The following is a 72,089-nucleotide window of genomic DNA, read 5'->3' as shown; positions in this document are numbered from 1 at the left end:
TCAAGTCATCAACTGCTTAGCCAAACTTAAATACAAATATTGTAGCTTTAATTTTTCTTTCTTTCCTTTCTTCTTCGTGGTTAAAAAGAAAAAAAGCTAAGTACTCTATCAGTTGAATTTTTTTTATAAGGGCATCCCCATCTAATTAGGTTACCTGTGTCTTCCCCATTTTATGATTTTTTTACAGTAATCCACCCAAAAACGGAAAAAGAATGCATCCACAAGACCTTTTTTTTTTTTTGGGGCACAAGACCTTATTCCCCCAGACTCTTTTTTTGGATCTTCCTTCTGACCCCTTTACTGTGTGGAGGCATATAAGCCATACTTCCTTTTCAAATATGCTGTATTACCTTCATTTTCTCTCCCCACAAACTTAATTAACAATTTAAGTTCAATACCTACCAGTATGACCATTTTGATTAGATGTACTTATGAAAAGATCTATTTTATCTATCAAACTTGTCTTCAATACCCTAAAATAGATTAACAGCATTGAGTCCATTAGAAATATGGTGATATTTTAGACAAAACGAAAAATTTCAAAATATTATTAATGAGACTGAATCAGGAAATACAATACCCTTTTACGACGCCTCCTATCTCCATACTGACGATCTCTGTCCCTCTTTCTTCTTTCACCTTCTTCTCTCGCTCTTGTAGCATCCTACACAAGCAATCAAATGGGATGAAAATGTTGTTCAGAAGGGTGATTGTTTGACCACTACAGTAAGACTTCAGAAAAACCAGAGAAACAACTTGGCTTCTTGTAATCACCTCTTCTTCTCGAGCTCTTCTCTGCTTTTCTGCTTCCTCAAAAGCTTCTTTTTCAGCCTAAAAGTGTATTCATTGTTATGAAACTTAGACACTTTAACTGAGATAAATGACAAATATAAGCATTTAAGAGTAGTAACTCACTTCTCTATTTGAAAAAATCCCTTCTACAACTTCTTTTGCATACTGTGGGTCATCACAAATCAAAATGTTGTCGAAAACTGAACCAGCCTTTACCTGCAAAGATTTTGATGAGGCTCCACATTACACACACACACAGAGAGAGAGAGAGAGAGAGAGAGAGAGAGACTTCAATCTAATTTATTAAATCCTGGTAGAAAAAGCATGAGTCATGACACAGTTGACACATACCTGCCAAACTTCAATGCCCACATATTTTATTGGCTTCAGCACATAAAGGTCAGGATCGTCCTCAAACTCTGCAGGAACAGAGGAAAAAGGTAAGTGCTCTTTAGCTCTCTAAACCAAAGTGGAAAGCGGCTAACCTATCCAGACACATTGATCATTTATATAATAAATAAATCTGCACCATCACACACACATAGATAAACTCAACTATGTGTGTTAAAGAAAATGCAAACTATATGAACAGAACTTTAGAATCCCTTGAATAAATAAATAGACCTTAAACAGGATTGCATCTAATATATGTTACTGGCCTAGCATTCTATTGTAGCCAGGAATTTCAAGTCAGGGGTCACTATAAGTTGAATGATCAAATAGGTTGATAATATAGATCAATCAAGTCCTGGTATAAGATAATGAAAGTATTCAGCACAAGATCTCCAGTATATATATTTTTTCATTCTCACTTCTTCCTAAGATTCCAACCAGATGAAGGTCCGAATTCATTTGATAATTTAGTCTAAAATATAAACCATATCTGCCATGGAAATATTCTGAGGCACGTTAACATACCTGGGTTATCAATCCAAGGAGTCTTCCACTTTCCCTTATAGTTGGGGTTCTTGATTTTCTGTAGCATAGCATAGGTACCAAAAGTTAGAAACTTCACCAACAAATGAGTTTCGATGTTATACGTCTAGCTTATAAGCACCTTGGGCTTCCATGGTCCTTTGTATGCTGGATTTGGGATCTTTGGTCGCCTCCAAATTCCATTTTCTTCATCATCCCAGTCTTCAGGCTAAGAAACCATCAGCATTTTTTGGAAAATTTAGAATCCAATAAGTTCAGACTATATTAAAAATTCCTGATAAACTAACAAATTTATTCAATGAAGATATAAGCAGGTGAATTAATAATTGTTGATCAGCTGCCAAAGAATACAGGTGGGGTTCAGGTAGATTTCTTTCTCAAATCATATCAATTAAGAATATCAAACAGTTCCACACTATACATAAACATAACAAAAGGAGAATCTTCCTTTCCAGGACATCATGTTTGTGTTAATATTGATAACATAAAACACTGACAAACCTCTTTGGCCTTTGGATCAGGAATTTGTGATGGAATTGAATCATATCCCTACAACATTAAAAAAAACGTTTTTTGAGTATAAATCATGCAAAATGATTGTAACCTATTCAATCATGAATACAGGTAGAGTGTGATACCTCCGGTTTCACATCGTTAGGGTCAATAATAAACTCTCTGTCGTCCCAGTCTGCTGGCTGTGAGGAGGACACAAGTCAATATATAATTTGTGGTAAGGTAATATTTTTCTTTGGTTGGGGTATGATAGAGAGATTGGCGCACAAAGAAACAACGATGTATGCAAGAGCCCCACATGATGTGGGATAGGCACATATTTAACCAAAGAATTCTACAAGATACAAAGTACTGTGTACTGATTTAGAAATATTACTTTCAGTCAAAAGCGGCTGTCAAATTTTAAGCACTAAATTGATTGCTTGTGCCCAACATCAATTTTTGTCCACAGCTGAAATCATAACACTATACCTTTTTGGCATTGACATCCTTGATTTTTCGTGGAGGAAGTATATCCCAATCTGTATACATGCTTCCAGAATCTCTTTCTCTATTATCAACAAGGACGCTGTAAGTTGCATCAGGCCTAAGAATAAATGTATAGAAATGAGTTAATTTGTCTGTTTCACACTCAAGATCCTTTTTTAGGGGATAATTCTGCCCCTGGTAAGAAAGAATAACATGGAGCTTTTTCGTCTGTGTGCCACATAAATCAGGTCCAAACATGAAACTGCAGAAAACATAATGTGAAGAGTCAGAAGCCATTTTCTCTTTGCATACAGTTAAGTATTAATAACAATTAATAAAATTACAAAGTATGCAACCAACTCAAGTAGTCATCAGTATGTGAGCTTGATATAGGCAAAGGCAAGAAGACTCCAAGATGAATTCAACACCACCAAATACCACAGAGTAATATAATTGCGCACATGCATGCCTACGCTTTCATGATCAGTTTTTAGGTTCTTCCTAACCAAGTCAATCTGCAACACTTTTTATCTTCCCCATGATCTTGTAAAGCCTTCACTGAGATAAACTGCTTATAGGACCAGTTATTGCTTATCTATTATTCTACATCCAAAAAATATTTCTGAATATCCTTCAGTATTCCATCTACAAGTGCAGCTTGTTACATTTGAGAAGTATATTGATTTTAACGTTATTGTTTCTAAGTTTGTTATAAGCATCCTCATTGACCAATGGGATCTGGTTATGGATCATTTAAGCACAGTATATCACACCACAAAAAAGTCAGCTCTAACATAATCTATTGTCAGCTTAAATACAACCATGCACAATAACCCACATGGACCCCGACCCCTGGAAAAAGACTCCCATTATTGGGAGGGTTTTGGCCTGCAGTCTAATTACTCCTTTCCTAGAAAATATGTAGAAGAGTCAGTCTTCCGTAATGTTTTAATGTTTAGTGTTGCCAACACCTTTTCCTTTCTCTGTGTGCATAATTTATTAGAGCATATAGAAATGTATAAATCCAAATCCAACAAGATTTGGCTGGGTTCCTTGTATATGCAGAAGAAATCCTTGCAACTCCTGACATGTTTAAACCCTCAAACACACTTAACACATATATGTATATACAAGGTAATATGTTCACAGACCTGTATGGAGTATCACCACCAAATTTCTTCTGATTGACATAGCCAGACATAAGTTTGATGTAACCACCACCACATTCGATCTCTTGTTCAAATTTAATTGAATACTGGATAACTAGAGATCTATTTTTGTTGCTGAACTCAGGTACTTTTGCAGATATGGCAAAATGCTTGGCATCATTATATGTCTGAATGCCTGCATAAATTTCAAAAAGTAAGCTATCAAATGCAGACACTGGTAACTCAGTACACAAATTCCAGTTATATAAGGCATTAATTAATTGAGACTCCAATGTGGCTTCTAATTGAAAATTGAAAACCACGACATGTTGATTATGAAAGAAAGGCATTTCTCTCACATTCCTACAAACCTATATGGTAATGACTATTACCTCTGTCATGTTAAGTTTTTCACTATTCGTGATCTTATTATTCTTTGTTTAGCATAAACTGGTTCGTCAAACCAAAGTGAAAGTTCATATTAATCTCAGTACACAAATTCTAGGACAATAAAGCTGATATAATTTATGCCAAATTTTAGTTAAATTTTACAGAGTTGTCCACCAGGAAACATGATATGAGCAGTGTTATATAGTTTGATGGTTAGAGAACCCTGAAAAAATCATAGGAAAATGAAGAAAACATATTAGTAACCATCTAGATACAGGTCATCGTTTCTTTATTGCAACTCACATCTCATCTTTTCTCTTCTTAATGCGACTACATATTACCCTTCTTTCTAAGAGGTCCTCCTTCCATTGTTCTTATATTCCTTTTCCTATATTATGAGATAGGAAAAGGCACATTTTAAAAAACACATTTTAAAAATACTGTAGAGACTAGTCCAGGGGTCAACACAAAGCACGACCATGGATTTGACCTAAGCCTTAAGTACAACTCTGAGCGCCAAAGAAGCAGAGAGTCACACTAATAGATGTCAGCTCTCAGTGAACACTTTTCTCATATCACACAACTGTTCTCATGTCAAATGCATGCACTCAATATCAAACTAAATAAAACACATGAATGAACAATTAAGCATTGAGTTCATTTATGACTTCAGATTCTCCAAAACTTACTAAAAGATTCAAACCAGTAAATTATAGGGTACCAAATACAGTAGTAGTTCACATTTGCTTTTGAACCCATGATTGAAAATTTTAAAGTATCGCATCCGATTTGGAACGAAAAAATTCCACATATACATAATTTTTCAGGTGCAAAGTATATTATCTCAGTTTATTTCTGAATTAAATAATATAAACTGCTCAATAAATTCTACATAACTACAAAAGATGAACAGTAAAACAGCCTTTTATTTCATAAATGTAAGTTCAACAACAAATCAATGATATACGTTCTAAAACAGAACTAATAAGCAAAGGGTTGTTAGGATACCTTTATCATCCGGATCTCCAGACCACTTCCCTGCAGTGTACTTAAACGTTCCTGCTTTTCCTTCTGCCCTTTTCCAGTCTGATAAGACCCACCGGCTCTTCCACCCATCTTTTTCCACAACAATCATTACAATACATAAGAAACTTTTATTTATTTATGAGAATACACCAGAAACTTCAAAAACAAAGAATAAATGAAAAAACTTTGTACTGAACCAACCAAGTAATTGTCCCACAAACAGACACCCAGTTTCATAATCAACTGAGTGAGCTTCACAAAGTTGACAGTTTGTCACTATACAAGCTTTAATAAAAATATATACAATCATACATGCATCCATTTGATTCATGATCCTTACTGTCCTTCCATGTTCTCACAAACCAAACAAGGTGTAACACAGAGCTTGGTAAATCCGAGCACAGCATTCAAACTAAGCAATACATTTAGACTTTTCACAAGACAACCACATACAAGCCCAAAAATCATCCCTTTCACTACTAATTAGGAGAGAGAGCAAGCAAATCTAAGAAATCAAGCTCTAAAGACTGATCTGAAATGCAAGAAGTTTCTAGACACTGTTCGGATTCTGCGGAAATGCTAAGGGAAAATAAAAAAGCGTTTACTGATTATAGTTCTGATTCTTTTACCTTCGAATCGCTCTTCGAAGAAGACTTCAGAGAAGGCGAAGTGCAAGTGAAGGACTAGAAATGGAAGTAGAAGCTTGAGGGCACTGAGAAGCTTCATTTTTGGCTCTCTCATTTTCCTGCTAGAAATCAATGCAGAGACTTGCAGCTACACTGGTCAACTTGCTATTTATTGAAAGAGAGCATCAGATTATTCACCGCACCTATTTTTATTCTCAGTAGTCCCAAAAGTAATTTGGATGCTTCTAGAAGGCCTTATTTTATTCAGGGCCATTTAAACATAAGCCCAAGTCATAAGGCCAAAGCAAAAACAAGCCCTATGTATTTTTTGCTTCTTCTTTTCTTATAGCCCTAATTTAAAGTAGATGGTCGATCACTATAGGTTTTCAAAATTTAAAATAAAAAATGCATTTTTAAAATTGTGCATAATAACGAACAATCTTTAATGGAACAACATTGGGCAAAAACAGCAAACTTCTTCAAATGCCGGGTAGAAGTAGATTAGAGAAAATGAAAAAATTTAGGAGGGTTTCGGGAAAAAGATTGGATTGAGAAATTAGCAATAACAACAAAAAAGGTGATTGAGAGCTCATATCTAAGCATGGTTTAAACTAAATCACCGCAAGAGGCTTATTATTCAAGTCACCCCCAAAGTCTTGCTATTCAAGTCACCATAAGGGACTTGTTATACACTAACCTCAAAGAAAAAAGGGGAAAAATAGAAGAGGAGAAGAGAGAAGCACATATGCTTCTTCTTCCTCCTCTCCCTTTGTCGATCTCTTTCTTTAGTATTGGGAGTTGTTTGCTATGCTATGTTGGAGTTTGTGGAAAGCAAGAAAGAATTTTGTAACATAATTCATGGTACCAGAACGAGCAAGGTTGCTTTTGAGAAGATGGTGGAATTGCATGCAGAGTTTTGTATCATATTAGGCTTTGGGAGTACTCAGGAAACAAAATAACTAGCTCTTGGTATTTATGTGTCATGATAAATGGCCATTTCCGTGGTTGATTGCCATTACATTTTTTAAAATTAGAAGAAAATTTACATGGAAAACAAAAGGTTATGTTAAAAAAGTAATTTTCTCAAGAGAGAAAAAATGGCAAAGCTAACTGATTCAAATAGAATCTCTAATGCTCATAAGGATGCTATAAGAACCAAAAAATTCCCCGCTCCCCAATTTTTTTCAATCTTGTATAATTTCAGGTAACAATTGAATTAAACGATGGAAAAAATAATGACACCTTGCACTTCAAATCAAATTCTCTCTTGTAAGTAACAACCCTTCCATCTATACCTCCTCACACCCATGTGAAGTTATGTACATAGATTAACAGCCTGAGCTCCTAGGATCACTTGGTGGTTAAGGGCACAGCTTCCAGGGCTTGCTGCTGCATTTATGCAACCGCAGACACCAAAACACACACGACCAAACTAGGGTTTAATCGATTCACTTTCTTACTTTTGTATCTGTTGTTCGAATTCGCGGTGATGACTGTGATCCGCCACCAAGTGCAGCGGCAGCAGATTCAACATGTGTAAGAAGATACTCGTAGATCTTCTTCCTTAGCCTCTCGATGGTTTCAGCTGAAACAGCGTTTGTTTCTGCTTCATCTTTACTAGAACCAATATCATCCAACCAATCATTCACACTCTTGAGCTGTGTTAGCATTCCTGCTATTTGACCATTATCTGACAGAGCTGAAGTGTCCACATCAGCATCCAGGAACCTCTCCACAAACCCCAAAAACCAATCTTGTGATTGCAGTCGCAACATTTCAGCCAAGTCAACAGCCTCATCAAGGCCGTTTCCTCTATTCCATTCGGGTAGAGGTTGTGCCTGTGGCTTTTGGCTGATTGCTGATCCATCCCCTAGTCGGCGAGGAGTTCCTGGTGTTGGAAGCTTGGAACCAACTGTGTGGCGAACTTTGCCTTGGGATTTTGTTGAAGTATTCTTCGTAGAATTTTCTAGAACTAACATGGGTTGATTTGCAGAGACAATCTTTCGATTTTGAGAGGAAGCTGAAGCTGGAACAGAGGTTGAACTGGACTCTTTACTAAATACAGCAAAAGATGACAGATTGGTGGCTAATGCAGCTTGTACCCAAGATGCTGCCTGTTTCCGTCTGTCTGATGTTATCTTTTGTGCATCTTCTGATGGGCTTTCTTCACGGTCTGGGGATGAACCAGCTGGTATAATTTTGTATAGAGAATCAGCAACTACACGAGCATTATTCAAGCTAGCATGGAGGGCTAAAAACTGCTCCACCGCAGGCTGTGGGTTATCTTCCTTGGCAGAGGTAGTTAGCTCAGAATATATGCTGCAGGACCGAGGTAAAAGGATAACAAAAAAGAATGTCAGACAACAAAGTAGAGAACCTAGGCTAAAAATTCAACATATAAATTTATGGACCCCCCAAATAAAAAGCTCACAGATAGGCAAATCAATCTTGGCCACAATTATAAGTATATATGAAAGGCTAGAAAAGCAATGGAAATCGTCACATCATAGAGTACAACAAATTTATACAAATTAATGTGGATGTGCACTTTCCCTTAACTTACTCGTACTAATATACAATTGAACCTCTTAACCACCACCACATGTACTCAAGTGAGAAATGACAACAATAAGGGAACTGAATCTACTATCTAGTTATTTCTACAATCCCTGACAATGTCGTGAAATAACTTGATGTTCGTAGACCTTTTAAGCAAATCCATTCTCCCAAAATTCCCTGGTCAAACAAGGTGACTTCTACAAGTGATTCTCCTGTTCAAAAATATGTTATATGCTTTGGATTCCTAAGCATCAGTGGTATTCCTAATTACAATTCAAACCTTCACCTACATTTTTTGTGTCCTATTTGAAGCACATGCTATTCTTGATTGCACAATGGTCACTCTCTAAATCATAAAGCAGGGCTGGCCCTATGACCAATTTATAGAAACTTATTGCATTTGGTAAATAGCTTACTTCGCTGTTATGCAGACACCACCTACTTTCACTAAAGCTCTTTTGGTAAAGCTACATTATATGTAATCCATGACCAAAGCCTTCTATATTATATCCCTAATTATAGTTGATCATGCCAAGATAAGGAAATAGTCGCTTTTGGGTATCTTGTAGCCAGGGAAATACAAATCCATCATTTCCACACCTAGTTTGAGTTTACTACTGATATTACAATTCGTGTATTTTGCCTGAGTTTATCAAACAAACTAGACATTTGAGTTATCTCTAACCACAATAGCGTAAAAGTTACCGTTACTCCATACATAGGTGGTAAATGAATTGCACCGTAAGAGTAACTCTACAAATTTAAGAAGAGAAAATGCAGAATACTCAAGTACAAGAGTCCTATCACAATTAAACATATCTCGGTGGAGGCTTCTATCGCTCAACTATCTCATGAGAGTACACTACGAAAAGAAAACAGCCTCCATGCCATATATGCTGATAACTGTATAACTCTAATAACCAGGGCTATTTAACAGTGAATCAACAGAAAAGGAGTTGGAAAAGATATGGATTGCAGGGATCACAATGACCATCTTGCTGCAGCTTGGATACCTTAAGGATCACACTTTTGTATATATTGTCAATAACCGAGAAAAAACTACGCATGAAGTTCTAATGACTGTTCCATATCTTCTGGGTCTGAATGTCCAACCATTTTTACTATCCAACCACAATATCATATACAACTTGGATTGGAAGATGACCTTCCTTAGTGCAACTCAATTGAGGTATAGAAAAAAGGATGGAAAAATGTACATATATAATATTATATCTAAAATATTCATAGTAAGGGTTTCCATAGGTGATAGTGACAGAAAATATATTCTAACTGAATTGTATTCACCTGCCACTATCTCGTGGTTAGATCAGTATGTCCGGCTCCATCAACCCTACATGTGACTACCATGCACATTTATCATTCTGACCATGGCCTTTGCCTTTATGATAACTAAATGCATTAACAACCCCAAGTCCAAAAATATTGTGTAAATTATGTGAGTTACTGAATTTTTAGGTATAAGTGAAAAAGATCTTCTTGTTAACAAGCCAAATGAGAGTTAACACATCTCTCATAGTCCAGCACCCCACCATTACCATTCATATCCCGGCACTTCTACCATGATGTGGTGCCTCCAGAATAACTAAATGCATGTTGCACGACCACCAACACGATGATTGCTTATGCTTTCATGACTTTTAAGTGAATGAATTATTATGCTTTTTTTTAAAAATGAAATAAGTAAATGAATTTTAAACCTACATGACAAATGAAATTTTCTGCTTGGTACTTTGAAAATTTGACAAACAGGCTTAAAGAAAAATCAATCAAATTTACAAGTGCTCAATTTTTTATGACATTGAAACTTTTGGCCACTGATTATGTTGAGCACCATTAGAAGGAAACTTCAAGCAAATCCACAACTCCAAGTCTAACTCACAAATAATAAAATAATATATTCCATGTCACTGGCAAAAAGATGTAGTTATACCTCAAACATCGTAGCAAGCTCTCTGCAGCAGAGGCCTCCTGCATCGCCTCTATTGCTGCTATTTGTGCTGCATCCCTGTGTCTCAAAACTTCCTGTCATAGTAGATGTAAAAGCATATTTTAAGAAAAAGAAGAGCTGAGCTCTACAGCATAATATATCCTCAGAAAGATCAGAACACCAATTAAAATGAATGTCACTGAAATTTCAGTGAAAAGAAAAGTTAAATCTTCCTCATATTTAAAATGAAACTACAAACTTGTCTGCTAATAAAGAAAATTGAACCATCAAAACAACTCATTGGCACACAGCAGATCAAAAGCTAAGAAATTAACACAAGTCCGTAACCCTATATATGCAAGAACAATTGGGGACCTCAGATATCAGTGACTTCGTTATTTTATAAGATTCTCTAATTGACTTCTGCGGCATCTACCAACGAAAATTGCAGAAGTAAAACACTGTAGTACATTTAATTGGCAGACAAGAACATTTATGCTAAGACATCTACCAAGATCTAAGATGTTACAAAAGATATACCTTTCCAAGCTTTGCAACTGATGATGGGAGTGAAGCCCATGGAAAACTTCCATCTGTCAATTTTCTATTATTTAAAGAAACCTTGACCAAGTTTCCAGGAAATCCATTATTAGCATCTGTTGATTTCTTTCCAACAACTCTTTGTTTATTTGACCTATCTTGATCACCCAAAGTTCCATTTGCAGTAACTTTCTTTGTAGACATTTGAGCCTTACTCTCTTCTTTCAATGACTTTGCAGACATCTGGATCTTATTCTCCTCTTTAGATGGCAACCTCTCACTTGATGTACTTTTTCTAGGAGCCTGGCAAATGCAAGTTTTTTCAAATAATAAATATAGTTTTTTGCTTTGTACAAGAGAAAAAAAACACCAAACATTGAATTGCTTTCTACATCTTTTGGAATTTACTGCAAAATCGAATCAAAACCAGAGAGAGAAGAAGAAGATTTTTCAAACCCTAAAATTCATAATTGCTGGCATTTAATTTGAGTTGTTTATCTCCAAAATCAAATTTTTCTCTCAGAAGATCCACCAAATGAGAAATCAATCTAATCTCAAATAAAGGAACAGAATCAATTTAAATCAACCCAAAGTACACTTAAGCAAACTAATAACAAGTAAAAACTAAATAACATCAATTTCAAATTTAATATGGAAGAATTGTAAAACTTACAGACATCCGAACTTCTTGCTTCGGATCATGTGTGGTAGCCCTCAATTTTGAACTCTCTCTATTCTTCACCTCCATATTTCCTTCCCAGCTCTTCCTCAGGGCCTTGGCTCCCAGTTCAAACCCCTGAACAAAATTCTTCATCGGGTTTCCCAACACTGATCTCTTCCCAGGACTAGCCCCACGAGCTGAACTTGTCTTTTCCACCACTCCCACGGCCTTAGGTGTTCCCTTGACTTTTGCATGTTGCTTGACCCCATTGGCAAATTTCTCAAAAGAAGTCGGCAACGAATAACAACTTGTGGGAGATGATGGGATAGACCATGAATTCAACGACTTTATTCTCGGCAATTCCTTCTTCACTTCAACATTTAATGCTGGTTTTGATGGCTGAGACTTTGATCTGCTAAAAGACCCTATTTTCTTATCCAATTGCTCCTCCTTACCACTACCATTTGATCTCACTATTCCATGTTTGTCCCTTTCTCCAGCATGACCATTTCCTAATACTTTAGACTCAGGTTTCACTTTCTCTACAGTTTTCAAACCTGAACGCGAATTATTGTTAAGAAATCCAAGAGAATCAGTAGCAACAATGTCTTCAGGGCTCCCCACACAAGGGTGTCTCCCTGGTACTGGTCTAACGCCACGGAGAATGGGGACAGGGGTAGCGGCTTGGAGCCGGTCCACATGAATAAACTGACCCAGTTGGATCTTATCACTGAGAATTAAATCATCGTGTTCATCAGGGAGAGATACATAGGTGGCATGAGAGGAATCTGATACCTTAAGGTAGAAACCTTGGTTTGGGAAAAGCTCACCGCCGGCAAGCGCTGGAACAATGCTCACAACTTGCAATAGAGAGGACCTGTGCTCACCAGCAACTTTCACATCTGTGTTCATATGCTGTAGAAGTTTGAGAAGCACGCCAGGGACAAGATTTGCCATTTTTGGACACCCCAATAGGCATCAGACAAAAAAAGTTCCAAACCCCGATGAAAAGCTTCAAGCTTTCACACATAAACACAAGAATCCTGCACAAGGGGCTATTAAGAAAGCGTTTTTTTTCTCAAAACCCAGATTGGAAACTCAAAGATTTTATATATGCGAAGACAAAGTTACGGCAGGGGATTGAAAAGGGAGGATTTTTCTCAATACCCAGATGGAAAAAAAAGGCTTTTTTTCTTGGTGCCAAGATTGAAGCAAAGAATTTGATCTGTGGACTTCGACGGGTTACAGAGATAGGAAAATGCGAGTAAGCTTTACAAGTAAATGAAATTTGTTACCAAAGAAGGGCTTAATCCCACAAAACACAAGTAGAGAAACGTGCAATGCACAAGATTCAGGTTTGGTAGGTGTGAGCTTTTGGCAGTAATAATGGTAAACATTTTTTTCAGGAAAAGAAAATCAAGAAATTAGAAGCCAACCCAGAGACATCAAATATATAACTAAAATATCAATCAGATCAAATCATCAACAAAGAAATAAATAAGGGGATTTCAACAAATGGGATTAATGATTGTGCAAGACAGAGAACAATCACCAACCCAGCAAAATTGAGTAAAATGACTGTAACCGAAACAGTGACATTTGCAATTTCTTCAACTTTCAATAAAACCAAAAATGGGAAAAGAAGCAAGTTTTGGAAACATTGTTTGGCTTTTATAATTTTTGCTTTTTGGGTAAGGAGGATAAAAACAAAATGATTAGACGAGTTGATGGAGAAAAATCCAGATCACAAATAAAAAGACACTTAAAAAAGCAACCTTTTTTTAAGAAGACCGGGTGATGATGAAGAAGTACAGATGAGAAGTGCCTTGTGCAGTGAACATGAGAATGGGAATGGGATGGCGTTGGAAATTTCTTTTCTTTGCAGAGAGATTGGGGATAATTGAATGCCCAGGCTTATTGTATGATTGAGTTGCAAGGAGCTGTCAGTGCCTGACACAAACTCACCACACACAAAACACACATTCGCATCATAAAACGATAGAAAATCTGAAGCTGCCCCACTTGGGTTGCTTTTGGAGCCTTTTGATTGATTTATTTGGGTTTTCAGAAATGAAGTGAAAGAGTGATTGATTGTTTGTTGAGCCAAGGAAAGCCAAAGGGTCTCTCAGGAATTGTTGCAGCAGGCAAAGCAACTGGCTGGGTGGGAATCTTGGCAGAAAACCAAATATTTTTATTTTATTGGTAGCTTATGAATTTTTAAATGATTTATTTATTATTTCGAATTTATTTATATAATTTTTTGACTTTTGTATTGAGAGTATGCAAATGGGTGCATGTGGAAGGTGATGGAGTGTTAGAAACAAGGTAATGGTGTGTCGGCTATCTGGAAAGGTGTCACATCCCCAAGATAGCAGCTACAAGTTTACAACCTTTTATTTTATTTTCCAATGTTTTATTTATTTTTTATAAAGTATTCTTTAATTATTATTATTATTTTTTTTTTTTTTAATAAACACCATAAGCTTATTTCTGATTGCTGGCGCAGTCTGGAAAACCTTATCCCACTAATTTTTTTCTATTAAAATACGTGAATCACATTCATTTGTAAACAAACACCCCCCTCCTCCCCCCCCCCCCCCCCAAAAAAAAAAAAAATTGCCTGGCACGGGGATGCCATCCTCCGCGTCCCCCTCCCCTCCTCCATCGTTGTCGGCATCGTCTCTCTCCTTCTTACCAATGCGAAGAGAGAGAGAGAGAGAGGGAGAGATGAGAAAGAAAGAGAGCCAGTGAGATGAAGGCTGAAAGCGGTGACCAACTGTCGAGATGCAATTGACGTGGAAAGCTTACGTTGGCATCCCTGTGCCAGACAAGTTTTTCTCCCCCGTCCCCAAATCTACAAATAATCCACAACATTGATTACCAATGTAACGCCATAATTATCTACCAGAATGATTAGGTGCCGCATGCCTTGTTGATACATAACATAGCGTGATGACACTGAACTTTTTGCCAAAAAAACCAAGCAAAGTTCTTGAATTTAGGAGCTACCTTAAGCTCCAAGATTTTCTCCATCACCAACATCATCTCTCTTTCTTTATGTAATAAATTAGCATTAGAGAGGCTTTTTAGCCCAACATAAGCTTATTGACACGTTAGTTAGTAGTCGATTACCTAATGATTTGCCTCTCTCCAAATTGCTCCACTTACAATAAAGATGTTGATGATATCCTAAGTGTTTGTAATAATGTGTGTTTATAAAGCTAGGAAAGATAAAGCAAGAAGCTTAAGCTTCTTCATCACACTCATGGAATCTCAATGTTTAAGCTTAAGCTTCTTCACCACACTATTAATAAAAAAATTAAAACCAGAGAGAATTTTGTTCCATCATTACCTTTTTCTTAATATTATCTTGAACAAATCTCCTCTCTCCAACCTCATCACCACTATCACCCGTCAACCCCGCAACCATTATAACGACAACTATTGCCACCACAACTTCTATCACCAACACCACAAAGAAATTTCATCATGCTTAATAGGAATTTTCACAAGAGTGAGTTATTACATTTTTTTGGGTCTATTATGCGCATGGGATTCACTAACTTTGTATAAGGAGTTATTGAGGCGGGGGCAAAGGTGGTTCCACCATTTTTTCTTTTGTTTGCCAAAGTTAGAAAGGAGGAGGGGGAAACTTAGGCATACAGAAATTATGAGGCTTCAACCAAAGACCACTTCGTAGCTCAATAAAGACCTGAGACAATCCAACTAACATCCCATTGACTCGAGCAATTGAGGGGGGCTATGATCCTAGGACAAACACCATTCTCCAAGTCACGAGACAACTTGGAGATTATAGCGAACCACCATAAGTGCCACGTGATATCTCTAATATTACTCTATATCAAATGGAAGTTGATCCGTTTGGTAAAAACAAAAAAATGGAAGTTGATCCAGGGAAAACCGACGTTGCCATAAATGATGGTATTCTTCTCCTTGGTTTCAAGTTTACAAGTGGAGGACAAAAAGAAATTCAGCATCCACATTAATTGATTGAAAGTCTATGACCCCATAATCTTCCATTTCTTCAGATCCTGCCACTCAATTATGTGAATATGTGATGCAAAATATTCAAGTACATCTTTTGTTTTTCAGACAAACACAGTACAAAAGATCAGCTGGTAAGATATGTGGGATCTCACCTTATTAAAGATGGGGGCATCTCCAACCTATTGAGATGGTTCCCCCTTCGTTTTCATAGCTTCCAAGCTTAATAAGTACAAATGTAAATAAAGACATCAAATTCATACTATTGATTGTGGAGATGTTAAAAGCATCGTGGATGGAGGGTTGGATCGGGGGTTGCCATGCAAAAGGCTCCCAATGCCCTTTGCATTGTGGAACCAGCTTGCATTAACGACTGACAGCCACACACGCAGGCGCGTCTCTCAGTAACTTGACTCTTTGAAAATTTGGGGGCAGCCCACATAAACACATCTCCACTAGTTATACTTTGCATAAGGCCAACTTAAGCACTATTGAGTTGTAAAATGCATGTCCATGTCAAACTGAAAAATTCCTTGCCATAAAATACTTGAGATCAGAAACATCAATTGGGAAAAGGGGCCCCATGCCAAACACATAGAGGCTCCAAGATAAATATTTGGATTGAACATTTTCAACTTGGAATGACGGTTTCTGATAGCAACAGGCATCTGCACAAAAGAATACGCGACTTTATATCTATTTAGGTTATGAGGAAACATCAACAAAACTTGAATTGACCAGATTAGAGAACGCAAATGTAGCTCTCAAATTGAAACCTTTTCGTGCATTAAAAAAAAAGCCACACTTCATTTTCTCCCGTCCCCACTATAATGGAGGCTAGAAATCATTTCTAGACATCTACTCAACTAAGGTAAGTAACTATCCTATGTCCACCTTTCAGTCTTCACAATAGCCTGCTGAGAGACTTGATCAGCAACTTCAAATTTTTTCTCGTAGCCTCATCACCCGTAAATCCAAGAATATCAGAGCTTAAATTCTGCAATGATGAAAGAATGATAAAAGAAAATTAAACAAGAAAACAGATGGATATAAAAGAGATTAAAGAAAAAAAATTCCACATGATAATGTAATCACTCGGCAGCTAGGATCACCTCAATATTCTTCAAGGTGAAAATCAAAGTGTACACAGACTTCTGAATCAGTTCTGTATTCTCAGGGGTCATAATAGATGAATGCACCTTTCTGCAGAAAATCATACTCTATATCATTACTATTAGCTTCTAATCAAAACAAAGAGGGATAGAAAGAGAAAGGAGAAAGAGGGGTGAGGGAGAGAGGAGAGAGAGAAAGAGAGACAGAGACAGAGGGAGATTTCCATATAAAACTTTCCGACATTTTTTTAAACCTTCGATAGAGTTCTGTTGAAGGTCTGTTTGGATATATGAAAAAGACATCATAAATCAAACCTTAAAACACCCCAATATAATAATCATAACTCTTTACTCTGTACTATGACATGGATAAATGAGTGCTGTTCATAATTCCAGTATCAGTAAACATAACGTGAGTGTTAAAAGTCAGAGACTTCTACAGCTACATAACGTTATTCAGAACATTGACCTAGAACACCTTAAACAAACATCGCAATAAAGATAAAGACAAGGAATCAAAAAATATATTAATAAGCTAACTACTACAAAAAGAATAAAAAAACTAAATATAGATAAATTGAGACAATTCACCTCAGATCCTCCGAGGCTTGCGTAAGGCTTCTGGTCAAACTGTCAACTTCCTTTAGCAGACCACTATCACGAAACTCAGCCAGCAAAGGTTGAACATCTTCAGCCATGGCTTGTATCTGAGAAATCACTACATCAAAGCCAAATAATTGTGCATGAGAACATATTAAAATCATGGTACAAATGATGAACTAACTTAAAATAGTGAAACAAGTGCAAACCCCATGTATGCCAATGCATGTGGGCACACATAAAGACACACACTGCAACACACACACATGCTAATATAGGTGATTTGCTCTGCAAATTGGATTTTCTGGCCATTGTTGTGATTGCGAAACTGACAACAATTCCAGCAGCACATCTCAACAAGAAAATACTGCAGTAATATCACTGAAAGGAGAAAGAACTATATATTTCACAGTTTTTGGCTTTTTGGTGAAATACAGAGCCCTTTTATGCCATGATGTGTTCCATTGTGGCTACGAAAAATAGGCACTGGAAGCAACATATTAGAAGTTCAACTTGGAAGGATCAAATTTCTTGAACACGAAGGAACTTAAAACACGTCGCAGTGTCCTAAAATCTAAAAATTGTAAGCTATGTACTGATGCTTTTCTTGTTAACACTCATAAGGGATCAGAGTATATGGGTTTCACCTAGTCTGCTAAAAGGGGATAAATTTGTGTACTCTTAATGGAAAAATTAATCTATCAGAGAGTCAGCCACCATCTATGTAAAAATAAATTCATGCCCTGACAATTTAAATGTAGTCAAACAATTAGAATCTGTAACTGACATCAATTCTTTCAAAAAGCTTTGTAATTTCTCAGATGACTAGCATCCTGAATGGGCAATCTTTCAAAATTTGTATAAATAAATTGTTAAATAGATGGGTTTAGGCTACTTCAACTTTAATTTAACAAATCAGATCCAAAAAAGGTTACTTAATAGTTTTTAAGTCTTAGAAGACTGAAAGATATGTAAATCCCTATTGCAGTTTTCCAATTGTGATATGTACACGTTATCTTCCAGGACCTCCCACAAATGCACAGGTGTGCCACAGGAAAGTGTGATTCCTTTGCCTGATGCCAAATGGCTGATGAAGTCCCTACACTTTTTGCCTTTATGAAGCAAATAGATGTGGCCCTAATAAATTCTAGAACAAATAGGTCCTCATCCACGATATCCTAATGAACAGAACTGGTAAGAATGAAAAGGGGGTGGGGAACTGTTATCCAGATCAACACTGACAATTATCGCTAAAGAAAACATAAGAGGGCACATCACACCTTTATAAGAAGTGGCTTTGCCTCTTCTATAACAGAAGCAACTCGTTCAACAAGTGAATATGTATTCGCAATACCGATTTCCTCCACTTCACGTCCAAGACGAGTGAATATACCTACCAATGCATCTAAGCTTACCCCCTGATATCCTTTCATCTTTTGCCTATCGCATACAATAAGACCTTCTTTGTCACATTCAGGATGAAGAGGCCCAACTGAAATATTGGGAATCGGATCTCTAGGTGTAATGTCGATTCTAGTTTCCATGAGAAGACCTGACTGGTTTACCTCAATCAGTGAGTTTCGAGGTATCACAGTTTTATCATCTTCAACCTACAAAAGCAGTAATGTCATTGTCAAGATGAAAAAGTAAAAACATATTGTATTTCCATTATCACAGTTTTATGATACTGAAACACACCTCAACAACTGCTTCAATACTTTCCAAGGAAGAGTTAACACGGATAACATTGCCGACATTGACCCCTCTAATCCTCACTGGTGTTCCAGTGGATATTCCACAAGCTTGAGTAAACTCAAACACAGCAAAGTATTTCCTGAATCTAGACCGCAATTGATACCCCCTCAACCAGGCCAAACTGAGTGCAAGGAGAACTGCACCAGAAACTAGAAACAACCCCACCCCACCTTCCCATATGCTTCTACGACCAAACCCAAAATCACTCAATGGTCGTAATGTTGCCTTCCAAATAGTTCGAGGAGCATCCAAAACAACTGTAAGTAGATTCTTTTTTTCCGAAGAAGAGGAGGGTGGTTGACTGTGTCCTGTATCCGCAGATGTAGCTCTTATCCGGGTTACTTTTGCCGGTGATCTTAAAGGAAGATAAGGCAAGCTATTTGAAGAAATGCGCGACAAAGATAACATCGTGGGGCACGTTGAGACCATAATTGACTAATTCGCTCACCCCCTACGAATTTCGATCTGGATCGAGCGTACCCAATCGCGGTACGGTATCGATCTGGATCTGGAACGAAAGATTTAACGACCTAGTTCCAGAGGAGAGAGCAGTACCTGATAGACGACGGCGCTGCTACAGAACAGTACCTGACCGCCGACCGCAGACGAGCAATCGAGGGCACATGAGGGAGAGTGCTATAGCTGATGAGGAGCCCACGTTTGATTCTTGGTCTCTTGGCATAAATGGAAGGAAGATATTGGGTTCGGAGAGGATTTTTTTGAACGAATGGATTCCAAGAGGACAGCCCAGGGCAGGCAAAAGGCCTCCTGGTGTCGCAAAATCATCTCCAGCGGTGACATCCAGCCCGGGCAAGAGCTGGGGTCAACCAAATTCAGGGTCAGGCCCAAGGCAAGATAGCCCCGAACTACTGTCTGAGGGTACTGGCATCAGCATAAGGAAAAAAAAAATCTAAAAAAAAATCTGAAAAATTACCAAAAAATTCAGAATTTTTTTTAATACATATCTAGCAAATTTTTATTTATTAATATTATACATATAAATAAATTTAATCCCATATGAATAGTAATTGCCATTGGGTTTGAAAAGCACAAAAAAATTGCTAAGGCATATACTATTCATGTGAATAGTAACCGTCCTTACTTGCCATTGCCTTTTGATGGGTGTAAGTGACAGGACCTGCCCAGAATTCCTCGAAATCCGTGATGAATTCTGTGGTTTTTCTGACATCCACCCGATGCTGAGCGCACTTACTAATATTATTCTCTTCTCCAAAAACAAAAGAAAAGAGGGTCGAGACTTTCTGCCGAAATTTCAACAAAGTTTCCCCTGAAAAACGGACATTTGTCAAATTATTTTCACCTTTAAAAACAAAAATAAAAATCATAGTTTAAAAATTCCCAAACTTCAACATGTCTACCATCTAGGCACAATCATAAATAGTTGTAAAGACTCAATCCACAATCATTCATCAATCTAAAACGGGTTTCAGCCCCGTCACAACCACAAACACATTTTAACCACATCCCTTCAGTAAAAACTGGAATATAAGCAATCATTTAATCTCGCCCAAGTTTCAGTCGGGCTTCAGAAACCAAACTCAACAAATCTAATAAATAGGATTTGATCCCAATGACCAAATTAAAGTCCAAAAACATAGTTTATCTCGCGGTGGCACTTGGGTGAAACCCTAGGCTACCTACGTACCCTTATTGAGGGATCAAGCCATACGTAGTTCTTCAATTAATAATCACGAACCATATAATATATAATTATTTTCAGTAATACCGACAAGTTAATTCTAGAATCATTTTTTCCCTTTTAAATAAAATCACAATATCTCAGCCCATGAACACAAACCCATTTTTCTTTACTCACTTCATTCTTAAGACTCATAACTCAACAACCTTTTCCCCTATAACAATTCACATGTACTAAGCATAATTCTTTTAAACATTAATCTTTTTCCCAATATAGTATAAAAATCCTTTTCCCTCTCCCTGTGGCTTTACTACATGCCAAGAGTCCAACACCACGCTTAGTAAAGTAACAATAACCAAAGTGTTCGGATCCTTCACCACATGCAGAAAAATCCAATGTCACGTGTGGTAAAGTAACTAGTATCCAAGTGAGCACACACGCCGGAAAATCCAACACCACGTGTGGCCTAACCAAACCATGTTCTACGCGCACATACTGCTTTACCACATGCCGAAAAATCGAACGCCACGTGTGATAAATTATTAACAACCAAGTAAGCCCACACGCCGGAAAATCGAACGCCACATGTGGGTATAATAAACAGTGAAGGTACGTATGATAGTGAGATTCACAACCCATATATATATATATATATAATAAAAAATATATAATATACCATCTCTTAATTCAATTTTTCTCAAATTCTCAATATTTCAATGTACCCAATTATTTATTCATAGTATATATAAAAAAAAACAAATAGACTCACAAAAGCATAAATTCCATAAAGACCCCAAAATAATTCAAAATAATAATCAAAACTTGTTTACACATAATTTCCATAAAATACTATATTACACAATTTCAAATATTTCTCAAACTTCAAATATCAAAATAATATCCAATAATTCCATAAAATACTATAAAACAATATCATAATCCCAACATAATCAAAATAACTCAAGTAACAATCAAGACTCGTTTATAAGGTTATTCTAGTACTTTTTGAAGGGTGAAACTACCTCAGAAGACTCATGGTCAACTGAGGGGTCAAACTTCCCATAATAGTTAATGGGGCCCGTGGGGCCCACGACTTCCGATTTTCGATCCAAAAGTTCCTACAGGTTCAACAAAGCCTACTTAACACGTCCTATAAGTTTGGTCACGATCAAGCGGCCGGATTGCACGATCAGATGGTTACTGGTTTACCTAACCCTAGAATCATTGATTCGGAGTATCCGGGACTCCAATTCTCGATCCATGAGTTCCTACACAATCCTAGAGTTATAGAGAACAACATAATTGGAAATGGAGCCGATCCAATGATCCGAACATATCGAACCCATATATCGCCTAATATGCGTAAATCCGTTCGACTGCCAAATGATAACCAAATTCAAATTTGAGCATACCGTCGTGCTCGGGACAACATGGGGAACATTTTGAAACAAAATGGGCCACCAACCTAGGGCCCACGCGTCGCCACACGCGCTAGCAGCTCGTGGGTGTCTTGAGAAACTTCTGGCGACCGGAAAATTCTCGAAACACTTGAAAATACCTATACCTACGTGATCGGGACATCTAGGGGAGCAACTTTTGTTCTTGGATCATGGCCAAAAAATGAATCAGAACTAGCCGGAACGAAGCCGAAACAGTCGGCCAAAAATGGGTTTAAGAATTGATCTGTAAAACCTCAAAATTAACCAAAACCAAGCACATAAACAAGTAGAGCACGAAGAGTAGATGAAGTTTCATACATGGTTTGACAATTTTGGCAGACGGAATTGTCGGAAATCTCACGAACAGTTCTGGTGACGAACAGGGTTTTCGGCTTGGTTTCTGTTGAAAATCGCGACCAATCTTGGAGTTTCAAAGGTGGAAATGGGTATGGACGTGTAGAGGAGGAAGAGACAAAGATTTTGCAACTTGTTTCGTTAGAAACGATGGCCGAACGAAACCAAAATCGGCGTCATAAAATGTGGCTATGCGACGGAGAGAGAGAGAAAGGGTCGTGAGAGAGAGAGAGAGAGAGAGAGAGTGAGAGAGGCTGACTGGTTTTTAAAAATTTGACTTTGAAATATTTACGGTTGTGCTACTGTACTTCCGTTGACCGTAACTTCTTCGTTAAAACTCCAATTTGAGCCCACTACGTGTCTACGAACTAGTATCGACGAGCTCTACACAACAGTACCATTCAATTCCCCAAAATCCTACCGAATTAAAAAAGTGACCAAAATGGCCATACCCAAGGGCAAAATTGTAATTTCACAATTAAATAGATTAAATAAATGTTTAAAATTGGGTCGGGGTGTCACAAGAAGTGCTCTAATAAGGAAAGTACTAGAGGTTGGGTGGGTGGGTGTGTCAATATAATAAAAAAATGCTTCTGGTTTCAAGAATTTAGTCCAGTTCTCCTCGACCTTATGATCGAAGGAAGTTGTAGTTACCTACCCGCCTTCCCATATGCTTCTATGACCAAACCCAAAATCACTCAATGGTCGTAATGTTGCCTTCCAAATAGTTTGAGGAACATCCAAAACAACTGCAAGTGGATTCTTTTTTTTTCTGAATAAGAGGATGGTGGTTGACTGTGTCCTGTATCCGCATATGTAGCTCTTATCCGGGTTACTTTTGCCGGTGATCTTGAAGGAAGATAAGGCAACCTATTTGAATAAATACGTGACAAAGATAACATCGTGGGGCATGTTGAGACTTGGACCAAAGAATTGCCTATCATCTTTTGATATAATCTGGAAACAACACTTCAACAATGGGTTTTATGTCTATTGCAATTACTATGATCACTGCCACTTAGCGCTCAATATCAAATTTGGTACAATCTTGAACTATGTAGAAATGGGGTTTTTTTTAGGGTCAGAATCTAGAAATGGGTACTATTCCATAAAGTTGAATTATTGAAACTTCGAAGCAAATTATAAATTCTAGCAAACAAAAACAAGGGCACACATCAAAATCTTCATTTCCCAAGGATTGACAATGCTCTGTTAGTAGTAAGAAAAGATAATTTTAAATTAATCAAAGAAGAATTTTACTTCCTCATATCAACATGCCAAAACATTAAATGAAACGAAAGCTCATCAACATAATTCTTTTTATTCAGTTTCCCACACTTTCTCAGTAACCAAACAGAGGATATCAAAAGAAGCAAAACAATCGAAGTACTTAGGGCTAAAGATTAGTGATTACCTTGAGGCTAGGGCTAAGTGAATCAGAGAATTGGTTATCTCTGGCCTTTGGAAGATTTCTGACAAGGAAAGGCAAAAGCAGCAATGCACAGGGTAAGGGACGACTATCTTGTGTCTTTGGAGAAGTATAGGGACATATTTGTAATTTAGCAACTTAGTGGGGGAATGCGAACAAGAGCCTGGGTGGGTTGTTTTGGAAATCCCTTAAGGGCAACAAATCGAAGGGGGATTTTTCTTTCTCTTTTTATTTTTCGAGTTAAATACTACTTTGATCACTAATTTTTATGCCCATGTGTTTTGAATTTAATCAATTTGATCCTTCTGTTTTATTCCATTAACCATAATTGTCTCTCTTGTCAAATTTAATGCTAGTCTATTTCAATGTGCTAGCTTTTGTATGTGATGTGACAAAATTAAATGGGAAGAACCAAAATAGTTAATACGTCAAGAAATTATAGAATACTATGGTACTATGATCACGAGGTACATCTTGTACACGTGTTATAATATGAGTGGATGACATAGTTTATTTTCCCCCCTTTCAAGAAATAATATCAATAAATATCCAATAGGTGAGCCAACATCAACAACAACTAACCTTTTTATATCACATGAGAAGTGGGAAACACATCCATTAATCAAATTTTGCTTGATTGTGGTTCAACGGTAAATCCCATACCCTTAAAAACGCTTCATGCGATTGGGATGAGTACCCAACAACTTCTGCCCTCAATGCTAACAATTCAAGGCTTCAATCAGGCAGGGCAAAACGCCATGGGCACAATAGCATCGCAAATGGAAATTGGGGAGCTTTACTATGATGCCATTTTTCATGTCATCGATGCTAACACATCCTACAATGTTCTATTGGGGTGTCCATCAGTGCTTAAAGTTCTTATTGAATGGTGAGGTCAAGAAAGTCTTCACAGACACTGATCCATTCATAAGTGAAGACATCAATTATTCAGATGCAAAGTTATGTAAATCACTAAACCTCACCTTTTCATAGCCCAAAATGCAAAAAAGGCCAGAGAAGAATCAATAAAAAAGGAGGGAGACACATCAGAGTCAGTTAACCCAATTCAAGTTAAGATCACAACCCCAAAAGTGTTTGTCAAAATAAAGTAAAGGTCAAACTTCAAAGGCGATTTTTAAATATTCACCAAAGGACCGAAGGAAACCTAGCAAGAAGGCATTGATGTTAATCCAAAATACCATTGAGGCGCTCATGACAAGCTATATACAGTTGCTGTGCAAGATCAACCAATTGATCCCAGGGGGCAGTTTGATAATATCAACTAACTTATGGAAGAACCATGGTGCTGAAATTGACAAGTTGACAAGCGCTGGCTTTATTTTAGAAGTCCGATTTCCTACTTGGCTTGCCAGCATCTTTCCTGTTAAAAAAAAGAATTGGCAAATATGTGTCAGCGTAGATTTCAAAGATCTTATTGTTGGCTTCGCAAATCTCACGGCCTGTTTCTCCGGGCTGAGGGGATCTGCGTCAACACAGGTCGTCCTTCTTTGGTGCGGTGTGCTTGTGCGCGGGCGTGCCAACATGGTTTACCGTGCTTCTGAGGGTGATGTGATTGGGCGAATAGATGAGTTGTGCGCCTGTTTTGAGTCTGACTTCTAATCAGAGTGACTGTGGCCGAGAGAGGAACTGATCTCGGCCGTTGGGTTCACAGCCTGAGCTACAAGGCCGTTGATGGTGGCGTCGATGGTGGGTTTCTATGTGGTGCTCTGGCGCGTTGCCGGGTGGCAACGGTCGTATAATATATGAGATGAATGGAAAAACAACAAGGATGGTGCTCCGGCGCCTTGAAAATCAAGGGTCGTATGATATATTGATGAATGAATTTTCCTACAAATTGTCACTACTCCTAAGAAAGCAAGTAAATGTATTGAAAGTGCATTACAAGAAGATAAATGACAGAGGTAAATGACAGGAAAATATAATTTGCTCCGTGGGAGGCTTGTGGCGGTGTTTGAACCCCTTAAATGTATTTGGAGCTCGATATTTATGGGGAAGATCCTGAGATGACAATGGGGCTGAAAATCTGCCTGGTGAGGTTGATCAGAGCTAGTGGGTAGTCGAATCGACATTTGGGAATGTGAAGCATGGTGGTGTGACCCCCATAAACCCCGGCTGCCACCCTGATGGTGGGCTCTGCGTCTCGGGCCTTGGAGGAGCATTTAATGCCCTGGTCTGATGGTTGGTGACTTAATCTTACAAGTCGTGAGATTTCCGCACCTAATCCTTGATTTTACCGCCATATCCTAACTTCAACCACTTCATTTCCTCTCCTGCTCATTAAATGCTCTTACGTGAAGTGGGTCTTCTGCTGGAGTCAGAGGCGTTACTTCATTAAATGAAGCGTGGGACCTTGACGCCACGTTGCGACGCCACTTAACTTTCCTATCTTGGCCGTGTATCAGAGGAATTATCACTCCCTTCGGCCTCGGTCGATATCACCGAGGCCGTGACGGCTTTGCCTTCACAGCTCACCTTTGCCTTAAACGAAAGAAAGCGAACAACGACTTGCAATGCTCGGCCGTGGGTAGGCGCTGGGGCCGGGAGGAAGTTTCTTCGGTTAGCTTCATCGGCCGAGATTTATTAGGCGCAAACACTTATTGACACATGTACTAAAGATGAATTCCCCCTCCCGATTACCGAATTACTAGTAGATGCAACAAACGGGTTTGGGGCCTTATCCTTTATAGATGGATTTTCAGGGTATAACCAAATCAGGATGCCACTTGAGGACAAAGAGCTTAGTGCATTTCACACCTCGAAACTGGGGTTTATTTCCATACTGTGATGCCCTTCGGCTTGAAGAACATAGGTGCAACTAACGTAAGGGCAATGACAATCATCTTCAATGATATACTACACAACACCATTGATTGTTATGTGGATGATTTGGTTTAAAAACCAGGAAACAAGAGCATCAATTAAAAGAACTGAGAATATTTTTTATTGATTCCAAAATATTAGTTGAAAATGAACCCATTAAAAGTCGCATTTGGGGTAACATAATGGAAAATCCTTGGTTTCATGGTGAGAAACCATGAAATTAAAATTGACCCCTCCAAAAATCAAAGCGATCTTCGTTGTGCAAAAGTTACAACATTATGTGCTCTTACATAGCATTACTCTAATTTTCAAGGGGGATCTTCTCAGATATTTGATGTCAAAACTAGTGCATCTTGGGTTTAGCAAAATGGTATTTACTAATATCAAAGTTTGAATTTAAATATGTATCCCAAAAAGCTATCAAGGGTGAAGCACTAGCCGATTTCCTAGTTGTACACCTCGTGGTGGACAACATGTTGTTGCCAAATGTTTTATCATATGAAGATTTTTTGCAGAATTCTCATCATGTCAATTTACTTGATGGGGCAGCTAGGAATAAAGGAACGGGTGCAAGCCTTGTGTTCATCACACTATCAAGAGGCGTGATCCCCTACTCTTTTTCTCTGATGGTGCTTTGCTCAAATAACATAGCATAGTACGAGGCATTCATTATTGGCCTCGAAATTGCATTTGAAATGAGCATCGATTGTTTGCATGCATTTGACGATACACAACTAATGTCAAACAGTTAAACAACCATGATGTCGTGAAAATGAAAACTTTCTTCCATAGCGTGATAAAGCTAAACATTTGATGTCATAATTTCAAGACATTCACATTGCCAATATCCCAAGACTAGAAAATGACAAAGTTGATGCATTGGAAAATCTGGTAGCATCTTTAGCTCTTTCTTTGGAAAGAGACATACAAGTTACTGTTGGGGACACCATCTACTTCCTTTGGCCTTCGATCAAATGGCTGAAAATCATGAGGTCAATATTGTCGCATTTTATGAAATTGAAGAGGATCCAGATTGGTGTCAAGTTATGATTGACTTTCTTGAGCATGGAAAATTACCAAGTGACCAAAGAAAAAGAGTCGATGTCATGTGATGGGCGAATCGTTTTGTATATCTAAATGACACCCTACACAAGAGATCCCTTGATGTAATACTTCTTAGGTGTTTGATGAAAGAAGCAACTACTACCATTTCTGATACTCGTGGAGGTATCTGTGGTGCCCATCAATTTGGATCAAAACTTGCAGCTCAATTGAAAAGGCTAGGTTACTAATGGCCAACCATGGTTCAAACGCAATGAAATTTTTAAATACTTGCAAGTCATGCCAACTACACAGAGTCTTTATACATCAACCTTCATTGCTTCTTCATCCGACAATCTTGTTGCAGTCATTCGACACTTAGGGACTGTTTGTGCCTAATAAATCACGGCCATGAGCTGGCCGAAGGAGCCCCCTTTCTCGGCCCTGGCACTTGCTCGTAAAACTGAAACGCAGCGTTTCAACAAGGTGCTTTACCTTCCTGAAGACAAAAGAAAAATGTTAAGGCATGATCATCTCGGCCTCGAGTGCAGGCCGAGGCCGAGGCCGAGCAAAATCGCGGCCAGAAATATTAAAGTCAGATCATCACATGATAGCAGGGACCCATGCTTCATTTAATGAAGTAGTGCCTGTTTAATGCAGCAACCCACTGGCCACAAATAAGCATTTAATGCATGAGGGAAGGTGGGAAGTGACTGAAGTCAGGTTTTGGCGACAGAAGACAGAGTGATTAGATGTAGACATTCTCACAAGAATTCTTGCAGCTTGAGAGATTAGGTCACCAGTTATCAGAGCAATAAATGCGTCTCCACGGCCAGAAGCTCAGAACCCACGATCAAGAGCGGCGGCTGAGATTCACCGGGATTTATGGGGTCACAACACCATGCTTCACGATCCCAAATGTCGATTGGACTACCCACTTGCGCTAATCAGACTCCACTATGCGTAATTTCAGCCTCGATTACTCATCCAGGAACTCTTCCTATAAATACAAGGCTCGAGCTACATTCAAAGGGTTCAAACACCAAACAAAAGCCTCCCACGGAGCAACTTATATTTTCCTGTAATGCACTTTCAATATTTTACTTGCTTTCCTAGGAGTAGTGATAGTTTGTAAGGAGAATTCATTCATCAATATATCATACGACCCTTGATTTTCAAGGCGCCGGAGCACCATCCCTGTTATTCGCTCACTCACCCCAGATATCATACGACCGTCGCTCCCTGAGCAGCGCGCCGGAGCACCGCACAAAACCCACCAAACAGCACCACCCAACGGCCTTGTAGTTCAGGCCGTGAACCTAACAGCCGAGAATAGTTCCTCTCTCGGCTACAATCGTTTGATTAGAAGACGAGTTCAAACAGGCGCACCACTCAACCATTCTATCCCCATCAACCAACTCAACGCACGGTAGACGGTGCTGGCACGCCCGCGCACAACCGCACCGCACCCAAAAGCAGGAAACCGCGTGTCAACGCACATCCCCTCGGCCCGGAACTCCAGGCCGTGAGATTTGCGCGGCAGACAGGGACTAGATGCCATAGGCATAATAAAACCTAAATCTTCTTGCCTACACGGGTATATCTTGGATGTGACATACTACTTTTCAAAATGGGAGGAGGCAGTGCTTTTAAAATAAGTAAAAACAGAAAATGTTGTAAATTTTACATGGACACACGTAATTTATCATTATGGTGTTCCTTCCAAAATAATTTAACACAATACTTTGTATTTTAAATGGAGGTCCATAATCAAGCTTTGTAGAAAGTACAACATTAAACATTCATTTTCAGCAAGTTGTAACCCATCATCTAATGGACAGGCATAAGCATTGAAGAAGGTGCTCTGCAACATTCTCAAAGAGGTGGTTTCAGGAAACAAGATAGATTGGCATGAACATCTTCTTGAGGTAGAATGGACCTTCAAAATGGATGCATCCCGTACAGTCTGGTCTATGGGTCAAAAGTCGTACTACCGCTGGCAATTCAATTACCTTATTTAAGGATAGCCACACAACTAGTGAACCTTGATGAAAATGTAAAGGTCATGTCACGCCCCAACCCACAGATGTACGTAATCTTGGATTAAGACGTGATTCACACCTTAATTATAGAATTTAATAAAAAAAACTAGGGTTTAGGTATTTCACGTTCATCCGTCATCCCCTCCTCAGCCTAACCACGCTCATCCACATTCAGCCACTGCGGTCACCTTCCTGGACTTGACAACTTCAATCCACTGCCGTTTTTCTTCCAAGTCAAGTCGTTGCTGTCACTCCTCTCTTTGACTTTGGGGTGCTAGCCTCGTTGTTATCTCTCTTAGATCCAGGGCTTTGGTTTCATTGTTCTCTTTCTCCTTGGTGCGTCGGCATCTTTGGTGGTTGCCTTAGTATGGTGGTTTCAGTGGGTTTGCTTCTGCTATTGTGCTGACAGTCTCCAAGTCCTCAACGATCATGATGCAAGTTGCTTTGTTGGGGTCGGCAGTCATTGTGGAGGTGGCTTTCCTCACGCCCCCTCTGTCATCCGATCTGCGATCTCAAGCCTTACTTTTAGGAGAAGACGGCCGCTGTCCAGAGATTTGGTGTGGGTTGCTTTTCACCTAGGGTCTATAGCTTTGATCATCATTTTCACGATGTTGGGCCAGGTTTTTGGCAACTAGGGTTGTTGGGTATCATCCTTTTACCCATCTTTGCGGGTTTGGCTGGTTACTTTGCGATGAAAATTGTGAATTCGAGTGATGTTGGTGTCCTTCTTGACAAACCTATGAAGACTGGCCTAGTGGAGTCTCCTAGACGCCTTCCTTAATTTGTTCTTGGAGCATTCATAGGCTTGGCATCCAGCGAATGCTCTTATGCCTGATCCCCATGTTCAGGTTCAGTGGCTAGGTCAGTTTTGTTATTGTTGCGTGGTGTTTTCTTCGTTCTCCTTAACTAATCTTTGATTCTCCACTGTCTCAAGGACTATGTTTTCTTAGGAGGTTTCTTTGTCAGTGTTGAGATGATACAACATGCTTGGGGTTTTTTATATTATTTATTTTCTTTCCTAGCCTCTTTGCGGATAGTCTTTTCTTTGTGTTGTTCCTTGCATATTTCTTTTCTTTCATCGCCAATTGCTATTGGAGGTGGCTGGAGATGGTGTGCTTAGTGGATGTTTTCTTTCTTCTTGGCGTATTGTGTTCTCTGTTGGATGTTCTCACTGTCTTGTGGCTGTGCAAAGGACTATGATTTCATAGCAGGACTCTTTGACAGTTGGATTGTGTTGTAGTGTTCTCATCGGAGGTCTTTGGGTCGAAGGTCTATGTGTCAGTTTGCTGTTTTATTTTATCTTGCTCTAGCATTGGTCCTATGTGACTGTTTCAAACTCTCTTATTAGTCTATGACATGTGTGGTATTCTTTCCTACCTTGAGATTTGTCCCTCCGGAAGGTTTTGATGAGGCCACTGTTTCATGTTGTTCTATGTACACTACTTTGATTCTATGAATGAATTCCATTTCTAAAAAAAAAAAAAAAATCCTAACTAATCACCTTTTCAAGAAACAATTTACTAAAAAAAATTAATATATATAAATATGTAATAGAATAAAATATAAATAATTATTAGAATAGTACTATCAATGCAAAACTATATATATATATATTTCCTTCTTACCAAGATAATTACTTATAAATATACAAATAAAAACTTTAAAAAAAAAAAAAGAATTCTCACAGGTCAAGTTGGCAATTATTGAAGGCGGATGCGTCTATCCATGCATAAATGGAAACTCATAAGAGGTTCCATGCCTAAACAAAAAGAAAAAAATCCGTTGAACTCAAACCTTGAAAGGGTAGTTCAAGCAAAGGTTATGGCACAATAAAAAACACATCACTTAAACTACGTACGGCTTGATCCTTTGAAACAGGTACTTAGGTAGTCTGGCTTTAAAGCTGGTTCAGCCACAATTCTCCTCAAATTTGAGGGTGAACTACATTTGGCTTGATCCTTTCATAGGGTACGTAGGCAATCTAACTTCAAAACCTGGATGCAACCATAAATCACCAAAACATATCTTTTCCACCCATTGTATTGACATGTGGCTAAACTATTACATACTTTTGTCAAAACTCCTGGCCCGTAAGAGTATAAATTGTGTATGGGACAATATAAATGCATTCCATTTATGGTAAGATCAGGTTGGCAAGAAAAAAATGTGTGCAACTTTTCACATTTAAATGGATGTCCCATCAACTTTATTCCAATTTATTCATAGTGAATATAATAATAACAATATTTTAAAAAAAAGTTCACAAGATATTCCTTGCATAATAGCATGACAAGAAAAAGGAAGCGAAAGAAATAATGGTCTACTTTGACTTATGACAAAAAGGAACTAAGGAGTCAATCAACTTACGGATATCTACTTCTTGAGATTTTCTTGTAGTTTTAATAGGCTCAATCTCTGGAGGCCTTTCCTCATTTGCGTCAATCCTTCTCCAGGAAGGCTTTGATGTTGCTAATATGATGCTCAAGAGAAAGCTTCTGCGATTCATGTTGTTCTTGAAGAATACAAGCTCGTTCTTCTGCCTCTTTAACGATAAACTCATGAGCACCAAAATCCTCAAGATCTAGAGTCAAATTTGACAACTTTGAGTCAAAGGTTCTTGATATGCTCATAACTTCACATGATTTTATATCCATTTTACTTAGTTTTGTGAATTAATTTGGACTAAAGATGGTGATTTTAGTTATTTTCTAGTTTTTCAGCTTATGAGTTATGAAATGTAGAGACTCGCCAAATATTTCTCATAATAGAGTTTGACATGATTAGAAGATTACATCTTGCAGTTTGTCCATGAATATCTCCATAATTTTGGAAGACTGCTAAGGTACCCGTTTTAATTAGAGAACTCAGCCTAAACTGATTCCCGGAGCAGTAGTATTTTGGTCATAACTCATTCATGCGATATTGGATTGAGGCAAATGACATATGGTTGAAAAGAAGACACCCAAAACATTCTAAAGAGTGATCGTGTGAAATTTTTGGAGGTTAGAAAGGTGTCCAAATCGCTTTCACAACAAGGTTCACGTGCAGTTGCCTGGAAGTTTAAGGAAACTTAGTTTTAATTGTCTTTTCCAGTTAGGAATTGAGTTTGCAATCAAGTCTTCGTGTAAGGCCACTTGTTTAGGCTCAGTTTAACTAGGTTTTAGGATCCTTTAAAATAAAAGAGGTCAGCTTTGCTCAGATATACAAGAAATTTTACAATTCACTCGTGAAGCAAGGAAGAGGGGTTGTGCTTTAAACTCTAAGGGTTTTTCTATATTTTTCTCCATGTTTTATTTTTTCTTTATTATCATGACTATGGGTAACTAATTTCCCTTTACTAAGACACAATGTAGCCCTTTTCTAATTATTCCAAGCTTAGTTATGTCATGCTATTAAAGTTTCCATCTTGTTGAAGTTTAATCACTGTGCTTATTTTCTTAACTAATGATCTTGATGTTTAGCTACCATCTAGCTTTTTAGTTAAGTAATTTGATGCATGTTAGGGTATTCGCCATGCCTAATATGAGTTTTTCTTCTTGTAATTAAATTCATGAATGTGCCTATGGTAAACGCCCTACTCTTAGGGGTTTGTGTTGTGTGAAGTTCTCATTGAGCCTAAGTTTGTTTATATTTATACCTCATGCCAATGATAAATTGCATGTAAGAAGAACTGGTTAATTGCTATTAAAGAATTAATCATAATTTTGGAGAACTAATCATCAGCATAACTTGGGGATTTTGATAGTATGCATGCTAAGGTTTGGATAAGAGGAATTGTGGTGAAATTGTTGTCTTGGTAAGCTTCTTTAAAATCGTTCGCAATTCTATTTAGTTCACATTTTACTTTTGTCATATTGTCTTTCAATTTCTCTTGTTTGAACATTCTTTTCAAGAAAACCTCCAAGAACCAGTTTTCAAAACTCGATTGTTAAGTTTTAATTGAGTCATTAGTTTTAAGTTTACGAGTTAGGGTGTCTAGAGTAACTTAGGATTTAATTTAGTTTATAATTTACAACAACTTGAGAATTAATTCAGTCATTGTAGGATCGACTCTGTTCTTGCCTTGGCTATATTGCATTAACCTTGTGCACTTGCAAGTTTATTTCTTGGATTTAACCATCTAATTTTTAGGTAGCAAAATTCTACATCATGTTTTTGGCGCCATTGCCAGGGAGTGGGTTTAATTCTTTGTGTTGTGTGATTTTAGCTTAATGTTTGTGTTCCTGTCTCATCCTTTAATTTTAGGACAAACTACAAAAGACCCCCAAAAGTATGGGGTCATTTTCAAGTTCATACCCACTTTTAAGGACATTTATAATTGGATACTCAAACTCCTGGAAAACCTACAAATTGCCCTCACCATCAGTCAGATTGTTAGTAGGTCTATTAAATGCTGATGTGGCATTTGTAGGACCCTCTTTTTGATGACGTGGACTCCATATGGACCAAACAAAAATAAACAATTCATGTTTTTCAGATAAAACAACCAAATTATATTAAATAAATATTTAAAAAATTAAAAAAATAACTCTTTCCTTTTCTAACCTTCAACCCCCTCAGTCCGATCACAATGTTCGCCAATCTCTTCGACACAACCCAACCCCTCTCCTTCTAAAAACCCAAGCAACCCCACTCTCCCCACAACACTAGCAGCCCAACCTAGTCCAGCCCAGCACCCAGCAACCCCAATTCTTCTTGCCGACTACTCAACAAATAATTTCAGATCAAGAACCTTTCCAACTCCTCCAACCAAGCCACACTAGCACCCCTACAAGGAACTTCCTAACAAAGTCAATCAAAACTGGTGCCACCTTTGCTAATCAATTCCTCACCACAACAAATGAACAATAACCTTCAAGCTGGTTATCAAAATTTTCATGATGCAATTCAGAAATTGGAAGTCCAAGTAAGCCAAATTGCAAAGGCAGTCAATGTGAGGGAGAAAGGCAAGCTACCTAGCCAACTAGAAGTAAAACTGCGAGGCCATGAGCATATCAAGGCCATAAAAACATTGTGGAGTGGCCGAACTTATGAGGCTAGACCTGAAGATCTTTCTGAGACTAAACTAGAGGGAAAACAAGATGCTGAAACTAACTTGGAGGTGGAGGACCCTATCCCTGCCACAATGAACATTGGAGAAGTGCCTGCAGCAATTGTTACACATGCCAAAGAACCTACAAATACAGTCGGCCCTCCAAGGAGAGAATATATGTACCTCCAGTGCCTTTTCCTCAAAGATTGCAACATCACAAAAGAGATCAGTAGACAATGGATATTCTGGAATTGTTTAGAAAGGTTCAAATAAATATTCCATTGTTGGATGCAGTGAAGCAAATCCCATGCCTATGCTAAGTTCCTCAAGGATGTTTGCACAAACAAGCAAAAGTTTGTCGTACATGAGAAAGTGATATCCGAGGAATGCAGTGCAGTTCTCCTTAAGGAATTGCCACCAAAACTTAAGGATCTAGGGAGTTTTAAAATTTCTTGGATTGTTGGAAATTCACTTATTGAAAATGCTTTAATTGATTTGGGTGCAAGTATTAACTTAATGCCTTATTTTGTATTTAAACAGTTAGGAATTTAAGAGATCAAGCTAACCTCAGTGAGCTTGCAACTGGCAGATAGGTCAATTAAATATCCACTTGGAAATGTTGAAGATATATTGGTCAAAGTGAATAAATTTGTGCTTCCAGATGATTTTATCATCCTTGACATGGAGGAAGATAGAGAAGTCCCCATCATAATGGGACATCCCTTTATGGCCACTGCTGGAACTATCATTGATGTGAAGAAGGGTTTCATGACCATGATAGTGCAAGGCCAAACTTTGTTGAGTTGAAAGTGTTTGAAGCTATAAACAATCATATGGAGGTGGAAGAGTGCTTTTGTGTAGATGCCATTGATACAAGAAATGAAGCTTATGAGAATTCAAGGATACACAAGGAAAATACTAAAAAGTTACATGATCCAGCTATTTCTAGGAAGACATTTGTTCGAGGAGAGAAAGTGTTACTTCATAAAACTTTTTTTTGGGAAAAATGTGTTCAAGATGGAAATGACCCTTCCTTGTCACTCAAGTTTTCCCTCAAGGTGTTGTGGAAATTCAAAACATGTCAAATGTGAATCAATTCAAAGTTAATGGCCATTGCCTAAAGCATTATCTAGAAGCTCACTTTGAAACCATCCCATCATAACCTCCCTAAGCACCATTTTAAAGTCAAGCTAATGAATTAAAACAAGTGCTTCTTGAAGGCAACCCTAGGTTTCTTATTTTTCCTTGTTAATTTCCAGTTTTTGCTATTGAATTTTTTGTGTTTCATTAGTGATTTGGTTATTTTTGTGTGTAGGAACATAACATGACTTCTCAACATGTTAATGGAGCCTTTGGACCATAAATCAAGGGAAGGCAGAAAATTACAGTTCTAGTATGAACATCCTATACGTATATATATTTTCAAGGTTTCAAGGATCAAAATGTGTTTTATGGCCTCTCTCACCCTCTTTTAATAAGTTTAGTATGCTATTTCAATGATGTTTAGAGGCATCACAAGGGTTGAGAATGAAGGGAGGGGAGAAAGATACATTCTTAACTCAAAATTTGGTTTTTACAAGAGAAGGTGAGGTTTCAATGTCCAGATTTTGATCCAATGCTCCCATGGTTGCAAACTAGTTTTTGTGGGTGTCCATACACCTAGGCTAACTTAAGAGAGTATATTTTAAGGCTGGAGAGCAAAGCCATAAGGATTTTGTGTACAAGAATACCAAAAAGCTCAAGTATGCCTTTTTGTTGGGTTTGCAATGGCCAAAAGTTAAAATAGTGCAAAGGAGTTGCCAATAACCTTTCTACTGCTTGCTTACCTTTAAAGTGATATGGGAGGATAGTTTTCAGTGTGAAATATGGTTTGAGCTCTTACAATGGATCTCTTACACAACTAGTTTAGGGGTTTGCGCTACCCAAATTTTAATGGATACCAATAATGGGATTTTAACTTTCAATAATAGGGGGTGTACTGTGTAGGTGTGTTTATAAACTAGCAAATATAAATTAATAGAGTACTGGCTTATTATTAATAAGCAGCAATTTGCTAGTTATATAAGAACGTTAAACGACATTAAAGTTAACAAAAAGAAGAAACTAAGAGATGCTTTTAAAACTTGGTAGATATTGTATGCACTAATATATGCATAAAAAGGAAAAGTGCAGTCCCAGCCCTCATTTGGGCCTTGTTTTTCGTTTTTGTTGATGTTTGAGGGGGTCACATTTTGATACAAAGTTTTCAGAAGCCAACACCATCCATATATGTTTTATACATACCATATTACAAAGGGAGGCTACTTGGTGTGCTGCAAGGGGAGGGAGATAAGGTTGAAGAAGGGAATCAGCGGAAGAGGACCCATGGAGAAAGGATTGGTCATATCATTGGAGTAAGCCATAGTTTAATAAGGAAAAAGTAGAAAAGGGCACATAGGAAAGGAGTGGTGAAAGAAAGCTAAGAATAAAGAAGGATTAGAGGAGAAACCATTGGGTATCAATGGCACTGATACCATGTTGAACTTTTTACCAAAAGGAAGTAAGATATGTTTTTGCACAGACAAAGAAAACTTGTACCTTTTCTATTTTGTATAAACAATCACTAAGGTTTTTCAATGACCCTTTCTCTCTACATCATTTTTAAATACAAGAGCGTGTATATATTGGTTATAGACAATTTTAGAATAGTATCAAAGAATAAAATAATAGGATATTCTCAACTCCATTGATATCCTTTATGCAATGGTTTGACCTTTGCAACTTGAGTGTTCCTATTGCTGGATAATGCTTGACTGCTTTGGGTGCCTTGAGTGCTTATTCTCTGCTGGGCGTCTTGGGTAATTTGGCTGAGTTGGGATTCTTCTCTATTATGAATAAGTTTCGAGCACATATTTTTAGATCCATAATGTTACAAGAAATGGGCTGAATTCTAAGAGCTAATGAATTCGTTTATATCAACTCCAATATATGTTTGCAATCATGTCTAATGAAAGCTATAGAGGTGGGCCTTTCAAGAAATTGGATATTGATTATGAAGCCGTATATGTCAATGATTCTGTTGAGAAATCAAAGGATATGAAATGTTAAGGCATGAAAGCAGAGATTGCAAATTATCCCTTGGGATTTGCATTCAAAGTGTGAGGAATGGATTGTCCCTTAGGATGAGTGGAAAGCCTTGAGTTGGCAAGTGGTTGTGGCATTTTTTTTAAGCAAAGATAAAGCTTGAAACTATGTTTGTCTGGAACGAGTGGCTGGAGGCTATGATTCATTGAAGGAAAAGGTGACAAGGATCGAGAAATACCTTGGTGCACTGGTGAGTGATGATATCGTGAGTGTGGCTGTGCATATGGAGAATGCTTCTGTGGCAGAGATTTAGAGGATCTTCAACAAGTAAAAGACCATGATTAATGAGAAAGTCACCGATGGGTTGCGTGACCTGGATGCATTAATAGGCGCCCTTGGAGGAAAGATCAAAGATGTCGATTGTGAGATGAGCATTGTGAAGCTTGTTGTGAGTAGTAAGGAAGCAGGTCATGATGGTTCATCAAAGACAGATCAAAGTGCATGAATCGAGAATATATAATTGTGATTCGAGTGAAAAGGAGATGGAAAACTTCTTGTGGGATTTGAAGCAGTATTTCAGGGTTAAGATTCCAGATGCCTAGAGGGTGTCTATCACAAGCATGTATTTAACTAGGCCGACTTGCGATTGTTGAGTGGGATCCCTTAAGAAGGAACTAAAGATACAATTCCTGCATTGCAACGTTTCTTGGATTGCAAGGGAATCCTTCAAAAACTTGAAGAAAGTGACCTCGATGAGCAATTATGTCAATGCATTTTGTTCTTTTGATGTTTGATGTGTTCAACATGTTAGAGGAAGACATGTGTTCAACTCAGACAACACAGGTGCTAGAAAGGAAAAATAGACTACTACTACCAGTACTGGCTCTAAGGGTGATGAGCAGCCGAAAGGAAAATGTTCCCTGACTATTTCATATCACAGTGATCCCATCACATGCGAGACTAACCAAAGAAACATATTTTGAATAACATAGTGATAGTAATATCCACGTGAGTTCCATGGTGTTGCTGAATGCACTGTGGTTAGAGCCAGACGATACATTCTAAAAGGAGGTCATTGTGCAGCCAAACCTTGAGATAATTGAAGTCTTTGTTGATATGTTTTCCTTGGACCTTTCAAAGGTGAGCATTGACACATCCTTTGTGCGTGGAGGAATACTGATTGAGGAAATTGAGAATATGATTATGAATTAGGATATAAGTGGGCTGAAAGATATGTCGTTTGATGCTTTGGTACACTGGTTAGACTCACAAAGGATTTACTTGTTAGATAGAAGGTTTGTTGCTAAGACATGCGTGTTGTGCAACGACTTGCATAATACGAGGTTGATCCAATTAGACTTTGACATCTATATAGATGTGCTTGGGGAGTTTGATTTTGAATTGGACTATGGCATAGAGATGTTGATGAGTTAGGTGAATCGATGTGTTCCATCAGTTTTAGACCCTTCATAAAGTGAATAAGAGGATGAGTCGTGGGAAAGCATGGCGACTGATAACATCGTCAGAGATGTTGAATTTGGAAAAAAATGGCCAATGGCACCAAGAAGGATTCTACGGAAAAGTCCGAGAAAGAAATCAAAGAGGAAACAATGGTTGAGGTGGAACCAAGTGATGAGTCGATGGATGAGGGTCACAAAGGAGTTGAGTTGAAGAGGGTTTTATACTCTTTTGGTGGTGGTGGTTTGCAACAACCTTGAAATTTGAGGCAAGACATGCCAAGACATAGGCAAAGTGAAATAAATGTGCACAAAGACAAAGTAAAGTGAAAGAGATGGTGGCAAGGCATGCGTGCGCAAAGCACCCTTGGGCTAAGTGTAGGCAGCAAAGGCAAGGGAGTGGTATATATAGTGGAATTGGGACTAAGATAACAAAGGCATGTCATGGACATCAAAGTCCAATCATGCGCTGCGTGTTGGGTTGTGCTAGCAACTTCCAATGAGTAGACTTGGGTTGGGGGACATATGGGCTTGCCAACAAGTCCAAGCGTGTTTGAAATTGCATAACACATGCAAATGAAGGTTGTTTACCCCAATACTTATTATTAATCTCTTAAGTTTTATTATTGTGTAAAAAGAAAAAATAGGCCATCCAACTTAATCTTTAACCCTAGTACATCTATACACACACCCCACCACTCTTCATATTAAGTTTTGGAAAAACACAAACTCCTCTACACCTTATTGCCAAATTACTCATCTTTTTCAATCCAAAAAACCTACTACACTCTCATCTTCTCTTCAAAAACCCTAAATATGGTATGCAAATAATGGCTTGTGGGTCATCAATTGAGGTATGTAATGTGAGAAGTTGCCATCAGGAAGACCACCTACTGATTTTCCCAAGAAAACTTCTGAATTTTGTGCAAGAATTTAATCAAGGCTCCTCAAGTTTGGTAAAGACTGTGAATCTCTCTGTTTTACAATAAGTAATGATAGATGGAATTAGCTGTTAATCACTAAGCTTCAAAGTAGAGTGGTGAGGGGAAAGATAGAAGGGTGTGGGGTTGATGAGTTTTTTTTGTTTTGTTTTGTTTTGTTTATTTTTATTTTTATGATGGGTGTGTATTTAAGGGTAGTTTGGGAAGATAATGGGGTTTTCTTAGAATTGTAATAATTTGAATTAGAAATTGGGGTGATCTTAGAATATGGGGTGAACAAAGAGAAGGTGAGTTCCGTTGAGCTGAGATAAGTGATGGTGAGATCCGTGGAAGTGACTTTTGCGGAGGTGAGATCCGCAAAGGTGAAATCCACCGAGGTGAGATCCGCGGAGGTGAGTTTCGTGGAGGTGAGATCTGTCAAGTTGATGTCCGCCAAAGGTGAGATTCGCCAAGGTGGAATCTACATATCCTTCGGAGAGTTGGTCCAAGAATATGGCCTCCATTGGCCTCGTCGACCAAGGATGAGGCCTCTGGCGGCCAAGTCTAGAACTCCAGAGCTCTCGAATTCCAAAAATTTGTAGGTCACAAGGTTACGCTAGGTGTCAAGATGAAGTCTCGGAGGTCCAAGCCCAAGCCACGAATTCAAACCCAAGATTTCTGGAGGATTGCATGCACGTGACGGACGCTTCATAAGGAAAGAAATCAAGGAGACTGATGACAATCCAAAATTTTCCAAAAGAAAGAGAGAATCTGATAAGAGTCTCAAATTACATCTTTTTAATATTATTTGGGAGACTTTATGATATAATTTTGGCTTAATAAATATAATTTCACTTGTTGTTACATTTTATTCTCACCAACTGGATTTATGAATTTTCTATATTCATTTGGTGGACTTATTAGGTGAATTTATCTTTTGTAGGAAGTTGGAAAGCCAAAAGATGAAGACATACATTTGTCCAAGTTCAAGCCAGGTGTGAAGAGAATTGCTGGTAGATTTTATTGAAGAATTGATTGTAGGATTATTGTGATTATAAAGAAGGAAAAGAGAAGACAAAGCCGTTGAAGCTAAATAGCCTATTTCATGTCATTCATAGCCATTTAATGCCCACCAACTCACCGTTATTTCTTTTCCACCAACTCTCCACCACCATCACATGTTTAGTCCAATTAATCCCTCACTTAAACCCTTCATTACCCACCACAAATGTATTAACTTCCCACTCACCTCATTGACTACTATAAATCACCCATCAACTTATTTGGCAAGGGGACCTCTACGACAGATTTCTTTATCTATTTATTCAAAATTTAGTTATGTTTTCCTTTGTAATGAGTTACTAAAACTCTAGCTAAGGCTAAAGGGAATGTCCTTTGAGTAAGTTTGTGAATTGTTCTTTAATCCAATATACGGTATGAATTGCTAAATGCTTTTATTTTTGGTTGTTCAATATTTTCATATCCTTTTATTTTGATTGATGTTAAGTGCTACTATCTTTTCATGAGTTCAATTATATTTTTCTCATTGTTAAGAACCGACTTAGCATGCTTTTAAATTAAAAGATTAGATATTAAGCAACTCCATTTTCTGAACAATCATTAATAAAAGATAACATTGAAAAGTAAATTGGTTTTAATTTCTTTATCTTCCGGTTAAAATTTCTCAATGATAATTTTAATCGAGTTTAATTTGGATTAAAGAGCACGAAACATATTTTGCTTAAAGAATTGAACCTTGATGCCTTAGCATTTCCATTATTGATATTTCATTTTTAAACTCAATCTCTACAACTATCAAATCAAATTACTTGTCCATTTTGTTTGTCACTCTTATTTTGGTACTTTTAATTATTTCTTTATGTGCAGACATTTGCCTACTTGCTCCTTGAGGATACGATACTTGGACTTCCAAGATTATTACTACGTGTGACTACTTGCATTTGGGTAGATGCAACAAGTTTTTGGCGCCATTGTCGGGGAGCTGTGAAGTGAAAAGTAGCACAAGGAAATTCATTGTTAAGGTTTGTGGTTTTAGTTTCCAAAGCCAATTCGGTAAGGCTTATCAAACTCAATTTTTCATTCCTATTTTTTATTTTTTATTTTCTATTTTCATTTTTGGTGTTTTTTTTTTGCTTTTGTCTTAGTTTAAAAAAAAAAAAAAAATTAGTTTAGTTTTTTTTTATCTGTTGCTTCTTTATTTTGTTTATGAGATATCGTGATCGGTTTGGTAGATTTGCAAAGAGACCTCAATTTGACCAAATTTCATCACAAATGGCTGAGAATAATAATAATAATAATGCATTGGAAGGGCCCCAAAGTGATGAAGATAATCATAGTGTTCATAATGATGAGAATCCACTTGTTAGGACATTACATGATTATTTGCATCCTGCTTGTACAAGTGTGCCATCTTGCATCATTTTTCCGTTAAATGGCCAAATTTTTGATTTTAAACCGGGCATGAAACAACTTTTACCAACTTTTCATGGGATGGAATATGAAAATCCATATTCACATGTGCGTGAGTTTGAGGAAGTTTGTGGAACTTTTCCAACACAAGGGCGTAGGCTTGATACAATTTTGCTAAAACTTTTTCCATTTTCACTGAAAGATAAAGCAAAAACTTGGCTTTATTCTCTAAGGCAAAGAACAATTGGAACATGGCTTGAAATGCAAACTGAATTTTTCAAGAAATTTTTCCCAATTCAAAAGACAAATTCTTTGAAAAGACAGATGCCAACATTTTCTCAAAAAGACACTGAGTCTTTACCTCAAGCTTGGGATAGATTTAAAGATTTGTTAATGTTATGTCCTCACCATGATTTTGAAAGATGGAGGGTGGTAAGTCATTTTTATGATGGCTTAACACCTAAACATCGACAATTTATTGAGATGATGTGCAATGGAAATTTTATGTATAAAGATCCTGAAGATGCTTTTGATTTTCTTGATGAAATTGCAGAGAAATCTCAGATTTGGAGCACTCCCAACACATTTGAGCCTAATTCCCAAAAGGTAAAATCTTCTATTAATCATTCCAGCAGTGGTATTTATCACCTTAAGGAGGAAGATAGTCTCAAAGCTCAATTGGCAACAATGGCTTGTTGGAATTTTAAAAGGTTTTAAAAATTTAACCGTTTTATTTAATTAATTATTTTGGCTATTTTATTTGATTTATTGTGGGGGTTATAAATATTTAATATTCATGTTTTATTTCTGGTTGGTGAATGCCTTAATTTTTGGTTGGTGAACTTTTATGATTGGTGAAGGTTACTTGTTTTTGGATGCCTATAAAAGGCCACTCCTCCTTCACATTTGAAACACACACATTACACCATCAGAATATCACATACCACAATCACCACCATAAACTGATTCTCTCCTTTTCTACTTTTATATATATTCTCTACTTTATATTATTATTTTGGCAATGGTTCTGTGACTTGGATACCCATATCCGTCTATGAACGTGCTCATAGCGGATCTTGAGTTTGTGTACAAGGGGTCGTATCTTGGAGTTTTGTAGACCGTCAGTACCTGCACGTAGGGAGGCTACAAAGGCTTTAGGACAACGTCTTTGACGTGCTTCACCGTACCAAACTCACCTTCTTACTTATTATTTATTTTCCTTTTACTTACCTATTATTTTGTTTTCTTCAATTTCATTATACCTTAAAAGTTTTCCTATTTATTTATATGTTATTTATAATATAATATTTTTTTGTGTTTGGCTTTACGGAAAAGGAAAACTATATTTTGTATATTTTTTATAACAATCTAAAGCCTTTGTAGATTAAAACTACTTTTTTTCCGTACTGTTGTGAAGCCTCAATTGAATACTTGATTGATGAGATTACCACTTGCGGCTTGGTTCAAACTGTAGTAAACAAAGTATTATCTTACATGTATTTCGAATAAATCATATTTGTTAGGTTGTGTCTTTATCATAGCATAAGTTTGATTATATATGTGAAACCATATGTCTATTAAACCTTTGTATGTTAAAATCATTTTCTTTCCGTACTGCTATAGGTTGTTTGTAGTTTACAATTGTTGCAATTCAATATCTATATTTATAATATATATGTAAGCTCTGCACAGTTTAATTTTACAAAATATTTATTAAGTGTGTTTGGTAAAAGGCGTGCTGGTTTGAAAATATTAGTGTGATGATTTGAATTTATTGTTTGAACAACCAAATATGTTCTCAACCTTTTGCTCAAAGACTTGTTTATCCATAAGTTTCAAAGTTCTATCAAAATGTATTTTTATCAGTTTGTTGGTTAAACATAATTATTGGTTTGTATAATTTTGAGGAAAAATTATTTGTTTTGTTGCATCTTTGTCATGCTATATATATATTGCACAGTTCATTTTGTATACTTGAAACTTTGCACAGTTCATTCTGTTGTTTGGGTTTCGGCCTTTTTTCAAAATTAAAAATTAAAACGCATTTGGCCGATTTATATCATATTATGCTATATACTTTGAATTAATGCATTGAAATTGTGACTCTTATGATTATGCTATTATTCCTCTAAATTTTTATTCAGACATTATTCCTCTGTATAAATTTTAGTTATATATTTAATTTGTGATTTGCAGTTGTAAGTTACTCAAAGAACACTTGTATTTTGAAATTGAGAGTTTGCTTTGATAAAATTTAAGAGCCTATTAATATATTTTCTTTAATTAATAATTTACATTACACTGACCATTCATTTGGATTGACTAATTGATATTTTGTAAAGTTCTGCAACTTATTTTATTAATATGTCTAATTAATGACCTTATTTCAATAGCGTTGGTATATTAATCATATTATTGCTGATTTTGGATATCAATTATCTTTAGTTTTTGGAAAATGGATCAAATTACGTTATGTGTGGTGTCTTTCGAGTATTTTATATAAATGTACATATATATTGCACTAACGATTGTGTTAAAGGTTTATCTTATTTATGGGAATAGAGATTTGCGTTATTTTCAATTTGGAGTTATGATGGAATCGGTATCAGGGGTCCAATATCATGTACCACAAGATAAGTTCTACCAATTAATACTTTATCTTATGCAAGTGTGAGCATTGCTATAAATTTATGTGATTCGAAGAAATTAACTTAGTTTGAATTTTGTGAATAAGACAATACAGAAACTTATCATTTGGCACTTGTTTAGTCTTGTCAAATTGTAAATAAATAAATAAATAACCTGAAATGGAAATCTATTTCATGATCTTATCTACATGGTCCTTTTGTTCTTTACAAATCAGAGTGTGTATTGTGTTTGTTTATTGTTTTACTTAATCTAGAAATGCCAATCCATGAGAATACTTCTTCTTGATTGCATACACTTATACCTTTTCTTTTCTCTATGGAATTTCTTTATATTGGTGTGAATGCCCAATTTTGTCAAACCTTAATTTGGTGAGTTTTCTATGATTACTTGTTTTGAAACCAACTTCAATTTATTGAGAATTAGAATTTTTACATTTATGGAGAAATTAATTTTGACTATTCTATTTTGTGCATATGCATATGTTTTCAAAATTTTCATTACTCCCATATAATGTGCTATATTGAAATCTTAAATGTGGAACAATTTATTTTGGACGTTAGCTTTTGAGATCCATTGTTGTCATTAACTTTAATTAGAAGCTTTGCAACGGCCATTTCATTTATATAATTGTTTTGTACTTTGGTATTGCTTTAAATCATTATTTTAGTGGCTTCATTTCAATTGCTCTTTCAAATATGGGAATTTCTTAATGTGGTGATTATTTTGATTTGTTGAAAGTTGATTACAATTTTTTTTTACTGAAGCAATCAAAGTTTTTTTTTCTCCCAACCGTGTAATATTCCAAGGAAATTCTTCATTCAACAAAATCTAATTGTTTATGGTGAAGGAATTAATGGATTTTAATGGTGCTTCTCCATTACTTTTGTAAACGTATAATTATACAATATTTCAGTGAGTATGAATTAGCATGCCTTCTTTATTTTGTCGAATTGAAAAGGCGTGCATGCATAATTAAATTTTTCCTAAATTCTTTTCTTTCTTAATTGTTATATTAATTCTTTTGTATTCAATTGCGTCAGTTTTGGTATTAATTGTTTGAATATAAAATCTAAGAGCCTTATTTTTGGCAGTTAAGTTGTTGATATTGTTAGGTGATTATTGCCTTTAATGTTCTGAACATTTATGCAATTAATTACATTTAGTTTAAACGTCTTGGATTCAATTTAAAGTTGCCAACGCCTATATGTTTCAATTGTGCAATCCTTCATATTAGTTACTTGAGTTAATCTTGATAAAATATATTAAGTGAACTAATGTTCTTTTGAGTGTGAAGTCTTGATAGCTGCCACTTTGAGTTAATTGCCAGGAAGTGTACTTTGTGAAACCTTCTGGAGAAAACTGACATAAATGATAAATTATATCACTGTAAGCGGCATTTAATTTTGAATTTTGGTGTAAGGTTTTCAACCCGTAAATCCTCTAAAGTATTTTTGCATATCTTATGAATTTAAAATTAAATATAAATTTAGTATAATCTTCATATATTTTGCAAATTCCCTTAAATTTGTGGGGGTTGAGTTTTCCTTAACTATGTAGGTATTTGTTGTAATTTTTGTGGGTATTTCAAATACAAAATTAATATCAATTTTTTTTTTATATAGATTTTGAGTGGTTTTAATTACCTCTTTAAAACTAAAGTTATGTTGTATACTTATTATAAAAGTTTTGCATTCTTAATTTATTTTATTTTAAAAACAGTGTAGACAATTTGTGGAAGTTGAACTTTTCTAAATGGGAACTTTATTGCTGTAATTTTATTTGTTACTATCATTAAGCAATTTTTGCTTTTATGCTGGAAAATATTAGATTCATTTATGTAGGCTTTCCTTTTCTCTTTCCCAAAATTTTGAGTGTGTTTTCAATCTTTATGCTCTCGTGGGAAAGATTCATTACATTCATTTAGTGACATAATAATTTTATATTTCCTTGGCAAACATGTCGTTTATATTATAAAATTTTATTATGAGACTAATTTGTCTTCAATTTTGATATGAAAATGTGTGCAACTAATGATTACCTTGGTATAAAATTTTGGTAGAGACTTCTTATTGTCTTATAGGTTCCTATTGAGAATCAAGAAGATACAATTTCAACCTGGATATGCGATCATGATTTCAGCCACTTTGAGTGCACAAAAGGGAGTAAGAGTATCCTGAAATACTCAGTGTTTATAGTTAAATTTATTTAAAGAATTAATTGTTATATTGTTGTTCATAAGTGGTAGCAGGTGTACTCAAAGTTTCATGGACTTGAGAGGTACTCTTGATCATAAGATTTAATGTATGATGTTTTTTGTTATACTTAAATGTATACCAATCCGTATCTAATTTCCGATTATACTGAGATGAAATCCACTAATCATTTGTGTGCAAGATTGTGTAGGAAATATTTCCAATAACATGCAGGTTTAGAGCGCGCTAAAACGAAGAATAAAGATATGACCTACATTATATATGCCTTGTGAAGGCTAGTCTTGATATGCATGCCTCGTGGAGGAGGCTATTAATGCAAAATGTCGAGGGGGATGTGCTTAAGCCCATAAGGGAGTCACCTAGGGAGGTAACCCAACTTCTGTGATTGGAGATCCCATGAAGGAAGTTCAATGTGGTAGAAACAATCCATATTGCGTGACTCATATAGCACTCATAAAACTATGGAGATATCCTTGAGATATTCTTCTGCTCATCCCTAAGGCAAAAGTGCTATTTTATGTGACGTCAGGAAGGGATTTATCCCTGAATGAGTTTCGAGGCGGGCAAACTCCCGCAGGGTGCAGGTCACATGTACTCTTGGAGAACTCACCTAAGTGAGAGACGTCGTGAGGCCGCGACTATGAGAATTGGGCTATTCTCTAGTAACTCTCATGAGAATCAAGATTAGCGCATGGCCATAAATAGCGCTACCCCGCATCCAAGTCTCAACTAATACTATGTGTGGGATATGTTGAAGTTTGGTCCAAGGTGCTGAGTTCAATACTGTGTACACTCAGGTTCCTCAAATGGAGACTATCATCACTAAGTGAAGGTTCAAGCCCGGAAGGCACCTACACCTATTACATAGTATTATATTGCCATATATATTATATATTTTTCACTGTTTTTTTTGTCACGGTAAAATTTTAAAAACCTTGTGGGGGATTGTTGGAATTTTAAAAGGTTTTAAAAATTTAACCGTTTTATTTAATTAATTATTTTGGCTATTTTATTTGATTTATTGTGGGGGTTATAAATATTTAATATTCATGTTTTATTTCTGGTTGGTGAATGCCTTAATTTTTGGTTGGTGAACTTTTATGATTGGTGAAGGTTACTTGTTTTTGGATGCCTATAAAAGGCCACTCCTCCTTCACATTTGAAACACACACATTACACCATCAGAATATCACATACCACAATCACCACCATAAACTGATTCTCTCCTTTTCTACTTTTATATATATTCTCTACTTTATATTATTATTTTGGCAATGGTTCTGTGACTTGGATACCCATATCCGTCTATGAACGTGCTCATAGCGGATCTTGAGTTTGTGTACAAGGGGTCGTATCTTGGAGTTTTGTAGACCGTCAGTACCTGCACGTAGGGAGGCTACAAAGGCTTTAGGACAACGTCTTTGACGTGCTTCACCGTACCAAACTCACCTTCTTACTTATTATTTATTTTCCTTTTACTTACCTATTATTTTGTTTTCTTCAATTTCATTATACCTTAAAAGTTTTCCTATTTATTTATATGTTATTTATAATATAATATTTTTTTGTGTTTGGCTTTACGGAAAAGGAAAACTATATTTTGTATATTTTTTATAACATGGCTAGGGAAGTTGAAACTCTAAAATCAAAATTGCCTCAAAAAGTTAATTCAATTGCTAGTCAAGAAATTTTTGAGATTTGTGAAGTTTGTGGGGTCATGGGGCATGTAACAAAAGAATGTCCAATACTTCTAGCTTTCAGAGAAATGTTGCATGATCAAGAAAACTTTGTGAATCAATTTAAAAAACCATCCACTTTTTCTGAAACTTATATTCCAGGATGGAGAAACCACCCAAATTTCAGTTGGAGAAATAATACTAATAATAATGTGCCTCAACAAAAATCTAATTCTTTTTATTATTCTCCACAGGTGGAAGGACAATCATCATCATCAAATTTGGAAGATGTTATGATGCAATTCATGCAAAGCCAAACTGCCACAAATCAAAAAAATACACAAGACATTGGTGAGATTAAGAGCACTCTTTCCAAACTCACTTCTTCACTGTCAATTCAAGAGAAGGGTAAATTTCCTTCTCAAGGCCAACCCAATCCACATGCTCAGTTAGAGGTAACTACCCCTTCTTCTTCTTCTTTGAATGAAAATAAGTATGAACATGTGAAGGCTGTCACTACTCTTCGTAGTGGGAAAATAATTGGGAAAGATGATTCAGAAAGAGTTGAAAATAAAAAGTATTCAGAAAAATCCAAAAATAATGAAAAAGAAAATAATGATTCTGAAATTGTTAAGTGCCCTTTTCCTGCTCCATTCCCACAAGCACATAAGGTTGCAAAGAAAAATCAAAATCCTGAAATTTTGGAGGTTTTTAAACAAGTGAAAATCAATATAACTCTTTTGGATGCTATAAAACAAATTCCTTCATATTCAAAATTTTTAAAGGATTTATGCACTATCAAAAGAAAGCACAATGTTGATAAGATCGCATTTTTAACTGAAAATGTAAGTGCAATTCTTCAAACTAATACTCCACCCAAGTACAAAGATCCAGGTTGTCCCACAATTTCTTGTATTATTGGGAATTTTAGCATTGAACAAGCTTTATTGGATTTGGGTGCTAGTGTTAATTTGTTGCCTTACTCGGTTTATAAGCAATTGGGTCTTGGTGAATTAAAACCCACCTCAGTAACATTGCAATTGGTTGACAGTTCAATCAAAAATCCCAAGAGGTATGGTGGAAGATGTGCTGGTTTAGGTAGACAAATTTTATTTTCCAATTGATTTTATAGTTTTGGATACTGAACCAGTTGTGCATTCTAGTTCTCAAATTCCTGTTATTCTTGGAAGACCATTTCTTGCTACATCTAATGCTCATATAAATTGCAGGAATGGACTTATGCAACTATCATTTGGGAACATGACATTGGAGCTCAACATATTCAACATATTGAAGCAGCCCTCAAACAATGAAGAAGACAAAGAAGTTTACATGATCGAGACAATTGTTCAAAATTGCTTTAATTCTTCTTTTTCTTCTGATCCACTGCAAATTTGTTTAGTAAATGGGAATTGTAATTTTGCACAAGATTTTGAAGTACAATATCTTTGTTCTTTGTTGGATTCTGCGCAGGTACAAGAACATAATGGTTGGATACCAAAATATGAGGAGCTGCCAACTGTGAGTGATGAGACAAAATCATCAAGAGAAAAAGCCCTGAAGTGTGAATTGAAGCCTCTTCCTCCTGGACTTAAATATGCTTTTCTGGGAGAAGATGAGACCTATCTTGTGGTAATATCTTCTAAACTAGAGCTTTTGCATGAAGGTATGTTACTTAAAGTTTTGAAAGATCATAGGACTGCTATTGGATGGACTTTATATGATATTAAAGGTATTAGTCCTTTGGTTTGCACACACCAATTTTTTTTTTTGAAGATACTAAACCAGTTAGGCAGGCTCAACGTAGACTTAACCCAATAATGAAAGAAGTTGTGCAAAAAAAAGTACTTAAACTTTGGGATGCAGGTATCATATATCCAATTTCTAATAGCAAATTGGTAAGTCCTACACAGGTTGTTCCTAAAAAATCAGGAGTCACAGTAGTTGAAAATGATAATGGAGAAATGGTACAAACTAGGGTCACTACTAGATGGAGAATGTGTATTGATTATCGTAAATTGAACTCAGTCACAAGAAAGTCGCTAGCCTAACCTAGTGCCTTAAAGCCTTTTTGGTTTGAGAGTCGCTAGCCTAACACTTGCTATATGGGTTAATTAGATAGCTTAATGGAGCTAAGCATTGCACAACCCACATTTTAAAAAAAAGTATATTTAAAATTTAAAAAAAAAAATGAAAACCTTGGTTTGTTTCTTGCAAGGGAGTTTGACAACTCTTGAGATCAAAAGGTTGGTGTGATTGGAATTTAGCTGATGCCATTCAATTGTGTTGGTTCACTTTACACAAGCCTCATACTTGATGTTTGTGGGTATCATCCCTGGAAACCCTCGCGAGACTATAACTCGTCCTTTAGGGATAACCTAAGGGTTTAAAGGCTTGTTGCATACGCTAAATGCAATCGTATCCCGCGAAAGTGGCTTAGCTGTTTTAGTTGTTTTTATTTACTTTATTTATTTTATTTTGTCATTTTTACTTAAATTTAAGTTTCTTTTAGTCGCTTGAATTGCTAGGGACTAGCAATAAGCTGGTTGGGGGTTGTGATGAGAGTCTCAAATTACATCTTTTTAATATTATTTTGGAGACTTTATGATATAATTTTGGCTTAATAAATATAATTTCACCTGTTGTTACATTTTATTCTCACCAATTGGATTTATGAATTTTCTATATTCATTTGGTGAACTTATTAGGTGAATTTATCTTTTGTAGGAAGTTGGAAAGCCAAAAGATGAAGACATACATTTGTCCAAGTTCAAGCCAGGTGTGAAGAGAATTACTGGCAAATTTTATTGAAGAATTGATTGTGGGATTATTGTGATTATAAAGAAGGAAAAGAGAAGACAAAACCGTTGAAGCTAAAGAGCCTATTTCATGTCATTCATAGCCATTTAATGACCACCACCTCACCGTTATTCCTTTGTAATGAGTTGCTAGAACTCTAGCTAAGGCTAAAGGGAATGTCCTTTGAGTAAGTTTGTGAATTTTTCTTTAATCCAATATACGGTATGAATTGCTAAATTCTTTTATTTTTGGTTGTTCAATATTTTCATATCCTTTTATTTTGATTGATGTTAAGTGCTACTATCTTTTCATGAGTTCAATTATATTTTTCTCATTGTTAAGAACTGACTTAGCATGCTTTTAAATTAAAAGATTAGATATTAAGCAACTCCATTTTCTGAACAATCATTAATAAAAGAGAACATTGAAAAAGTAAATTGTGTTGTGAAACTAGGGAATTTGTAGGGAGAAATAAGAGGAAGAAAGAGACAGTATAATTTGCTCAAATCAACTTGTGTTTCATTCATATTTGGTGCCACTATTTATAGGGGTAGAGAGACCTAAATCACCTACCACCCATAATTGGTAGGTTACAAATATATTGGTAGGTTACAAATATATAATGATGGATATTATGATAGGTTAATAGTGGCTATTATTGTGGGCATCCATAACCTATAAACCCATAACGTATGGATTTATAACACTCCCCCTTGGATGTCCACCATACAATGACATCATGTTGGACGTGCTAAATGTTGCTTTGTTAAAAACCTTGTCAGGAAAAACCACATGGGATAAAAACCTGATCGAAGGAAAAAAGAGTACATTGCACATACATCCTATGTAGTAAAACTGAGGAGTTTCCACGATTGATGTCTCCCCCTGATCTTCAACAATCTGATTGCTTGTAAAGTCGTTGCATTTCTATACCATATACCAACTTCTGAAATATAGACTTCGGAAGAGCTTTGGTGGTATATGTTTGGTTCTGTCACCCTTGATAAACCCTTCTTTAATTTGAGTTATACAAGCAGCATTGTCTTCATACATGATTGTCGGAGCTTTTGTTGTTGAAGAAAGATCACATGTTTTCCGAATATGATGAACTAGGGATCTTAACCAAACACATTCTCTACTGGCCTCATGGAGCGCAAGAATTTCTGTATGATTAGAAGAGGTAGCAACCAAAGTTTGTTTTATAGATCACCATGAGATTGCAATATTTCCACAAGTAAACACATAACCAGTTTGGGAGCGACCCTTATGTTGATGAGAGAGATACTCAGAATCCGCGTATCCAACAAGATTTGGACCGTTGGAAAGTTCGTACGAATAAAACAGGCCCATATCAGTTGTTCCACGAAGGTAGCGCAAGATATGATTTATACCATTCCAGTGTCTATGTGTTGGAGCCAAGCTATACCTGGCTAATAAATTTACTGGAAATGCAATATCTGGCCTAGTATATTGGGCTAAATATAATAAAGCACCTATTGCACTAAGATATGGAACTTCTGGACCAAGTATCATTTCATCATCCTCTTTAGGACGGAATGGATCTTTATTTGTGTCTAATGGACAAACTACCATTGGAGTGCTCAACGGGTGGGCATTATCCATATAAAATCACTTCAAAAATTTTTCAGTGTAAGCTGATTGATGGACAAGAATACCATTGGCATGATGCTCGATCTGCAAGCCCAAAAAATATTTAGTTTTTCCAAGGTCTTTCATCTCAAATTCACCCTTTAAATATTCAGTAGTTTTAATGATCTCTTGAGGAGTTCCAATTACGTTCATGTCGTCGACATACACTGCTACGATTGCAAATCTAGAATTTGATTTCTTTATAAAAACACAAGGGCATATGGGATCATTGATGTAGCCTTCCTTAATCAAATATTCACTAAGATGGTTATACCACATTCATCCGGATTGTTTCAACCCATATAGTGAACTTCTCAACTTAATGGAATACATGTTCCGTGATTTAGTGTTTGATTCTCCCAACTTGAGTCCTTCTGGGACTTTCATATAAATATTAGCGTCTAACTCCCCATACAAGTATGCAGTAACAACGTCCATAAGACGCATGTCAAGTTTTTCTAAAACTACAAGACTTATTAAATAACGGAACGTAATTGCATCCATAACAGGAGAATATGTTTCTTCATAATCAATCCCAGGCCTTTGAGAAAAACCTTGTGCAACGAGTCGTGCCTTATACCTTGCAATCTCATTTTTCTCATTACGCTTTCTTGTGAACACCCATTTATATCCCACAGGTTTTACACCTTGTGGTGTTTGAACCACAGGTCCAAATACACCACGTTTTTCCAAGGAATTTAACTCAACTTGGATTGCATCTTTCCACTTTGGCCAATTAGGCCTTCCTTTACATTCATCAACAGATCGTGGTTCAATATCTTCATGACCTTTTATAATTTCAGCAGCTACTGCGAAAGAAAAAATATCATCGATAACCATTTCACTACGGTCCCATAATTCATCATTGCATGCGAAATTTACAGAAATTTATGTATTAGGTATCTTTTCCTCTTCAGTGGCTTGTGTCTTTTCAATGACACCTTCATTCTCCGGATGAATTGTAGATTCAAGGTGAATATCTTTCCCAATAATATCTTCATTAGCGTTTTCATTGGGATTGGGATATGCTTTTGATTTTCGCTTTCTAGGAGCTGAGTCCTTGGAATCAATGGGTCTACCTCGCTTCAGGCGTGCAATAGATGATTCATTTGCTGCAACGTTGGTTAATCTGATTGGGATATCAATTCTCGCTGGTGTATTTGCTAAAGGTATATGTGATTTTGTCACTTTTCCTGTATCAGTAAATGCATCTGGCATTTAATTAGCAATTTGTTGAAGATGGACAATTTTTCGTACTTCATTTTCACTTTGAGTTGTACGATGGTCAAGATGAGACATAATGGATATGTTCTAACCCAATTCCCGCCGTTCTTCAGGAACGGTCTTTTCTCCCCCTAACGGCAGGAAGAATGTCTCATCATAGTGACAGTCCGCAAAACGTGCTGTAAAAGTATCTCCTGTCATAGGTTCGAGATAGCGAATGATAGTTGGTGAATCAAAACCAATGTAAATTCCCAATCGACATTGAGGACCCATTTTAGTGCGTTGTGGGGGTGCAATTGGCATATAAACTGCACAACCAAAAACCCTTAAATGTGATATATTGGGTTGTCTCCCAAAGTCAAGTTGTAAATGGGAGAATTGGTGGTGGGTAACAGGCCTCAAGCGGACTAAAGATGCACCATGTAAAATTGCATGTCCCCAAGCAGAAATTGGCAACTTTGTCTTCAATAGCAAAGTGCGAGCAATAAGCTGGAGGCGCTTAATAAAAGCTTCAGCTAATCCATTTTGAGTATGGACATGGGGAATTGGGTGCTCAACCTCAATCCCAAGTGACATGCAATTGGCATCAAAAGTTTGGGAGGTAAACTCACCAGCGTTATCAAGTCGAATTGACTTTATTGGATAATCAGGAAATTGTGCTCGTAATTTAATTATCTGAGCAAGGAGCCTAGCAAAACATTAGTAAAAAAAACCTTTGCGCGACCAAATTTTGCGTGACGAAACACAATTCGTCGCTCAAAGTGACTTTGCGCGACGAAAATTAAACTTCGTCGCTCAAAGTCTTACGCGACTAAATTTTTCGCAACGAAACAAAAATCGTCGCACAAAGTCACTTTGCGCGACAAACCTTTGCCCGACGACAAAACATTGTCGCTCAAAGTAACTTTGCGTGACGAAACAATAAAATTCAGTGCACAAAGTCTTGCGCGACGAAGTGTGGTTCGTCTCGTAAAGTCTTTACAAAAATAAAGAAAATAAAAAATTATTTGTAAAAATCTTTGCATGACTTTGCGCGACGAAACAATAAAATTCGGTGCACAAAGTCTTGCGCGACGAAATGTGTTTCGTCTCGCAAAGTCTTTACAAAAATAAATAAAATAATTTTTTTTTATTAAAATCTTTGCATGACTTTGCGCGACGAATTTCTAAACTTCTTCTCGCAAAGTCTTTACAAAAATAAAAAAATAAAAATTATTTTGTTAGAAAAATATAATTTTTTAAATGTATTATATTTTAAATTGACTATCAAATTGGTTCATTATATTCATATATGGTCAAGGAGTGTAGCTATAAAAAATCATCAAATCGAAATTGAAATAACCGTTAAATCGTGATTTTTCGTTTATAACCGTCGAAAAGTTTTGTCCTATTACTTGATCTCTGAATGTTTATTTTTTCCGATTTTTGGCGTATATGATCTCGAAGTATAAACAAACAAGTTTGACGGTTGGATCTTTGAAACTAGTTTCGTAGATTGCGTATGCCATCAAAACAATATATTCACTAACAATGAAGAGTTTATTTATACTTTCATTAAATACAACATAAGATTTTGTGGTATCCACTAGTGTAAATATTTTAAATTGAAGATCAAATTGAGTCATTGTATTCATATAGGTTCAAGGAGTGTAGTTGTAAAAAATCATCAAAATCGGAGTTAAAATAACCGTTAAATCGTGATTTTTGTTTATAACCATCGAAAAGTTTTGTCCCATTACGTGATCTCTGAATGTTTATTTTTTCCGATTTTTAGGGTATACGATCTCGAAGTATAAACAAACAAGTTTGACGGTTGGATCGTTAAAACTAGTTTCATAGAATACATATGCCATCAAAACAATATATTCACTAACAATTAAGAGTTTATTTATACTTTTATTAAATATAACATAAGATTTTGTGGTATCCACTAGTGTAAATATTTTAAATTGATGATCGAATGCAGTCATTGTATTCATATAGGGTCAAGGAGTGTAGCTGGAAAAAATCATCAAAATCAGAGTTGAAATAACCATTAAATCGTGATTTTTCATTTATAACCGTCGAAAAGTTTTGTCCTATTACTTAATCTTTGAATGTTTATTTTTTCCGATTTTTGGCGTGTATGATCTCGAAGTGTAAACAAACAAGTTTGATGGTTGGATCGTTGAAACTAGTTTCGTAGAATGCGTATGCCATCAAAACAATATATTCACTAACAATTAAGAGTTTATTTATACTTTTATTAAATATAACATAAGATTTTGTGGTATCCACTAGTGTAAATATTTTAAATTGACGATCGAATGCAGTCATTGTATTCATATAGGGTCAAGGAGTGTAGCTGTAAAAAATCATCAAAATCAGAGTTGAAATAACCGTTAAATCTTGATTTTTTGTTTATAACTGTCAAAATGTTTTGTCCCGTTACTTGATCTCTAAAAATTTTTTTTTCCCGATTTTTGGCGTATATGATCTCGATGTGTAAACAAACAAGTTTGATGGTTGGATCGTTGAAACTAGTTTCGTAGAATGTGTATGCCATCAAAATAATATATTCACTAACAATTAAGAGTTTATTTATACTTTCATTAAATATAACATAAGATTTTGTGGTATCCACTAGTGTAAATATTTTAAATTGATGATCGAATGCAGTCATTGTATTCATATAGGGTCAAGGAGTGTAGCTGTAAAAAATCATCAAAATCAGAGTTGAAATAACCGTTAAATCTTGGTTTTTCTTTTATAACCGTCGAAATGTTTTGTCCCATTACTTGATCTCTTAATGTTTATTTTTTCCAAATTTTGGCGTGTATGATCTCGAAGTATAAACAAACAAGTTTGACGGTTGGATCGTTGAGTAGCTTTAAATTTGTTTATTTTGTACGTATAACACTTAAGAAATTGAATAGTATATATATTTATTAGTAGCTTTAAATTTTTTTTAAGACTTTGCGCGACCAATATAATAATTCGTCGCGCAAAGTATACTCTAAAAATTTGGGCGGGTACCAAAAATGCGAATTTTTTTTACGACTTTGCGCGACTAATATATAGTAGTTCGTCGCGCAAAGTATACTCTTAAAATTTGGCGGGTACCAAAAATGGGAATTTAAAAATAAAAAAAAATATTACGACTTTGCGGGATGAATATATAGTTCGTCGCGCAAAGTTTTGCGGGACCAATATATAATCATTCATCGCGCAAAGTATAACCGAAAAATTTGGGCGGGTACCAAAAATGCGAATTTTTTTTAAAAAAAAAATTTCCAACTTTGCGCGACCAATATATAGTAGTTCGTCGCGCAAAGTATACTATAAAAATTTGGCTGGTACCAAAAATGGGAATTTTAAAAAAAAAAAATTACGACTTTGCGGGACTAATATATAGTCGTTCGTCGCGCAAAGTATACCCGAAAAATTTGGGCGGGTACCAAAAATGGGACGCGGGAATATTGTGGTCGCGCAAAACTTTGAGCGACCAAAATTTCGTCGCGCAAAACCCTAAAAATTTGGGCGCGCACCAAAAATCGGAATTTTAAAAATAAAAAAAATTCGAGACTTTGCGCGACCAATATATTGTTTCGTCGCGCAAAGTGATATGGTTTTTAAAACCAAAACAACACCTCCATCATTTTCTCAATGTCTTCTACTCTTACCTCTCCTCTCTCTTTCCTTCTCCCCAAATCCTACCCTTTCTCTCACACTCACTCCTCTCACTTAATCTCTCATCTCTCTCTTCACTATCTCTCACTCTCACTCACTCTCTTATCTCTCTTTTCATCATCTCTCACTCTCACTCACTCTATCATCTCTCTCTCACTATCTTCTCTATTCTCTCACACTCACTTCTCCCTCTCATTCTCACTCACTCAAAATCTTGCCAAAAGGTATATTCTCTCCAAACTTTAATTTTTTTTCTTCATTAATATATGTTTTTGGAGTTAGTTTTGAGTTTATGCCAATTTTTTGTTATTTTGTTGTTATTTGACAATATTTATTTTTTTGTAGGGAATCGTCGAGACTTTGACGGCTAAAGTTGAGGATTTGGACGCTATCGAAACATATACTCCGCCACTACCACCACAATAGGCTTGTAGATTTTATTATTGTACTTTGTTAATTTATGTGTACATTTTGAATATTATATATATTGGATAATTTGACCACTATTTTTCATATGTAATTTTATTTTGAATATGTCAATTTAAATTAAAGTAATTAAAAAAAATAAAATCATACAATTAAATTAAATTGAAAAAGTAAAAATTTGAAAAATTAATATAATGAAATTGATATAAGAGAAATAATAAAACAAAATGTCAAAAACCTTGGGCGACAAAATATTTCGTCACGCAAACTATTAAACTAGTTTATTTTAATTAAAAAATTTTAAAAAACAAAGATTAAAAAAAATTGAATATGGCAAGACTAGTCAATGGACAAAGTACTATGGTAAGGTTTTAAAGGATGTCCATTTGAATTTGAAATAATCCTACGCATCATTGTGGATCCAGGATGCCCAAGACGATCATGCCAAAGCATGAAGGTCGTTGGGTCAATGAAATTTTGATTCATGATAGCATGGACTTCAACTGCTGTGATGGTTGTATAATACAACCCAGAAGAGAAAGCAGGAAGTGTTTCCAATATACGCCTCTGGCTGTTGATATTGTTGGTAATGCAAAGATACTCCACATTATGATCATTTCTAGTTTCAATATGGTACCCTTTCATTCGAATGTCTTTAAAGCTGAGTAAATTTCTTTTCGATCTCAAAGAGTACAAAGCGTTATCAATGGAGAATTGAGTCCCATTGGGTAACAAAATTTGAGCTCTTCCAGAGTTGTCAATTAGGTTTGCAGAACCTAGTATGGTAGTTACCTTTGCTTTTGATAAATGTAAATTGTGAAAATATTTTTTATCTCGAAGAATTGTGTGCGTAGTTGCACTATCCGCAAGACAAATATCTTCGTCATTTCTCCCAAGACAAGAGGATCCATGATTGTTTTCCATGCCTTCAAATTTATAAGAAAATATATATGTATTAAAATGCTATTCGAAGAAAAAAAAAAGTAAATAAAAAAATTCAAATGAAGTCTTTTAATCGATTTTATTCAATGAAAAAGATCCAAACTACCATGTGAAAGGGAAAAAGAAAAAAAAACATGAATTAAACTTAGCTCAAACAACATAAAGCGAAGAAAAAAAAATTTTAACAAAATTAATTGGGGAGCATCCCATCACTAATCATAGGATCAAAAGATTTGCCATCAGTATCAACAAAGAAGTCTGAAACATCAAGGTGAGTTGCATCCACTGGTTCTAACTCTATTGGATCAGCATCCATCCAATATGTCTCAACCTTTTTTCCTTTGCCCTTGATTGAGGCTTGGTAAAGATCAACCAAATGTTTTGATGTGCGGCATACACATGTCTAATGCCCATTTGTACCACACTATGACATGCTTCCTCAATCACCCTATCAGTTGAAGGTTGGGAGCCATTTGCCTTGTCTTGTTTGTTCCACTTCTGGTGGTTATGAGATGCTTAGGTATTTCTTGGACCCAAGCGGTGGCTATTACTATTTTGGACTTGACCATTACGGGTACCCCTACCACGACCACGTCCTCAACGACGGTCGCCATGTGATGAGGTAGCATATGCCTCATGAGATGGTGCCAAGGCAGCATTCACTTCATGGAATGGTGCAGATCCAGTTGGACGAGATTGATGGTTCTGCATTAGAAGCTCATTATTCTGTTCAGCTAGAAATAGACAAGATATGAGGTCTGAATACTTATGGAAACCTCGCTCTCGATATTGTTGTTGCAAAACCACATTGGAGGCATGAAATGTGGTGAAAGTTTTCTCCAATAGGTCTGCATCAGTTATATTCTCTCCACAAAGTCGTAACTTGGAGCAAATTCTGAACATAGCAGAATTATAGTCAGCCACTGATTTGAAATCGTGTAGACGCAAGTGCATCCAATCATGGCGTGCCTTAGGAAGAATAACTGTCCTCTGATGGCCATATCTTTCCTTGAGATTTCCCCAAAGGGCCAAAGGATCCTTGACAATAAGGTATTCACACTTCAATCCTTCATGGATGTGGCGTCTGAGAAAAATCATGGCTTTCGCTCGATCCACAGAGGATGCCTCATTGCCTTCCTTAATGGTTTCCCCTAGGTTCATAGCCTCAAGATGAACCTCAGCATCATTGATCCATGAAAGGAAGTTCTTTCCAGAGATGTCAAGTGCAACAAATTCGAGCTTTGCCAAGTTCGACATTTTCTATATAAAAGAAAATGGAATGTGTTAGAGCTCAAGAAAAAAATTGTTGATATAGTAAACATAAATATAATCACCAAAACTTCTGGTTTGGGATGTTTAGACAATTAGATTGAGGAACTTCATGCCTTCAATTATTTTGAATCACAGAAACTTAGGTTCTGATTTGATAAAGGAACTTCAGGTCCTTATCTATTATGAGGATCGAGGAACTTCAGGCCCTGATTTCTTGTTAATAAAAAAAACTCATCATAACATATTGTATTTAAATAAGATAAAAATAAAAACTTAAAAGGAGAAAAGAAAGAAAGAAAAAAAATAATAATGATAATTGCATACTACTCGTGTTATTAGCTACAACATGCATGCAAACAAGTTTTCAATGGATAGTGGTCATATAACAATAACAACAACAACAAAAAACACTACATGTTCATGCATTCATTGGGGGACACTCTCGGCAATTTAAATCATGTCAAAAACATGATTTCACAAAAACAAAAAAAACATCATCGAGTTTTGTATATAAAAGAATATATATATATATATATATATATATATATATATATATATATATAGATGAACTAAGCTATAGAGAAGAGCATTACCAAGAGCTTTCGTGCTAATAACGTGTTGTGAAACTAGGGAATTTGTAGGGAGAAATAAGAGGAAGAAAGAGACAGTATAATTTGTTCAAATCAACTTGTGTTTCATTCATATTTGGTGCCACTATTTATAGGGGTAGAGAGACCTAAATCACCTACCACCCATAATTGGTAGGTTACAAATATATAATGGTGGATATTATGATAGGTTAAGTGGCTATTATTGTGGGCATCCATAACCTATAAACCTATAACGTATGGATTTATAACAAATTGGTTTTAATTTCTTTATCTTCCGGTTAAAGTTTCTCAATGATAATTTTAATCGAGTTTAATTTGAATTAAAGAGCATGAAACATATTTTGCTTAAAGAAGAATTGAACCTTGATGCCTTAGCATTTCCATTATTGATATTTCATTTTTAAACTCAATCTCTACAACAATCAAATCAAATTACTTGTCCATTTTGCTTGTCACTTTTATTTTGTTACTTTTAATTATTTCTTTGTGTGCAGACATTTGCCTACCTGCTCCTTGAGGATACGATACTTGGACTTCCAAGATTATTACTACGTGTGACTACTTGCACTTGGGTATACGCAACAGAATCAAGCAATCAAAATATCTCCATCAGTGTGATCCCACAGATTTAGGAGGCCTTAAAAGAAAGGAGTTTCAAAAGAGTGGACCTTGTGCCATTTAATGTGCAACCCATGGGCTAACAGATGCCCCTATATAAACCACGTCATACGAAGGGAGAAGACACATCATTAGACACACACACACCTATTTTTCGTCTCGCTCTTTTCTTTTCAAGCACTTAGTGTAGCAAGTTCTTCATTTTCTTAGTGTAAGTTTTATTTTTTTACAATTTACATTATCTTGCTTTTAAATTCATGATTATTTAAATTTTTTTTGTTATCGAATTATGTTTAAGCATTTTTATTAAGTTTAACTTCAGTGCCTTATCATTTTTGTTACTTTTCATTTCATTCTTCGTTTAATTTACGTTCGTTTATCGCTTTGATCTATTTTATCGCACTTTAATTCTTGACTTTAAATTTAATCACATCTTTCAATTAATTGCATCATTTTCACTTAAAAATCGTAAAAATCACAAAAACATCCATACTAAACTTAACCTCCTCGAGCCCGAGAAAGTAAAAGAACCTAGGCCAAGAGGAGGTTCCTTGCTTGCCTAGAAGGACCAAAAGTTTCTTTCGTCGGTCACCTCGACCGAAAAGGGGGAAACATAATTAGGCACACCCAATAGGACACACTATATGACCGACCGAAAGGAATTGCAATATTCCTATCAGCCGATAAACTACAATGGTTATGATTTTTATGGCTCGAGTAGCCAATCCATCGACTAACATGATGACTACAACCACAACAGCCATTACAGTTTTATCCATCATGGTTGGTCTAACAACCAATATGACTCAAGTAGCCAATTTGCTGGGCAATTGGTGGGCACAACTATATTGGCGGATATCATCTTATGAACCAAAATGGTTCGAATGATCAACATGGCTTTGGTGGCATAACCAATCAATTGGCTTGGGGGCAATACACGTACCTATATTGCCAAAACGATCTCACCTATATGTACAATGAGCCTAATTATTGTTCCCACCAAGGAGATCATCATATTGGCTATAATGGCCAATATAATCTCAAGGTGGGTGAGACGCCATCTAGTGGCCTTACCCACATGGTGGAAGAATATATTAATGAGATGAAGGAAACATCTAAGATGATTGTTTTATTAAAAGAGTTCGCAGATGGATTGCAAACTTCCCACGACCTTTTCGTCCAAAGTTTGAGTGAGATTTCATCTCGACATAGCTAACGAGACGAAGGGCAAACTCTTAACCCCCAACCTTGATTCTCAGTCACAAGAGGAAAATCCTCACATGATTGCAATTTGGCCACCCACTGTCCTAGAGGAAAATGAGGTTGGTAGGGAATATGAGAGTGAGATAGTGGGCGAAACGACCTTAAAATTGAATATTCACGTCCAGTGGATGGCAGTGGTGTTCCAACTTTCAAAATGCCAAACACCAAGGCAGTCAATGGTATAGGAGTAGAGGTTCAAAGCTTCCTCTGATACCTCTGAGAAAAACTCAAACAAGAAGGGCTTAGAGGTAATATGCCATCACTTGCAATGGTGAGGTGAAATGGTCGGACAAGAGGCAAGCCCAACTTAACCGATTGGTTGAGCTATTGGTTGAGCTTCGAGAGAAGCTTCGGTTGGAAAAGTTGGTGTTGGCCAAGGCTGAGGTTGTGGCTTCATTGGAGGGAGCAGCGGCCAAGGAAATGAGGCTACATCAAGAATGGGTAAATGGCCAAGTTGTGGTGACGGCTATGGAAGAACCAATCTTAGAGTTGGAAGCTCATCTGATAGGAGCCTTTGAAGCTAACAATTCCAAGTCCGAGCCTAAGAGGTCAACCAAGGTGAGAAAGAAAGGGTGGTTCAGCCGAAGGTTTAATCTGTAGTCACCAAGACTCAAGTAGTGACCAAGGTGGCCTGATCGCCGAGGTTGAAAAGAAAGGAGAGAACGACTAGAATATGGTCGAGGAAGTCAAGGGTGTACCTCATATTAAAGAAAGTAAGCTAAAGGTGGAGGAAGACCAAGTCATGGTCCACGCCAAAACCAACAAGGTAGAACAAAAGGTCGTGCATACGGCTGAAGGAGAAACTAAAGAGGCTTAGGAAAACCCTGAAGGTATAATAGCCGAAGATGAAGAGCTCTGTGGAGACAATGAGGAGTATGGTGATGACGAGTATCTAGAGGAACTTTCGGAAGAGACTATGGAGCATCTCGAGAAGGAATGTAAGGAAGAGATGGCCAAGTTTGAGAATGAGCTGAAGGTGGGTAAGACCAAAGTAAAGTTCAAGGAGTTTGATGAGGTCGACGCCATGGTGATCACACTTCTGCTATTCTTTGAAGCTCACCTAGGGTAACCCAATTCTATGGATGGAGATATATTCAATGAGGTTGAATCCATGGCCCAAATGAACAAGCCTAAGGAAATCATTGTAACTCGAGAAGTTCTGAAGCAAGAAGTGGCCCAACCTCAAATCGTTATGCCAAAGTCGGAGGAGAAAGTGCCAGAGAAGGTGTGCTATGAAATGCCCACCAAGAGAATGTCCTCCGACCTTAAGCCTCTATATGTGGGTGCTTATTTTGACGAAGTTCTAGTGACCAAGGTTCTTGTGGATACGGGAGCTATGGTCAACATCCTCCTAGCTTCGATTATGAGGAAATTGAAGAAGGGTTCCGACGAACTAATTCGGACCGAGACAACAGTCAGTGGCTTCGTGGGGGATACCACGACCTTAAAGGGGATCATCCCACTTCAAGTTAGAGTGGGTTAGAAGCTTAAGGTGACGACTTTCTTTGTAGTGGAGACAATGACTCACTTCATGCTTTGTTTGGCCGAGATTGGATCCACAGAAGCATGTGTGTTCCTTCTTCACCTCATCAATTCTTGCAATTTATGCATGAGGATGGAAGTGTAGAGATGGTTCAGGCCGATTCACGGCCCTTCATGGCTTCTGCCAACACGTTGGAAGCAAAATTTTATGAGGATAATATTGGACCTCTTTACTTTATTGGATCATATAGGAATGGATGACCTATGGGAGTCTCGGCCCAAAAGTTGATACACTTGGGGGTACATAATGCCCAAACGGATGTGCAGTACCCCATGATGGCTTACTTCTTCTCTCTAAATAAATGATATAACTAATGAGGAAGGGAAGAGAGCCACGATGGAAGACACTTTGAGATTGGTTGAGAAATATTTCCACGAAGGTCCAAAATGGATGGTTCGGCACCAACTGAGATGGATGATTTGAAGGCGGAAGTCTAAGATCCATTGTTGGAGATCAACCTAGGGACGGAAGATAACCATCGACACTAATCGACATTAGTGGCCTGATGGAGTCAGAACTTTGGACCAAGATGAAGGAGCTTTTAAGAGAGTTTAAGGATTGCTTTGCTTGGGATTACACCGAGATGCCTGGATTGAGTCATGACTTGATCGAGCATCGTCTTCTGACAACGAAGGATTTCAAGCATCCACCTCGCCGAATGTTGGCGGAAGTAGAATTGTAGGTCAAGGAAGAAATTGTAAAGCTTGTTAAGCCAAATTTATTAGGCTAGCTAGGTATGTAGAATGGTTTTCAAATATTGTACCTCTAAAGAAAAAGACCGAAGCAATAAGAATTTGTGTTAATTTTTGTGACATTAATCTTGCAACTCCCATGAAATTTTGTTGATGGGATAGCCAAGCATAAAATTTTGTCCTTCATGGATGGACACTTCGGCTATAACCCAATTTTCATAGCCGAGGAGGATGTCCACAAGACAACCTTCAAATGTTCGGGTTCCATTGGAACCTTCAAATATGTGGTGATGCCTTTTGGTTTGAAGAATGCCAAAGCTCCCTACCAAAGAGCAATGAATGTTATCTTCCCCAACATGATCGGCCGAAACTTAGAAGTGTACATTGATGACGTGGTTGTGAAGTCAGAGTCCAGAGTAGATCACTTGGATGACCTCAAGTCGGCTTTGGAGAGAATGTGGAATTATCATGTAAAGATGAATCTAAAGTAGTGTGTGTTGAAGAAAAATGGGAACCTCCCAATATAATTTCACCACCACTCAATTAAATAATGGGGTTTTATTATTTTAGGTTCGACCCATTCGAGACGCCGTGTCTCTTAATTACAATCTCTTACTTCAAGGGAACACCCTTTGATTCCATCATAAAAAAACAAAACATGTGTGTTTGGTTTTGCAGCTGCTCCTAAATCGAACCTCAGGGTGCCTACGTATCCCTTGCGGGAATCAAGCCACTCGTAGTTCAAAGAATTGCTATGAATAAATGACTCATTGCAAGGGAAATTTGAATTGAATTGTATTGAAGAGTGTTTGAGTGAATTTAGCTTAATAAACCAAGGATTCAATATGGAATTGTGTTTCAGACGAATTTGGTTATGATAAACCAGGGATTCAAATTTGATTACGGTTGCGTCTATTGGTATCGTAGATTGCCTACGTACCCTTGATGGGATCAAACCTACATAGTTCAGACAAATTTTGATTTGGGGGAATTTGGCTGATGTAACCAGAGATTCAAATTTGGTTGCTGTTGCGCCTATTGGGATGCTAGACTGCCTACATACCCATGACGGGATCAAACCGACATAGTTCCAAATTGATTTGTATGGAGATGGATTTGATTTGGGGGAATTTGGTTGATGTAACCAGTGATTCAAATTTTGTTTTAGTTGTGCCTAGTGGGATGCTAGACTGCCTACGTATCCATGATAGGATCAAACCAACGTAATTCTAAAAATTTGGAAATTAATGGGTAAGTGTGGCCCACTAATTTAGAATTTGTGTCTTTGAGACAATTTGGAGATTTTAAGATTGTCATTGGTAAATGACCCATGGAAAAAGAAATTGGATGGTTTTACACCATTTTTCTTATTGTCAATGTCCAAGAAAAATAATGAGCAATTTTGATGAACCCATTAATTTTCTACAATTGACATTTGCATTTGGACCCAAATATGGCTTTGAGGATTTTAAAATTGATCCATTAACCATATAGTAAGCAATTTGGGCCTTTGTAAATTTGATGAGTGTTTATTTGGATCACCCATTAAATATTTTGGGCTTTTGAGAATTAATAGGCATACAACCCAATAATATGTTTCCGGGCCTTGACATTTTTTTATTAGCTGGCCCATGTGCCTGGTCAACTTCTTTCTCATGCCTTTAGGTGAACGAGTCATATCAAATTATGATTTCAAGAATTGGAGTTGTGAAGGAATTATAGTCTTGACAAACTTAGGCAACAATTACACCTCCAAGAATCCCCCATTTTTTTAGAACGAATCCCCAAACCCATTTTCCTTTGCTTCATAGTCAGACCATCTTAGAGAGCAATCTTCATTTTCTCAACAAAAGGTATGACACAACCAAGAGTTTCCTAGAATAGCATCTCTTTTTGTTTCTTCAGTCAAAGTAGACAACAAATATAATTGAAAACAAACTAGCCCAGGTCCCAAAGAGGCATGCGCCTCTTTGTTTTTGTTTTTGTTTTTTCCCTTTTGTTGTGTCAAAGAGTCCAAGAGGTAATGCACATTTTGGAATTAACTCCTAGAATATAATTTTTTTGTTCTCCCATGGATTTCCTTTTGCTCGGCAGAGCTTTGTTGAACAGGAATCATCCCGCGGATTTGCTATCCGCCCATGTGATCGAAGGGTTGCCACCCAACATGGATTTATCATCCAAGAAATTGATTTAAGGGTTGCCACCCAACATGGATTTATCATCTATGAATTAGATTTAAGGATTGCCACCCAAAATGGATTTATCATCCAAGAATTAGATTTATAGGTTGCCACCCAACATGGATTTATCATCCAAGAAATTGATTCAAGGGTTGCCACCATACAGAAATTAATGGAGATGAAAGTATACATGTGACAATTTGTTTTGTCTTTGTGCTCTAGCAATTTTCCCGCAACAACCTCTTTCTTCTTCCGTTTCTCCTTTTTTTCCTTGTTTCTACTGTGCTTTTTATAGGCTAGATGTGAGAGACCTCTTTAGTGTAGGATGCTTCATTCAAATATTGAATAATTAGCTCCACAAAAACAGGAGCCACCAACCTCTCTTGAGAGTTTTCATTGGTTAATTAGACTCCCGTCTTTTTTGAACTTTTTTCCTATACATGGTTTATCAAGTTGTGCTTTATCTCTGCCCTCAATTTGAGGCTTGCTGGACGTGGCAGATAACCAAAGCCCATTTGACTTCTTTGTTGTTTCAATGCACATGGGTATCAAAGTTGTGGGACTTATCCAATCCCACGTTTGAATTTTTTGTGAATTTTTTTATTTCAACAAATGCCCCCTCAAGCTTTGTGCGTGTGATGCCTTTACGCATGCAAAGCTTGAGATTCTTTTAACTAGCATTGTGAGCTGACATCCCCCTTTTTTTTTTTTTACACCTTTGATTTCAGGTGATGGATGCTTATAGAAATCTTCACAAGGAGCTCTCATGATTTTTGCCCTAATGTTTGGAAAGCATTCTGCGAGTTATGGGGTCCCTTATCCAACACATTCCATTATGGGAATGGTGAAATGGGTATTTCCATATACGACCTTAAAGTTATTGGTGGATTACCAATTTGGGTCTCCCATACGATCAATTTATCCCTTTGAATGAAGAACTATGTTGTGAGGACTTATATCCTTCAACTGTTGGGGAACTTTGGGAATCCATGTACAATTATGCGTTTTCCATAAGAAAGGGCAAGTTTTCCACGATCAATGGATTGAGGATTTCTTTTGAGTGGAAGCCGTATATGGTGCTGCTGGGAATAGCAATAACATAATTCCCAAACATAAAGCTAAAGACCGCAAATTTCCCTTGAACATTTCATGTGAAGGACAATTGGCTGCTTTCTTAGCCTTTTGGCTTAGCAGTTTTGTCTTACCCCTTGATAATGCTATAAAGCCAGAATGTTTCTATATGGCAAGTTTGATAGCAAGACTGCATCCTTTTAGACATGGAGAGTCTAGCAGACGATGCCTTGGAGTTCTTGATTTGCATGCGCTCTGCATTGCTTCGTGTAAGGGTAGGTGGTGATCTTTGGTTAGAGCCTTACTACCCAAACAGATTTGCTCGCCAGTTTGGTTTTGATCAAGGAGTTCTAGCGAACAAGTTTCTATTTAGTGTTTGTGAGAGGCAGTGATGTGGGATTGAGAAGTTGGTGAGAGCCCAAGCAGTCCTCCTACACAAAGATACCGCGGCGCAGTTTTATATTCTGCCCTCCACCCGCATTGGAGAATGCTCTTGGTGGTACTGTAGATGGTGGATGACTGCATGTGCACCTTACATGGGCTTTTCTGTGCCAAAAATTTTCTCGGTTGTAGACAGGCATGTCCCAAGGAAGGACCACATCTTTGTGACTGATAGAGGACACGAAAAGAGAATTCGTAATGCTAGAGGGCACCATTTCTGTGGGGTTAACCACGTGATGCACCACTGCCCAAGGGTTAATCGAGACTCACACCTCAAACGGGCACGTCATGACAATCTCAAAAGGGTTCCAATCCGGTGCAAGGGGAAATAGATAACCTAGCTTTTGAGTTCATTTCTTCAGGTGAAGAGGAAAACATTCTTCATGAGAGCGCTAACTCCAACATGGGTGACAGTGGGTTAGATCCCTTGGCTAAAGAATCTGAATTTCAACAAGTTCAGAATAGCCCATCTGAATTTCCTGAAAGTGTAGGGCCCATAGCAATTGTGCAACCCCTTCAAAATTTGGTATCAGTCGAGAATTTTGTTTGTTAGATTCTTGGGAATAGAGTGAACCAGAGTAGGCATGAGTTTATCATTAGAGAAATTGAAGGTATCTTCAGCCGACTTTCCTCCTCAGAAACACCTGCTCAACTTCATATGCATTATTCCGAGATCATCAAGGCCCTTCGAATTTTGGGGTCAACGGTTGACATTCTTGGGTGTGGTGAAGCTGTATTTAAACAATTTGCCCAACTTGTGGACTAGAATTTTGAGCTTGCCATGTGACATTCCAAGAGTAGTGCCTATATTAGAGCTTTAGGATATGTGAATGTTGATTTGATTCACGATTTGATCCGTCAACACAAGGAATGTTTAAACACCAAGTTGGCTATTGAGACACAACTTACAGAGGTTGCTAAAGAGATTGACAACTTGGATGTCAAGGAAGCCACTATCAGGGAAGCAGAAGAGAGAGTTCGCCAAATGCGGGAAGAGTACGAAGCTAAGAAAACTTCCCTTAATATGCAAAAGATGAACTTGGTGGTTTCATTGGAGCATCAGAATGAACAAGAAACATAGCTTCAACAATCAAGAATTGATGCTAAAGAAGATCTACTTCCCCAAACCGGGAGCACTCGACGGTCAATGAAGGCTCAAGAGCAAGTGATTCACCAACTAATCAGTGCTCTGTTTTCTTCTTGTAGCGAGCTCTTAGAGATGAGCTTATTATTATTTTTTTAGCAATCTTTTTCCCTTCAATAAGCGTTCTTGTAATGTGGTTCATCCACCAAGAATTTGTAGGTAGGCCTTTGTTTCAGTATTCTTTGCTCTTGTAATGTGGTTTTTCCACAAAGAACAATTTTCAAAATAAAGATTTCGTAGGATTTTGCTTTCCTATTTCACAGTTTATACTCATGTGAGGTTGGAGTTCTTGCATAGAATACAACAGTTTAACCACGTGCTAACACCATTGCTAGACAAGAATGAATTTGTGATAATATATGGCAGCACCTAGCTTTTGGGCTAGCTTGCCTACGTCTCTGTGAAGGGATCAAGCTGAACGTAGTTCACCCTCTTTGAATTGAGGTAATGAAGGGGAATTTTGGGACTTGTGACTGAATCTAGCCTCTTTAAGGACTGGATTGCCTACGTACCCCTTTTGAGGGATCATGTCGACTGTAGTTCTTTGCTTAGGCCGCCTTTTCTGGTTTTCAAGGCACAAAGCTTTTTTTTTAAGCTCTAATTTTTGCTTGGACCACCCTTTTTGGTTTCTAGCCCAACGAGCATTTTTTTTATATAACCATTAGGCATAAAACTTCTTGACGAATTTCCCATTCACACAAGGATATATGCATTTGCCTTCGAAGTTTGACAACTCGTAGACACCCTTGGAGAAAACCTTAGTAATAACATAGGGCCCCTCCCACTTTGGTTCAAATGACCATGCATTTTCCAAGTAATGACAAAGGGTCTTCGGACAGTTATACCCAAATCTCCAATTGAGAAAGATCTGAACTTAACTTTTCTATCGAATACCCCTGCAACCTGAGCTTGATATATTTCAAGCCCTGGTTGAGCTACCAGTCTTTTCTCATCTAGAGCTTCCAATTCTTCCAGTCTCACATTTGCGTTTTCGTCGAGGTGTGTCAGCTATAAAGCTACCCTTAACTATGGCAATTGGACTTCTAACGGTAGAACTACTTCGGAGCCAAACACCAAATTTTATGGTGTACATCTTGTTGAGTTGCGTATGGTCGTCCTATAAGCCCATAATACTTCAAGAAGGCATTCATGCCAATCTCTTTTATTTCCTGATACCATTTTCTTCAGGATATTGCATAGTATCTTATTGAAAGCTTCA

At 36.9% G+C, this 72,089-nt stretch overlaps 4 protein-coding genes, 1 non-coding gene and 1 pseudogene across 6 annotated transcripts in view; 1 reads left to right on the top strand and 5 right to left on the bottom strand.

The window, feature by feature from the left end:
* LOC110769130 (calreticulin-3) overlaps positions 1-6,073 on the bottom strand; it is a 6,904-nt gene extending 831 nt beyond the window's left edge. The window contains exons 1-12 of the mRNA XM_021973045.2: positions 5,903-6,073; positions 5,256-5,363; positions 3,861-4,053; positions 2,713-2,971; positions 2,367-2,423; positions 2,230-2,277; positions 1,850-1,936; positions 1,711-1,768; positions 1,144-1,211; positions 916-1,008; positions 775-831; positions 581-664 (exon numbers count right to left, since the gene is read on the bottom strand). Of these exons, the coding sequence (XP_021828737.2) occupies positions 581-664; positions 775-831; positions 916-1,008; positions 1,144-1,211; positions 1,711-1,768; positions 1,850-1,936; positions 2,230-2,277; positions 2,367-2,423; positions 2,713-2,971; positions 3,861-4,053; positions 5,256-5,363; positions 5,903-6,014 (1,224 nt within the window). The 5' untranslated portion in view covers positions 6,015-6,073. The remainder of the gene's footprint in view (positions 1-580; positions 665-774; positions 832-915; positions 1,009-1,143; positions 1,212-1,710; positions 1,769-1,849; positions 1,937-2,229; positions 2,278-2,366; positions 2,424-2,712; positions 2,972-3,860; positions 4,054-5,255; positions 5,364-5,902) is intronic.
* A 977-nt stretch (positions 6,074-7,050) lies between these two features.
* LOC110769132 (GPI-anchored adhesin-like protein, putative (DUF936)) lies at positions 7,051-13,778 on the bottom strand. Its single transcript, XM_021973046.2, has 4 exons — positions 11,620-13,778; positions 10,947-11,249; positions 10,410-10,501; positions 7,051-8,218 (listed from the first exon to the last, which is right to left on the bottom strand). Exons 1-4 carry the CDS (start codon positions 12,562-12,564, stop codon positions 7,348-7,350), a joined length of 2,211 nt encoding a protein of 736 aa, XP_021828738.2. The 5' UTR covers positions 12,565-13,778; the 3' UTR covers positions 7,051-7,347.
* Positions 13,779-15,670: 1,892 nt separating this feature from the next.
* On the bottom strand, positions 15,671-19,891 carry ABCI15 (trigalactosyldiacylglycerol2). 2 transcript variants are annotated; one of them, XM_021973048.2, is made up of 6 exons: positions 19,023-19,891; positions 18,605-18,934; positions 17,316-17,431; positions 16,725-16,815; positions 16,507-16,609; positions 15,671-16,280 (listed from the first exon to the last, which is right to left on the bottom strand). In XM_021973048.2, exons 1-5 carry the CDS (start codon positions 19,506-19,508, stop codon positions 16,517-16,519), a joined length of 1,116 nt encoding a protein of 371 aa, XP_021828740.1. In that variant the 5' UTR covers positions 19,509-19,891; the 3' UTR covers positions 15,671-16,280; positions 16,507-16,516. The 2 variants fall into 2 exon arrangements, with proteins under 2 accessions (XP_021828740.1, XP_021828739.1); XM_021973047.2 differs by lacking the exon at positions 15,671-16,280 and having other exon boundaries at positions 16,282-16,609; positions 19,023-19,890.
* Positions 19,892-39,527: 19,636 nt separating this feature from the next.
* Positions 39,528-52,136, top strand: LOC110769129 (uncharacterized; annotated as a pseudogene).
* Positions 43,093-43,203, bottom strand: LOC148297527 (small nucleolar RNA R71). The gene has a single exon (XR_015833312.1). It is a non-coding gene; the product is annotated as a small nucleolar RNA R71 (small nucleolar RNA).
* Positions 52,137-60,632: 8,496 nt separating the features above from the next.
* LOC148297526 (uncharacterized) lies at positions 60,633-61,292 on the bottom strand. The gene has a single exon (XM_088247423.1). It carries the CDS (start codon positions 61,290-61,292, stop codon positions 60,633-60,635), a length of 660 nt encoding a protein of 219 aa, XP_088103549.1.
* Between the last annotated feature and the right edge of the window lie 10,797 nt (positions 61,293-72,089).

The sequence above is a fragment of the Prunus avium genome, chromosome 1 (genome assembly GCF_965620075.1).
Source record: "Prunus avium chromosome 1, drPruAviu1.hap1.1, whole genome shotgun sequence".
Taxonomy (NCBI): domain Eukaryota; kingdom Viridiplantae; phylum Streptophyta; class Magnoliopsida; order Rosales; family Rosaceae; genus Prunus; species Prunus avium.
Note: the sequence above shows the minus strand (reverse complement) of the source record. Positions and strands in the feature narration are given on the sequence as shown.

Bases quoted from the DNA above. Each gene is read 5' to 3' on its own strand.
- ABCI15 (XM_021973048.2), bottom strand. From the start codon at position 19,508: ATGGTCTCAACGTGCCCCACGATGTTATCTTTGTCGCGCATTTCTTCA. The intron at 17,432-18,604 runs GTGTGATGTGCC...GTGATTTCTCAG, and splicing joins CAAAGCCACTTCTTATAAAG to ATACAAGCCATGGCTGAAGA. The intron at 16,816-17,315 runs GTGAATTGTCTC...GATTTTCTGCAG, and splicing joins CAAGCCTCGGAGGATCTGAG to AAAGGTGCATTCATCTATTA.
- LOC148297526 (XM_088247423.1), bottom strand. From the start codon at position 61,292: ATGTCGAACTTGGCAAAGCTCGAATTTGTTGCACTTGACATCTCTGGA.
- LOC110769132 (XM_021973046.2), bottom strand. From the start codon at position 12,564: ATGGCAAATCTTGTCCCTGGCGTGCTTCTCAAACTTCTACAGCATATG. The intron at 10,502-10,946 runs GTATATCTTTTG...CTACTATGACAG, and splicing joins CAGTTGCAAAGCTTGGAAAG to GAAGTTTTGAGACACAGGGA. The intron at 8,219-10,409 runs GTATAACTACAT...TCGGTCCTGCAG, and splicing joins AGCTTGCTACGATGTTTGAG to CATATATTCTGAGCTAACTA.